This window comes from Acipenser ruthenus, chromosome 4, assembly GCF_902713425.1.
Source record: "Acipenser ruthenus chromosome 4, fAciRut3.2 maternal haplotype, whole genome shotgun sequence".
Classification (NCBI taxonomy): Eukaryota; Metazoa; Chordata; class Actinopteri; order Acipenseriformes; family Acipenseridae; genus Acipenser; species Acipenser ruthenus.
This window is the reverse complement of record NC_081192.1, coordinates 28,781,798-28,842,745: the sequence shown is the minus strand read 5'-3', so window position 1 is coordinate 28,842,745 and position 60,948 is coordinate 28,781,798. Positions and strand designations below refer to the sequence as shown.

At 36.6% G+C, this 60,948-nt stretch overlaps 1 protein-coding gene across 1 annotated transcript; it reads left to right on the top strand.

The window, feature by feature from the left end:
• Window positions 1-318: 318 nt before the first annotated feature.
• On the top strand, window positions 319-40,397 carry ghrhrl (growth hormone releasing hormone receptor, like). Its single transcript, XM_033999461.2, has 13 exons — window positions 319-383; window positions 14,785-14,890; window positions 16,580-16,687; window positions 17,694-17,791; window positions 19,961-20,058; window positions 26,028-26,160; window positions 27,250-27,403; window positions 28,035-28,095; window positions 28,980-29,049; window positions 31,136-31,227; window positions 32,035-32,164; window positions 35,334-35,375; window positions 38,954-40,397. The coding sequence occupies exons 1-13, from the start codon at window positions 330-332 to the stop codon at window positions 39,053-39,055; spliced, it is 1,248 nt and encodes a 415-aa protein (XP_033855352.1). The 5' UTR covers window positions 319-329; the 3' UTR covers window positions 39,056-40,397.
• The last annotated feature ends 20,551 nt before the right edge of the window (window positions 40,398-60,948 follow it).

Sequence of the window (60,948 nt, the reverse complement as noted above, 5' to 3'; positions counted from 1 at the left end):
CCCTAAATCTGCTCAACGCTCAATTTTCATGCAGACCCCAAACCACAAATCCAACACAACGCTAATAATAGTCACTTACCGTTACCTGTACTGTAGTAAAAGTTACACCTTCTTCACTCTCTCACAGTGCCAGGCTTGGTGATAAGCAACATAACCTTTTACGTTCATGTCAGCGGTTTTTTTAGAATTTGTGTCAAGTATTAAGGCTGGTGGTTTAAATTACAGCTGTTTTGTTTGATTACATTCTCTTTAGACGCGTCACTCGAAAAGGCGACTGCTTGGTGTTTCACTTGATGAGAAAGCAGCAGAAGTGTCTAACCCTATTGAACATGAATATGCTTTCTGCCTTCTGGAACTTTTACATTTTATCTCTGGTGTCAACTGTAAGTATTTTCGTTTTTCTGCATTATGTATTATTGTTTGTTTGTTTTTTTGTTTTGTGTATTTGTAACATACCTGGATTTAATTATTTTCTTCGCAACAGACACATGAATGAAATAGTTATACTAGTTCCTAATTTTAAATATGCAGCTCGTTTTTTTTTCTTTTTTTTCAACGACTGGCTGACTATGCAGTGTGTATTTATTTATTACACTGTGCATGCACACTAATGTTCAACACACAGTCTGCACTAATGTGAGACTGTTAATAGTTTTTGTTACTGATACTTTATTAGAACCACACAGATTTTAGTATCTTTCGGTTGCTACAACTTAGTACGCCTGTACAGTATATGCCCGCTAGTGAGTCAACTTCAAGAATAACCCGAACCGATCTGTTTAAATAGGCGCAAGTTGATCATTAGTGAATAATAATACTAATAATACTAATAATAGGCCCTCATTATTCAAGATACTTGATTCCACTCCTCGATTTTTCTTTTCTTTGTTTTGTTTTGTTTTGTTTACTGCATACAGTTACAATATCCAAAACAATAATTTATAGTACATTGCGGCATCCACTTGCTTTATGTAGGGCTATACAATATCGATCTATTATTAGGGTAGTGTATGGGTTTTTTTTTTTTTTTTTTTTTTTTTTAAATAAAAGAAACCGGTTACTACTTGATGAATCACACATTCTGCAAGAATGTAAACAGCCCCAACAACCTCCCCGTGTTATCTTGTCTGATAAACTGTAGAGATAAGTCGGTGGGGTCTATGCAATAGATCTAAACCATAGTCCATATGGATTTGCATTCTTACGTTTTTTTTTAATTATTTAAAATTGGGGCTTTTGGGGGTTTAACATGCTGTTGTAACAATCAATTAAAAGATCATGCTGTGTTTAAATAAAGGTTGTTGACATATAGGGCCCTATTTAGCTTAGGCAACTAAGGCAACTAAGGCAATCGCAAAACACTTTCAGAATCAGGCGCATGTGTGGGCAAACAGATTTGCCTACACGTGTTTCAGCAACGTGTTTAGTGCCCACTCGGCAAGTCAGCGTTAGCGCTGGACATGGGCAGAACTTTAGGGGAGTGTCCTTATTTACATACAAACGTAGAGAGGTTTAGCAAACCATCAACAGAGTTAGCGTTTGTGTTTCAGTTGACATGTGAAAACCAGGTCTGAACTGTGCGCAAATAAATACAGGTGAAACTACCAGGGAAACTACCATAACATTTTCAAATAATATGACAACGAACGTGCTGCATACATTGCCTTTATTAAAGTATGCCAGATGCCCTTGAGGGTAACCGAGTTTTGGGTCTATTTCTAATCGATTTCCACATCTGTATAACTTGGCAAAGCTTTGCCTTAACTTCCAACCAATTCAGTGGATGCAGACGTGCAGTCTCAATGTATGGGCAAGTCAACTGCAGGGGGATGCTGCATGCTTGCCTTTAACAAATGACAGCACTCTGTTTTAGTAAGGAAGCAAGTACCATTATTTTTAGGCTTTATAGTGTTCTGAATACTGTCTACTTAGGTTTATTTAATGTTTAAACAGGTCCGCGAAATGTCCTCGAAATCCTAATTTTATTCCGCAACATACTCGTGAAAAATACATAAATGTACCGTGATTTAAGTAGAACCCTAGTTATGTATACAATATTCAATATTAACTAAATCTAGTTATTAATCAACTGATTCAGATTTTGCTGCTGATGTATTTATTTTCAAAAGGTTTTCTTTAGGTTGTCCTAAAGGGGGGGTCTACTTCACAGTCTTGCACCAGGGCCCAGTAAATCGTACCACCGGCACTGGGTAGGGACAAGATTGCTAAACACTTTGGGCCCTATTCTGAAATGAGTGCAATCGCAAACGCAGTGTATAAAGTCAATTGCGTCTGTCCCGCAGGGAGTGGATTCTCCAAAAGTGTGATTCTGATGAAATAAAAAAAAAACAGCACAAGCGCGTTTAGTGGTGCAGTGACAGCGCCCAGTCAATCAATGCTGACTAGGCTGGGGAATCTGCTATCCAGTTAGGGCCAGGCAAAAATCCCTTTAGGATAGAAAGCACTTGCGTCACCGCAAAGCTCCGGTTTTGAATGTAGAAGTGGCGATCATGTCGAGCGGCGGTAGCTGAGAGCAAGAAAAAACAGCTCAAGTCAGAACAGCAAGTGGTAGGTCGCTTGCCGAGAGAATATGTAAACCACACTTCACAGGAGACTGCTATATTAATATATGTTAACATTCATTTGTCCAATACTTCTAGTCCTGGCTAATAGCTGAGCTCTGCATTCTTGCTTCATGTGTGTTTCTCACTTTTTTTTGGTTCTGTGTCATAATGTGTGGTTTATGTATTCTCTCTCAGTGGCCTGTCCTTGTATGTGCTGACTAGGCCGACTCCACACGCTGTACTAAAATTCATAAAATATTTTCTTTATGTACCATACTTTTTGTTTCAATAAACCAATTTAGCCTAACTGCGTTGTTTCTTTTGCAATGCATCAATGAAAATAATATTACATACCTGATATACCCTGCAGGGTTTTATACAGGTGACCATCTCCCGATTAGCAACAAATTAAACAATTAATGTGGATGGGGCTTCCCATCCACGCTGCTAAACAAAATAATAACAAAACACGGCTCCGTCGCTATATTTATAAACCATAAATACACAAAATAAATCATAATACACAAATACCAGACAATACATTGCACAGGGGTGGAGGGGAAGACCCAGTTCTAAAAATAAATAAACAAAATAAAATGTACAGGGCTCCTCGCCCTGTTACATACATCCAGTGCTGAAAACGAGATTTTTGCAACCTGTCAAAATAACAATGCAACACTGACTTTGTCCCACCTCCTACTGTACAGTAAGGCCACAGAAAAGCCAGTATAGGTGCACGGATAAGCTGATTAAAACATTGTTGTCATGTTAACAGTAAACAAGAAATATAACCGCTTTGGAGTATTTTTTTAAATAGTATTTGGCTAAGGACAAAGGCGAGTGGAATGTGCTGTGTGATGTCAGTTTGTGAATTTTTCAGTGTCATACTGGATGAGCAACAGAATACAGTTTAATGGGAGGGATGGCCTCACCATCACAGTTGGGCTGTATACGTTGTGCTGTAATACCAGTATGTTCTGTATTCTCCAGTGTTCTAGGACTATGTTGGCAGATAGCACACACATGAGTTCTGTAAATATCCATCCTTATGCAGTGTACAGATGGATGTCTCTTGTGTTATCTGCAGAGGGTTGTATGTTGTTTGTCTTAACTGATGATGGCTGTCTGTGGTTGCTTGTGTTGCTTGTCTCTTCCACTGCTTGTAAGGGGGTGGGAGGGAATGCAGAGTTAGGGTTAACCCTAACATCGCATTTCCCTACTTTTATCATTTTAATATCAACCCTAACTGATTAACTAAGTTTTGTGATAGTAAAGGGCATAGGCCCTTTAAGAAATGGCCTACTGGCCACAAAGACTACGTTCCCCGGAAGCCCTGGGTTAATGAATCAAAGAGGGCGGGGTTTGCTGACATATAAGGAAGTCGGCAGATCACTCGGGGGTGTAGCAGTGGGGAATACGCCACCAGAGAGATCTACAGACTTCTGGAATCTCAGCGTGAAAAGTTTCTGTTTGTTGAAGACAACTAGCTATTACACTCGTCATAAAAAGTAAGTTTCTTGTGTTAAGAACAAGTCTGATTATTTGGCATTTACTGTGCACAACAGAATAGTTGTACTATTACTTGTGAAGACAACACGGTTTATGTTTATTTAGTTGTAGCAGAGAGTGAACATAATCTCTGCAAATTAGAAGTTATCAGAGCCCGTCTCTAGTTCTGGCGAGGCCGTCGTTTGTGTTAAAGTTTTGAGACGGAAAACATTTGTTTTGTATCGTGTACTGTGTGGGGCTCTGCAAACAAAATACACAGACAACGGGACAGAGTTTATGGACATCTGTATGTTACAACAAGCTGAATACAGAGGCTGGACACCAGTTGTATTGCTTCAATGCACTTCAGTTTGCTTACCTTCCCTACTGTTTTACCATGATAGCAGGAGCTATCGTATTGTTTCAACGCTTCCAGTTTACTTACCCGTGATACAGCTTCACCACGATAGCAGGAGCTATTGTATTGTTTCAACGCTCCCCAGTATACTTGTCCTTGTTACTGATTGTTCCATGATAGCAGGAGCTATTGTACTGTTTCAACGCTCTCCAGTGTACTACCCTGTGTTCCTGTTGTACCCCGATAGCAGGAGCTAACGTACAGTTTCAGCATTCTTACCTGTATGCTCACCATGCTCCAGCAGAGGGAGCCAGTTCCAGCATACTTACCTGTGGGCTCATCGTGCTCCAGCAGAGGGAGCCATTGCCCTCGAACTCACTTTCCTGTACCAGGTACTCCAGTAGGAGGAGCCCCGCTTCACTAAGGGTCTGCAGTCAAGAGACCATACTAAGACTGTACCAGCACAATGAAGTGACTTCCTGGGGTAGGCCTAGACAGAGAATAAAAGTGAGACAGTTAGTGGCCCGTACAGGGCATGTTCTTTTGGTGGTGGGAAACAAAGCTTGTTTGGTGTATAAAATAAAGATACCAGTGTAAATCCACGAGTCCATCCAGTTTCTGCCAGAAAAACTACGCCCTCGGGAGGGCATCTTTCACTATATATATATATATATACTGTAGTGAATTAGGTAGACAATTTATTTAAATATAAATTGGTCTCAAGTCTCCCTCTCAGGGACATCAAAATGTAAGAAATGAGACATACGATATTTAAGTTCTGGACCATGTAGAACTCGGATTCCCTTGACAATAACCGACATTCACACAACGTGTCAGAAATATAAAACAATAGTTTATTTAAGAAAACGGGTGCACATCTAATCTAATATTACAGAAAGGAAAGGCTATTGGTTAGAGATATACATGAATAGTATACAGTTCATTGATTTCATAGTCAAACGATTACAACGACCATAACATTATTAGCATACATGGTTAATATATTAATATTTATTATGGTTGCTCACACAAAGTGTCTACTTTGCATTAGTATTTTCAATACTCGTTTCTCGTTGTTTCATATCAATATGCACAAGAATTAATTCAACGTCCCATTCAGAATGGAATCCAACATACCAGTACCTAATTTAGCAAATTATTTAGTTTAGACGTGATGTATCAAACTAATAATATGTTATCAACCTCAATTGATTATATATTCAAATTAACTCAGAAATGTGACAATGATCAAATTCTCTGCATTTATGCTGTAACTCATTTGAGTTGCACATTTCAATAAACAAAATTACATTTGTTACACACTTTAAAACAGGAAGTAATTCTATTCCTAGAACAGTTTATCCACTAACTTGATAGCATTTGCTAAAGTTAATTTCTCGAGTCATAAAGTATTTAATATGCTGAATACTTATTGATGTTCAACAAAGAAGTCAATCTGCTTTGTTGTTGATGAACACTGCAGCTCTCTGGATCTGAAGTTCCAATGATGGTACTTTGCTTGAAGTACGCATTGTATTTCGTCAGCTCACAATAAATAAATAATTATTTTCAAATGGAGATCAGCTTGTTGATTTCCAGTCTTGCAGCATTATATTTGTTGTACGCAGTTTTCCAACTGGAAATAGTTCGGTAATCAGACGTAACTCAGTTCAGATAATGCATTGTAATTGAAGAGTTATGTAGTTTGTAAAAGTGTTCTCATTGCAATTCTTCTGTATGGCTAGTAGATGACCTTAGGCCCAGCTGCTGGCTATGCTTCCGTTTGTTTCGTTGAGCAATGTGAAAACCAAGACCCTCTTTCAGATCAAGGCAGTGTCCCATTTACTGTTTCAGTCTCTTGTAGGGCAAAGAGCTAGGGCTCTCTTCAAAGCTGATTTCAGCCTTCTCTTAGAAGATGATTTTAGCCACTCTTCAGAACATTGGTTCTTCCTTGCCTTACGTGAATTCGAGCACTTATGCTCCCATGACTTAAGAAACTTTCTTCAGAGCAGTTCAGCTTTCATTTCATTTCAGACCTCACCACTTCCCCTCAGAAGCACTTCTCCTGATTGTCAAAGTTCTTGACTTGGTTCTCTGTGTGGAGCCTCAGGTCTCATGTTGGGAGCATTCTTTCTCTTGTGTGGACAGCGCGCTCCGTTTCCTGCCTGGAGCTTTCTTAGTGTGGGAAGCGCGTCCTTTGAGAGTCGCGTGCTAGTTTTTGTGATTCTTTCTTCAACCCTGTGATTGGTTAGTTGGTTTATTTTGGACTGTGCCCGAGTCCACGTGGGGTGTTTCTCATTGGTTGTTCTCATTCCGAGATGGACCCTTGTTCTCAATTGGTCCGCTGTTTCGCCCCGTCGGCTGGATTTATGAGATGGACTGTTTCTGTCCGAGATGTCAAAGCATCCAAAACTGTCTGGCTTGTACCCTCTGCAAGACACTGCCGGCGCCAAAGGATGCCAAAGGATTCATGGTGGAGATAAGCCACTTGTCCAGTATTTAGTTTACGACTTTTTTTTAAAAGTATTCCTTGTCAGTGGGGGAGTTTTGACCAGAAACCAAGCAGACAGAGAATAGCTTAGGACCCCCTCTAAACTTAGATCTAGAAGACTAAAATCAAAACTTTTCCCACCGCTAATCGCAAATTACAACACTCAGTAATTGTTTTCACTTTTATAGTAGAAGAAATAATCATCTGAAAAAAAAAGACAACAAAAAGTCATCATAGTTACGGATTGTAATTTGGTTCAACATACCTTCACTATTTAACAGAGTTTCACTTTCACTGACAGTTTCAGCAGCACTGCTGCTTGCCTGAGACACATTTACTACTGCAACACTGTCACTGACACTGATAGGCAGAGCCCCCCTCTGGCTCACACACACTCCGCTCTCCCGCCCACCGGCAATCCCCCAAAACATTGGAGACTCCTCCCCAAACATTTCAATAACAAATTCTGTGGTCTGTTTAAGTTTTGAGGGAAGTCCTCCTCCAGTACGCGGGTTAATATTTCTTTTTTAGCATCTTGTACTATATTCTTCCATCATTTCTGCAGGTCTTTTACAGACCGCACACACAGCGGGTTGATGCTGTTAACTTTTTTGTTATTTTATCCCACAACTTGTGTTTGAGTGCGTTAGTGCAAGTTTCAGAAAATTTCCCAAAAAGTATTGCTTTTTCTGCATTGTATTCCTCTAACAAGCACACATTTTCAGTTATTATAAACTGTGAACATCGCTGTTTGAGGGAAGCGGTGGCCATGTTTTTTTTTGGTTTTTTTTCAGGTGTCTTAAATTTCCGAGAATGCTTTGAGAAATTGACTAAGTAAGACCAGTCTAACGAAAGACTGTTCTATGCATCCGTTTTAACTGAGTGTCTATTGTTAGTCTGGCTTATAAATAGACTAAGACAAAGACTTTAGTCTATGTTTATGCAACTGGCCCCTGGTCTTTATTCCAACCAGGTCCTAAATTAGTTAATTTCCCAGAGGCTGATCAGACTATAAGGCTGGGGATTGCTGCCTAATAAAAACCTAACTTTCCTTGAGCTGCGTGCATTGGCTTTTCTTTATAGACCCGATAGGTATCATCTTTTTAAAGATTGCTACAATACCATTCTGAATTCAACACTGTAATGTATGCATACGAAAAGAGCCAGAAGCGAGAATGAACCTGGAAAAGTACATTCTATTCTGACAAGTATTGATAGATATCTTTAATAACATATTTAATCATATTTTTAAAAAATGCAAGTAATATAAATAACATATGGGCTGCAGTGCTTTGTTCTTGCTGTTTATATATATGTAGATAGATATTTTTACGTAGAAGTTTCAGGGTTCGTAAAAGATTTTATGAAATAGATGCATATATACTGTACAGTAGGCATTGGTATATTTAAAAAAAAAGGTTAAGAAAACAATCTAGTTTTAACTTCCATTTTCAGGTACATTATTGTGTGGTACTGTGCCATTTGATCAATCAGATGACACTTTGTCGTCCCAATGTCTGGTTTTCAAAGCTGTTAATCAAGTTGATAAAATCTCCATTAAAGCAAACAAAAACAAGAAAAACAAAAAAAGCAATTCCATTTTTGTACATTTAACTGACCAAAAGCAAACATTAATCTTACATTGAAATGCAAAAGCAAAATAGATCTCTGTTTTGGAAGCTGATAAAATTGAGTAGTTTTTTTTTAAAGAGATGTGAGTGTAGACAATATAGACATTGACCTATTGTTCTTTTGGTGAAATGATTTGTAAGTGTGTTTGAAAAAAATGATTGCCGCACTGTACAGGTCAGATACAGGCCAAACAGCAAATAACTTGAGCATATCTTGTAAAACCTGAGATGCCATATATCTAGCTTGCTATATATGTAATTAGGTGTTGCCTGTAAACAATCTTGCTACCTGATATATGGAACTGTGGGGGGAAAAAAAAAAAAACTGCAATTTATCCGGGATGGATGGAAAATGTGAGTGTGATATGTTTAATTTTTATTTAAGTATAACTTGCTTTCTTTTTGATGATATCTCTAATTCAGTATTTACAGGCATGTCACTAACATACTTTTTCTCATTTTCATAACACAATTTACTTCTTATTCATCCAAATGAATTATTCAGTCACAGAATCTTCCTTTTACATTCCCAGAGCCTTTCTGTAATCAAAAGAAATGTAAAAACAGTGAAACACATCGTTGATCATGTCCAGTTTTTATTGACTTAGCATTTCAAAATTTATAAGCTAACTGCATTGCAAGCATGCATATGGCATGACCAATACAGAAATAAATGATTACGTGCTTTCCTCCAGTTTCAAGGTGGAAAATAGGAGTAAGCAATTTGCCTAGATTTACCTTGAACTTGTAATGATTTGCCAGGTACCCTTCTGCTGAGAGAGGTTTTAGGAAAATAGTCCCAAACATGTTCATAAAGGATCACATACATAATTTGAGAAAAAAAAAAACGAACAACTTTATTAAACAAATAACTTTTGTATTTGTCAGAGCTGCTTATAGTTTATCTGGACAGTGCCAGATATCTGAATGGAGCAACATTACTGAACTTTCCATGTCTCGGATTGATTTTAAGTTTGATTGATAGTTGATTCTGTGACTTTCCAGCATCTACTGTCTATTGGAAGCCCGCCAGAGCTGGAAGCTGAGTGGCTGATGGTACTGAATCATTAAAACTATAACAACTGCAATGGATAGCAGTAAATTAACAGGGGCTGTATTTTGTGATCAGATAGAAGCCTTAAATGCTATAAATAACACCTTTCTTCCTTGGGCCTTTGCTCTTCATTTTCTTTATCAATGATATTCCCGTGGTAATGATGTCTGGCAAAGTGGTTGATAGTGTGCAGGTGCAGGTGATCAATGAACAGACAATTATAATCGCGGTGCAAAGTTTGTTTAATGATATTTTTGTGTCCAGTGCCTGAGGGCAAAACAAACAGTAAGCAATATAGTATACAGCGGCGTGTATTACTTAATTTGTAATCCCCGGGTTTGTCCCGAAATAAGTCCCGTTTTTATTATACACCCACACAAAACACAAAACACATACAGTCAGTTAGTGCGTGAATTAGTGCTAGTGGTGCAAATACAATTATTGGTGATACAAGTGCAGTGCTATTCCGGGTTTGTGCTGGCCTCTGGCGACAGCTCCAGAACGTGTTAGATGCCTGGTGATAGCAAACAACAAATAGACAAAACAAACACTCACGATACGGATACGCGGAACACAGGTCCTTCCAGGTCACTTTTCATAAACTAAAACAAAGGAACAGATAACACTGCTTCAACCCCTATTTATACCCCTTGGTAAACGATTGCAGCTGCTTTTTATGATCTGCAGCTGCCACATCATTTCCTCCGGGTCAATGAGTTAGTGTACCGAAGCTCCGTCTCTTTTCTACGTGACCGACTTCCTTTTAACCCTCGGAACGAAGTGTCAGGCCAAGTAGTCCAGGGTACTCTGTTCCCGTTACTTAGCACCCTCACAGGTCGAGAGGGTGATTTACCACCAAGAATCATTGTCTTTCTGTCACATGATGACATACAGTAATCTGTATGAAAAATGCACTTTTCTGAACGCAGTACCAGAGATGACGCATTCACAGAAGACAGAGATGAGCGTTTCACACAGTACTAGAGTAGACAGGTGCAATTATAAAACTTGGATTTATTGGTATTGGCTGTCAGTTTTTATATGTGTTTACTACAGTAAGTTATCTGTAAATATAAAAAAATACATTAATTAAACAAGCATGACGGAAGTAAAGACAAAGTTGAGAATCTTGGTAATAGAGGATATTACCAAGATTATCGTACCGATCCACCTTTCCACACTTCATCTGTTCCGAGTCATATCACAACTGTACCGCTATGAAACTTGCTTTTGTCTGGGTTTCGTATCGATACAGATATAAAAATGCAAGTGTGAACAGGGCTTAAATATGTTTATAGAATTATTTTTTTTTTAATATATATACATAAAGCCTACAAACTGTAACATATGTTACTGGAAGTTCCTCAGTGGTGAAACATACACTGTATAGTCAGCTCTGCCAGATTTGTTTTTTAACGCCTCACCAAATTCTGAAAGTAAACAGCTAAAAATTACATTTACAACTTATAAATATTACAAAAGAATAAATAAATGTTTATATTTATTTAAAATAAAATAACAGATAAGTAATGTTATAGACATTTTTTTATTTATCTGTTTTGCTTTGCTTTGTTTTGGTTTTTTTTTAAAACAGTTCTCACAATTTACAGTACCAGCACTGCTGTTTCTTATCTGATGAGATACAATGTGGTAGGGACCAGGGGAAAAACAATGTAGTGTAAGAATGTAGTATAAATGTAAATTGTCCACAACTGTTGTTGGATAAAGTCTTTTAAAAGTACATTAAAAAAATCAATTCTATTTTCAGTTCTTAAATTGGTGATGAATAAAAAATAAATTTGTATTTCTTCTTATTTCACAATTAAACAGGAATATCAGTGTCAATCATGTGTAAGAGTCCCCATATGAACCAGTCCTGAGGAAAGAAGTAGGCAGGTTTACCATTTCCTTGAGCTGGATTTGCTGAATACTCACAAAGTGTGAGCATTTGTGTGATTGTACTTTTAATTTGGATGCTGAGCTCCCCAGGGGAGGGCACAATAAAGTGCATTATAGTGATTGAAGTCCTGCACTGGTGATGACCTGATAATGGAAAGGAACAGAAAAAAAACATGCCAAAGACAATATTTACCTGTTAGGTGCTTTCAAAACAAGCCAAATTTGTCTGGGAAAACTGCCAATCTGGCAGCGCTGACAATAGTGTACACTGTATAGTAAAATCTGTCTTAACACATGGGACCAGAAAAAGTATGCTGGATATTTCCAAAATATACTTGATGATATACTTAGAAAAGAAAAATCATGTGATTTGATTCCAGACTATGCAGTCAGATTCACATTGGTTTTAGACAGACAAGATTTACAAATCATGATACATAATGCTGGTATGAAGAGGGCCAGGATTTGACCGGTTTTACTGTGTAATTGGTTACTGCCTCTCAAAGCTGCCTTTAAAGTAATTGTAGCTAACAAAATAATTCTACAAATATTCGACATTCTGCACTTCCATTAGTTACATAGATATCAAATGTGTAGTTTTGAAAGAAACATGTTACAGCACACATGTATTTTCATTTGATAACATATAGGGTGCTACTTTAGGTCAAAGGAAGCTCTCAGTTTGTATGCCTTATTCTCAGGTAATCTGTTTGCACTTGCACTTCCTGGGTCATTTCACCTCAATAGTGTCTTGTGGCTAAAAGCATGTCAGTTAATAAGGGAAGCAGCTCATTTTATAGAACTATTTTTAAGCTACAATTACTTTAAAAAACAGACCTACTTTATCTAATTTGGGCAGTACAACACTTGAGTGAATGTGTTTTGTACAACGTTAACATGATACAACCCCTAGAATTCACTGCAAAGTGGATTTATATGTTGTGTTATTTTCTTTTTTTTACTTGAATCTTCAAGCATGCTGTATAAGAGCAACTTATGTGGTATAAAAGCCCATTCATATGAGCATTGTAGAACCCATCGCAGGTCGTTTTTTAAAGACAGTTTCACAGTTGCTCTTATACAGCACACTTGAAGATTCATGTTTAAAAAAATAAATAACAGAATTTGGAAATTAAATATAATATGGGCATGTGGCAGGGCTAAGGCCTGCCCCTGTAAATAGTGTATTGGTGGTGGTTTATAAATTAAATATGTTTGTGTGATTAGATATGGCAGGGCTGAGAGGTTAGACTCCCCTTCCTGCCTAATTGAAATATCATGTGCAGCAGGTGGCCAGGTGTCAATTGAATAATTGGTAATCATTTAACCCTGGTCACCTGCCTTTGAAATGGGGCTGGAAAGCCCACCCTTTGTTTTTCTTTGTTTGTCTCTGTCTTCTGCAAGCCTGCAGGGAAAAGAGAATAATCCTCATGGCTGTGTGTCTAACCAGGGTGAGCTAAGGATTATCACCGCATGTGTAACCCAGGGGAGACAGACAGCTGCAGTTTTAAAGCGTTGTTGCTCACTTTATTAAACAAACAAACAGGAACACAAAATAAACATGGCACAAGGGCCAAAATAAAATGTTCAAACAAAATACAGGCTGGACATTTACCTTCACTATAAAGTTGCAAACTGGTACAAAATCAGAGCAGAAACATTCATCCCAAAACTCCTCCAACAAACAAAATATTTCTGGCTCTTTCTATACATGTGGCCACTCCCCAGTTAGCACTCAATTACCTAATTGGGGAATGGCCACACTTGTGATTGTTGGCAGAGACAGATTTGACTCAATCTCTGCCAACCTACATTCCCAAACACACACTATTTACATTTTAGGGCTTTCGCCCTGCCACACACCTCCCCTCATGTGCGCAGCACACAAGGCTGCCACCGGCCTCCTACTCCTTTAGAACACCAACCACCTCCCATCTTGTCTGTTTTTTGCCCTCCGGATTTTTGTGGGTGGGTTGGTCAGGGTTGTAATGGAGGTGGTGCCCTCACCTCCTCCTTCGGCCATGGTGCTCTTGTCAAAGGGGCGCCCGTTTAACCCCTCTTGTGATCGCTCGGCTTTTGTAAAGGGGAACCCGTTTAACCCCCTGCCTACCCCCTAAGCCAGAGTGACTTTTCCCCGCTCTGGGCTTTTCTATAGAGGGCTGTCCCAACGCTGGCAGCGGTGCAGGGAACTCCAGCAGAAGCAATACAGGCAGTGGTAACACAAGCAGCGGCGCAGGGCACTCTGGCAGTGGTGGCACTGGGCACTCCGGCCATATGAGCGCTGGACCCTGCGGACATGTGGACACTGGACCCTCCGGATGCAGATGTGTGGACACTGGACATGCAGCTGGTTTTCCCCATGCTCCCCTCAGCAGCAGGTGTAAAGGCTTCTGAGGTTGGCCCGGCGGTTGCCCTGCTGACTCTGGAGCAGATGCAAGCTCCTCCCCTTCCGGCTCTGGAGACGACAGTGGCTCCTCCCTCTTTTTGACTGCCGATAGCAATGGCTCCTCCCCTTCTGCCTCTGGAGACGGCAGCGTCTCCTCCCCCTTATGCACTGGAGACAGCAGGGGCTCTTCCCCTTCCGGCTCTGGAGACAACAGCGGCTCCTCCCCCTTTGACACTGGAGATGACAACGGCTCCTCCCTTTTTGACACTGGAGATGGCAACCGCTCCTCCCCCTTTGACACTAGAGATGGCAACGGCTCCTCCCCCTTTGGCACTGGAGATGGCAGTGGCTCTTTCCCCTTTTACACTGGAGACAGCAGAGGCTCCTTTCTCTTTGGCAGGCAGCACCTCCCTCTCTGGCACTAGGGCAGGCAGCACCTCCCTAGCTGGCACTCGGGCAGACAGCATCTCCCTCTCTGGCATTCGGGCAGACAGCACCTCCCTCTCTGGCACTTGGGCAGTCAACCCCTCCTTCTCTGGCACTGGAGATTGCACTGGCTCCGTTGCTCGCCTCTGGAACAGCCCTCCCCTTTTTCCGTTTCAGGGCAGGCAGTTCTGTCTTGTGCCACAAGCTCCGTACTGCCTTGTGAAAAGTAATAGTAGATTATCGTACAGTACAGTACCTTGAAACGCGACAGAATACAATTATAGAAAATGTAATGAACTAGGCGCAGCAGAGAAGCCTTTGGTATTTCATGACATATCTGTTTAAGAATTGTACTGAATATTACTGTGTGGAAAACAACATAACTAACAGTTAAAAAGTAGCAATACAAAATTGCTAATGAGCCAGTCAATGATCTGCAAACATAAATTGTAATTCTGTTTTTTGTATTCCTTTCAAATCTGGCTAGGTCTTGGGAAGACTACATCCTGAATGTGAATTTATTTTTCAACTGGAAAAAGATCAACAGAGATGTCTACAAGAAATTACAGAAAATGAAAATCACACAACTGGAGGTACCGAGCAAAAATGCAGTTTATTGCTATTACTGTTACATATTGGCTTTTTTTTTTTTTTTTAAACAAACTAGAAACTGGGAAGAAAAATACCTTGTGGTAATTTCCAAAAGTTAATAAATAATAACAAATGAGCATGACAAATAGTACAGGGAAAACTTATTTGCAAATTTGCCTTTATTTTTCATTTTAGGTTCACTAAAAGAAAAAAAAAAAAGATTAAAGAGGGAAATTACAAGATCAGGGGATAATGGAGGAAAATGTTGGGTGATAAGGTAATGTGTGCTGCATTAAAGTACATCACTACAACATTTATCTTGTACAACATCAAACAGTGTAATCAAACATACAGTACTTGATTGCCTTTTTCATTGTCAAGGTTTTTCAACATACAGTTTCAATATATGCATTTGCCTTTTTGACCCTGTGGCAGAGCAAGAGCCCTGTCTGTAAATAGTGTTGGTGTTTTATGTGTTTTGGTGGTGGTTATTATTACTTATTTCTTAGCAGACGCCCTTATCCAGGACGACTTACAATTGTTACAAGATATCACATTATACATTATTTCACATTATACAGATATCATATTATATTTTTTACATACAATTACCCATTTATACAATTGGGTTTTTACTGGAGCAATCTAGGTAAAGTACCTTGCTCAAAGGTACAATAGCAGTGTCCCTCACTGGGGATTGAACCCACACCCCTCCGGTCAAGAGTCCAGAGCCCTAACCACTACTCCACATTTCTTTGAACTATATATTTATAAATGTGTTTGTTTTCAATACACACGGTCTTGACCACAGCTGAGAATAAAAGGATAAATACAGGCAAAGAAATATATAAAAGATCATGTCTAGTCTAAGCATACACCATTAAAAGTGACAGTTATGTGTAATGTTGTTGCCCTAATAATAATAATAATAATAATAATAATAATAATAATAATAATAATAATAATAATACTGTTCTGTTTTATTTTATTTCTTGCTGCCATAACATGCAGAAAGATACTTTCAAGCACGTTCTTTAGAGTTGGTTGATATTTTAATAACTAAAATAACATTACCATAACAAAGAATGAATGAATAAATAATGATAAAAATGCCCATTCTCCCACATTTTCACTGAGTACAGTTTGGAATGACCAGACTTTTGGTTAGGCACAGGGCACGAGATGACAACTGAACACTATGGTTGGTACAAGTTTCATCCCATATGACACCTATTGCCAGCAAGAGTTTGTATTGCAATTTGTATCATCAGGAAATGCTGCATACACTGCTGCATGTGATGCCATGCAGACTAAAGCGAAGAAACCTGTGCAGCTACTGTCTGTAAAAGTTATCTGAAGTAATTCATAGTTCTGCAAAATTACTGAAAGTTATTTCAAGTGATCTGGGAAGATAGGAAACAGCACAGCAAGAGCCAAATACATCTTACAGATATTGTTCTAACTTATATGGATGTGATACAGGCTCTTTAAATGTAAAACAATTGTGACACCTATAATTATCTGTAAAGTGTGTCATGACTTATATACTGTACTACCTAGCTTTTATTGTTTGTCACCTGCTTTCTGCTGTGATTGATGTGAAAGACCTTCCAAGAGTGGGTGGTATGGAGGTTTAGCAATAGAAAAATGATTGATTCCAAACGTGTTTCATTTCTCTTTGTTTTCTGAAGGCTGCAAGCAAAATTGGGATGCAGTGGTGTGCTGGCCTCTTGCTGTTGTTGGTGAGACAGTCAATGTCTCCTGTCCCCCAGTTTTCTCCCACTTCATGAAAAATCCAGGTAATCTGATAACCTTTGCTGTTGATCGCATGCCCTCACTGGAACTGTAACTAGACCAATGGAGTGAGCTGAACTACTGTATATTCCAAATTTAAAGTACATCCGTCTTACCTAATATATATTACAATAATTTTTGTCTCAGATTTATGAAAAACGTACACTTTATGGTAAAAGTGAATTTGATGGTTTCTAGTGTTTTTTTTTTTATTTGGAGAACAATATGTATCGAACGGTCCTGTACATTCAGTCAATTTCTTAAAGTCGCATGAAGTTGGGAATGAGCCAGAGCTTCAAAGATTTTGGGAATGTATGCAACGTTCATGCAGCTCTGCTTGCATTGCAGATATCTTGCATATATTCGCAAGGTCTGAAATTCAAACGAGTTGCAAAGCAATGCTAATGTTGCAACGCTGCGGAAATGAATACATTAAAATGAATCTAAACAGGAATATATATAGTTCATCCGTTGTTTGCGGTTGATGAATGGGTAATGCAGTGTTTTCTCTGCTCTCTCTCTCTCTCTATCTCTCTCTCTCTCTCTCACTCTGTATATATATATATATATATATATATATATATATATATATATATATATATATATATATATATACAGTCATTGTTTTTGGTTGATGAATGGGAAAGTGCAGTGTTTTCTGTGCTATATAAGATGTTCATCTGTACTCCATAGTTCGATGTTCGAGTGATGACTGGTTGATGTGCACCTTACGGATCTTTGTGCTTTTTTCTTAAATTAAAATGGCAATGTTACAAATTCCTTTACTTCCACTGCCCAGAAAAATGGACTTTACACAAACTGGCAATCAAAGAGGTAGACGAAGAAAACGTGCATACTCAACGGCGGGAGCAGAATTCAATGTCAATCCAATATAAAACATGCACACATGAGATAAAAACAAGCAACTTATCATTTACAAAACTGTTTATGAAATGTGTGTCATCTGTAAATCAGTGTACGTATTATGATATCAGTTGACTCTTCTTGTAGGTACAGTAAGCAGAAATTGTACCATTAACGGCTGGTCCAACCCATTCCCTCCATATTATCTTGCCTGTACTGTTGAAGATGAGATACCTGTAGAGGAAGTGAGTACAATTTTACATATCTTTTATATATTAGGTATAAAGAAAACCTCTTTCAAATCTATTGAGTTCATATGTTTTCCCAGTTTTCCTTTGCATTTTTCATCAAGTTACATAAAAAGCATACTATTCTATTCTATTCAATCACATGTTGCTGCAGCTCCACTTGTGTTTCTGTCAGTTCTTATGTTTTAACCACACACAGGTCTTTATAAAAGGTCTTTGGAACTTGCCTGTTAATGTTTAGTATGCAGGAGTGTCCCATCACTGCTGCACAAGCATCATAAAAAAAAAAAAAACATACTATATAGGCTAATGAACATTTAAAAAATGTATATTATGCAAATTCAAATGGTATAAAGTACGCATTTATTATTTATAATTAGGAGACTACTGTAATTATTTCTATGTCAATTTTGAAGCCACAAATGATTCTGATTTAAATTGTTTTCAACAGCAATTTATTTATATTCCAAACCAAACACTGTGTTTGCCATTTTTTTATGCCTGAAAAGCAACTGTCTAAAAACTATGCTGTGACACTTTCAGTGACATTCATCTTTAATTTAAATCATCATTGTAAATTATTGGAATATGCTTGTATTACCAGCTTCCAATACATTTATAGGGAGCTGTATAATCAGTACAGGTGCCTGATAAATCTTGTAATGCAATAAAAAAAATAATAAAAGTACTAGGCTAGAAGGATATACATTCGCCCAAAATGTTGTTCGAGTAGTAGATAAATACAAACAAATTAAAAAATGTGCTATCATTGTGTCTATTCCCACAATAACATTTTAAAATTAAAATATATGGTACATTAAGGGCTTCTAAATGATAAATACAAAATGTCCCAGTGATACAACATCATTATTGGATGGGAAATGATTGTTCAATTACATGGGTGAAAGCTGGAACCTGGAGTAAAAGAAGGACACATGTATTGTAAGAACTCAGTGATTACTGACTTCATCAAATAGTAAAAGGCATAAGAGTAGGGACTGCTGCATTTGATGACATTAATTGGTGCACTTGATGAAGTTCATTTTGACCGACTAGAGGCCTGGATGGTGGAAACCTCTTTAGACCTTAGCCTGGCTCTAATCAATATATATACATATATATAACAATAATACACAGACAAACTCGGTTAACTCGACACCCCACGGGGATGCCATTTAATATTCACTTATCCAAGGTGTCGAGTTAACCACGGGTGCACATGAGCCATGGCATTAACATGCATATTAGAAACAGAACTCACATGTTTACAGTATTACAGTACTTACAAGTTTATTTTTAGTTAAATGTCCTTATGAAAATGGTTGAAAGAACTGAGAATTGAACCTCAAATCGTATCAGCAGAAGAAAATGTGTTGTGTGAGGAATTAAACAATAATGAAGGTCGTTCTACTTTAGTCAACCATCATTCATTAAAATTTAGGTGATTTTAAGTATAATCCAGCACCACATCATGTTTGACACATCCTTGACATCCTAGGATTTTAAAGGGTTTATAGCAAGTTTCATCACAACAGACAAAGTGACAGCCTGTATTTACGTCTATTTCAATACTATCAATAATTTGATATAAATACTTTCCTTAGCAAATTTCATCAAGATTAGACAAGTGGTTATCTAAAAATTTAAGTGTGGCATACAGACAATGGGATGGACAGACAGTATCTTCCATATACGTACCCCCAGATTATACAATACATACAATAACTTAGGAGGCTGTGTGGTCCAGTGGTTAAAGAAAAGGGCATGTAATCAGAAGGTCCCCGTTTCAAATCCCACCTCAGCCACTGACTCATTGTGTGACCGTGAGCAAGTCACTTAATCTCCTTGTGCTCCGTCTTTCGGGTGAGACGTAATTGTAAGTGACTCTGCAGCTGATGCATAGTTCACACACCCTAGTCTCTGTAAGTCGCCTTGGAAAAAGGCGTCTGCTAAATAAACAAATAATAATAATAATAATAATAACTTGTGCTTTTCTGCTTTAAAGGCAGTGTTTTTACAAACTTTATGCAGCCATAGATCAACAGCTAGAGTGCAACACAATCATTGCCTAAATGTCTGGTATCATCCTTGTTAATATAATTCTAATGCAAAAATTGATCTGAGAGATCCAAAATAACACTAACAGCTTTGCACTTTGTATTCCAGGAGTCCTACTTTGCGACCGTGAAAGTGATTTACACAGTTGGATATGGAGCATCTATCTTTTCTCTTACAATTGCCATGATTATTTTACTTATCTTTAGGTAAGTTTGGTAAAATATGGACATGGTTTTTCAGAAAACATTCTCCATATTGATTAAATATGTAAAAGTGGTGTTGCTGCTATTTGTATTCCCACCCTTGGTTTTAGTCAATCATCGGTATGATTTCTGATTATTACTATCAGTTGCAATTAGCAATGGTCTTTGACTTGCAATGTCAAATGTCTATCAGTTCATCTGCTGTAAATATATATCATCACCATATCATCTTTATGTTCCAAGCCTCATAAACACCTTTCAGTAAGTGGGCCAGTAATATCCTAATTTAATTAACATTGTTTCTGGACAATAAAGTATTGTATTTGTTTCATTTTAGTTTTTTATGAATTCCAGTGAAGACATTTTAATTGGTGCACTTCATGAAATTCATTTTCACCGATTAGAGGCCTGGATGGTGGAAACCTCTTTATATATATATATATATACCGTATTACTTCGAATTAATGCTGCCCTCGAATTAACACCTCACTCAGATATCAGCTTTTAAATAGACGTCGCCCTCGAATAAACGCCGCTCTCAATAAAGAAACGTAAAGGTATTTTTTTTCTACCCCTGCTCAAAAAATAAAGAAAGAAACGTGCAACTCTGCCTCTGTACATGACACCCCTGAAGAGACTGCAACCTCAATCCAGCATGTACACCCACCTTAGTAAGCAAATGTTATTTTATAGTACAGTCCAGACAAACAACCCAAGATTAACTACTTACAGCCCCAAAAACACACAAGAGTATAGTGCTGCAGATCGGAGCCTCTCATGGCGCCGTTTCTAAAATGCCTTAAATCATTTAATAAAATATTGCAGCGTTTGTAAAGCATAGTATTATTAATAAAGGCCGCCCTATATATATATATATATATATATATATATATATATATATATATATATATATATATATATATGGATATGTATTAGGGTTTTCCCGAATACAAATTCATATTAGGATATGCATGAATAATGGTCTTCTTCTTAATATTAGTAATGGCTGAATGGTCTTAACCGTTTTTTAAAGTCCAGCAATCAACCGCAAACTGAATTTGATAAGTGACCAAGTATTTAAAAATGCAGTGACAGACACCAATTATAATTCTAAATTGAACGAATTGCAAAAAAGACAATTAGAAGAATAAATACATGCAGATAGATTCTGAGAAGTGTTGTGCTAGTTAGGGACAATATGTTTTTATGTTCCATAAATAATCAAATACAATGTTTTTTTTTTATTTTTAACATAATCATGTGACAAGAAGTTCAGTGGCAAATAATTGCTGCTCCCACAAGCACCAAGTAACAGCATGCACGACCCTCTCATTCTCAAGCACTACATTCTAATTATCCACAAGAACCTCTGTGACAATATTGTTCTTCGCTTTAACACAATTTTATTTCTAAAAAGAATATAAACATATCAACATATAAAACAAACAAGAATCACCAGCTACTTTTGGCTAGTTGTAATCCCTCATGGTGTGACACATCTTGTTTAAACCAGACAGAGATCCTGTGTGCCTAATGTTATCCTAAAATTGTGTGCAAAGGTTGCTGACAAGAAAACCATGAAATTAAGTAAATATTTCATACCATGTAAACTAAATTTAAGGGGAAGAAAATTGAACATAGTATTGTATAGAACAAATAAGTAATTGTTCAGTATTTGAAAATCTATGTTTAGAAGCTACAGATAGAATGAGGGAAGGGCAAAACGAAAGAAAAAAAAGACTAGAACAAGGCTCGGCAAAGTTCTTCTAGTCCTGAAGCATTTAATTGTTTCTTTGTACCCATAAGACCTGGCAACCTTGCAGTAGGAGCACACAGAGCCTCACTCTGCAATGAAAGAGGCAGCAAGATTTTATTAACCATTTGAAATATGACTTATTTTTCCTATGGAACATATTTGAAATAGCATCTGTAATTGATTCATAAACTCTGAAAAACAGTTATAACAGATTTCTCTATGGTGATGGTGTCATGATCCTTGCTGTACGAGAAATAACTAAAATCCATTTAAACGAAATCTATCTTTTGTAAGCATGTGTATACATTCTAAGTGTCTCCAACACTATTGCATGTTCTGCAATTTCATTATTAGCCTGAGTAATAGAAGGTCATTTCAGAACATGTTTGAACAGGACAAAGTTTCTGTTGACTTTTATAGAATCCCAGATTATAGCCTAGACTACAAAGAATACTCAAATGAGATCCAGGGAATTGAGTAAACCTGGTGTGACATTTAACTATAACCAGAAGCCATATGTCAACGTAGTGAATTTAAGGTTATAAACAGGATTATGGAAAGAAAGAAAAAAAGGACAAGAATGTTGATTTTTGCCACCGTGTTGTGCAACAGCAGAACCTCCCAGTTGACCTTATCTTGATCAGCTTTTTCTATTGCATTGGAACCAGTTTTTGTGTCTTTCATTCAGCCCATTTCATTGCTTTTGTCATAATTTGGGTCTGTATTCTGATTCCTCCAATAACTTCCCTTTAAGTTAACATCAGTTCAAAGGAATGGATGGTTAAGGTAAGTAAACTGTGCTGGGTTGGATGAGGAATGAAGAAGAGTGGTACTGGGATGCAAGCATGACAAGCCTTCCTGAGGTGTTGTGGGCTAGTCAATGAAACACCGAAAACGTGAGGTGCCCACTTGATGACCACTACAAAGTGCCCCATCCAGTCCATTTCAAACAGTTGACCCTGGAGCCAGCATAACCGCCATTGCGTGTGCCGATGCGCCAGAGAGGTGGCAAAAAGACTGATCCCTGGAGCCAGCATTACACTTCAGCCATCAACACCGGGCCAATAGGAAATCCATGTTACCTGGCAGAGGAAAAGGACTGAAGTCTTATATATTACAGCAAAGACTGGTTGGTCCCCACCACTACATCTAATATTAGCATTAAGTAAATAACAGCTATTCTAATTTAATGAAAATAATGAAGACCTGGAATAGATCCAGTGACTGCTGTGTATAGTGAAGCTGGAGATGAGGGAAAGACCATGTGACAACTTGGAAAGACATCTGACAGGAAGAAATAGACCTTATTAAATTTTGTGATGGAGAAGATACCACATAATGAAACCAACTCCATCACGAGTACGCTGCCACTGATAATGACTTTATTGTTTCATTGCTTATAACATTGCAATTGTATCAATTTAAACATGAGCGGGTTAATATAATCAGAAAAAAATTACCTGAGAAAGGGGGGTTCCGAGAATAGGTGCACATATGCTTGGCAATAATATTTAGTTAAAGGAAAGGTTAAAATCGCTGGATTATATTTTTAAATACCGTTTTAGTTTTGAAGATGGTAGTGGTGATCTTTAGGTTTGTGTAGCCCTGTGCGCCGTCATCTTGGAGGGCTTGCGCGAGGACTAAGGATACGATTTTGTCACAGTTATTTTTAATACATTTCACGGGCGAATTGCGGAAAATAAACAAGAATTCACGGAAAGGTCGCCAAATAATGTTGGTTTAGCTACATCAAAATACACAAGAGCTTTTAAATAGTACAAAAAAAAAAAACAATACTATAAAGCTTTTGACTGCTGGCAAGTTTAAATGTTATTTTAGAGTACAAAACTTAGATAAAGGACCTTGCAAACCAATAACACGCACAATAACAAATACACACAGCAGTAAACAAGCACATATTGTACATTTTCCTCTTTGCAAGCTTTTCCCACATCTGTACTTTTGCTGTGTTCATTCACACAACTTTTTACTCATATTACAAAATTTACAATAAGTGTACAAAAAACTAGATGTTGTATTCAATGTTTTACAATGTAGCAATGTATATAACTAGTAAGTAGCAAAAATTACAAAATAAAAGAAAAATGTATTTATTATGTAAGGGGTGCACTTTCGCCCCGGTGTGGTGTGGCCATCGGGTTCGAATAAGAAAGTTACCCTCACCAGCTGACTGACGAGACTTAAGGAAAATAATTCTATCAGTATGTCATAACATTATAATATTTTTATCCATACATCTTTTTCAAAATTTCTAAAGTGCCAGTAGGTAACGGGGTACTGTATAGATACATTATAAAATGCTCTTACAATTTGAGTACAAAAGAATATACAGAAAACAAATATCAATACATGATAGATCTGCAAATATACAACTAAATTTAAAAACAGAATACATTTATTTATTTATTCATTTATTTATATACAATTACAGCTCTTGATAACAGAAGTTCAATCAAACGCTCTTTGAAAAACCAACTATGCATATGATGACATTATATATATATATATATATATATATATATATATATATATATATATATATATATATATACAAACAGTATTTGCTTTATTTATTTATTTACTATGGTTATTATTCTACAGTACATTTGTTTACTGTAGGCTCTGCTGACGATGTGCTCGGCTACACAGGGGCAACTCATCTTCAATCTGTCTCCTTGTTACATTAATAAAGACATAAGCGTGCATGTCTGCGTGAACACATTGCACTGTGTTCCACAAGCATCTACAGAATCGCAAAATATCAGATTCCATATCTGAAAAAACAAAAACAAATAACAGAAATGTGTGTCCACACCACCAGCTCTTTACAATAAACAACAAACTATTCTACTACAATCCGCACTCTTTCGGTTTGCACTGTGAAGCACGGTAAGCATGCGTTAATGGCATAAAAGGAATATTCTGTTCACCATGTAAACACAGAATATGAAAGGAATAAGAGAATTCCACCTGCATGTGCACAGAACATTCAGAATATTCTAATATTCCAAATACTCTGAATATTCTGAATACTTGTGCCATGTAAACGTACTGTATGTAAGGTTTTACAAAAATAAAAATCTTGCCTGCTAGCCAGTGCTATGTTACCGAGGTGTATGCTCTGTAAACTCTATGATAGTGATTGACAGTAGTTGGTTTACTACAGATTTAAAAAACTTGGATATTATTTGTTTACAATAGTTTTACAAAACACCTGTAATATCAGGATCCCCCAGTTTGCTCATTGCACTTAATGCATTGCTGGCTGTATGACAGATGAGGGGGGCAATGAATGTGCAACTTGACTGCATACATATTTAAAAATGTAGTTATTTGGTAATCCAATACATCATTCAAAAGTCTGGACTCTTCACAGTGTCATTAAAGTTTACATATCAGCTTTTAGGATTTCTCCAAAGTGACACTGTACAGGCAGAATTACCTGCACCGGCTTCATACATAAATGCTGCTTGAAATATTATGACAAACAAAAACTGTTTCCTTAAATACATACTTCATTCCTCTGTATTGTATTCCAGATCATGTATTCAAATGTAAAACACTTTGGAATAAATTACTTCCAGTAATTATCAAGTATAATAAAACGTTTTATGCATTTATTTTTTTCCATATAAATCTATATTTTTCAGAGCAGTCTTAAACTTAAGGCATGTTCACGTTTCACATCACAGTTCGCACAGCAATATTATGTTTTGCTTATTTTAAAATATAAGAAACATATATAATATAGAACATTGTTTGGAAAAAGTGTGTTAACTTCTTTCTCTCACTTGCTCTTTCTCCACTTAATGTTCCTTTTTCATAATGGGATTGGCTGTGCCTCTGTTTCAAATAAACCTCTCTTTACCTGGTTAGTTTGAGACACAGTTGTCCCTGTCTGAGCCGTCATTTATATCACTCAAAGCTAACATGCAAATAAGGCCACACTGCAAAAGTTATGTTGACCACTGGCACTAAAGAAGAGGGAAAAGGATGGGGCAAATCGTGCACCGAAATTAAATTTCAGGGCAAATGCAGTTTGCTCCTGTTTGTGCAGTTTTTTTATGTTTTAATCAAAATCAGAGGAAAATGCATTTTGCCCTAGTATTAGAGGTTTGCCCTGTCATCAAAATTGTGCCCTCTGTGTTTAATCTAGAACTCACCAGTTATTGGATTTTTTTGTTTTTTTTGACAGGAGCCTTCACTGTGCTAGAAACTATGTCCACATCCAGCTCTTCACATCATTCATCCTGAGAGCTGTGGCAGTTTTTATTAAGGATGCCACCCTGTTTGCAAATGATGAAACTGAGCATTGCACCTTTTCTACAGTAAGTTATTTGTCTGAAGTTATTTATGCAGGATACTCTATCTCCATGAAGAGTAAACATATCATGCATGTACAGGCTCCATTTACAAGGTTTCACTGGGAAGGGGATTTTAGCTAGGCCAGAGTTTAAGTTCCTTTCACTAGCACAACAGCATTCTCACAAGTCCCTTCTGGTTGGCCAAACGTTGATTTATGGTTGGCTTGATTGGCAAGTGGTTGCTGTTGGCAAGCTAACCAACATCCAACGTTGGCCAAACAATCTGCAAATGTAATCTACTCTCGAGCTCTGTACTGTTATAGACCCAGTAGGGGAGGGGGGGCAGGGCACCGAGTGGTAGCTATTGCTGAGTATGAGGGGTTATGAGGGGCTAAATAACAGTGTTAACTGCTCTTTTTTGCTGTTGTTGTTGTTATTTTGTTTTTGACAAATTAAAAAAAAAACATGTTGAAGGGGCTAACAGTATCATTAAGGAGTTAATGATAAATTAGAAATAATAAATGATAAAACTAAAGTAAGGTTCCACCTCAACCGCTGTGTCGTTTCCTTGTGTTAAGGGATGAAGGGGTAACACATTTCCGATAACTAAATAAATTAATGCATACAATAAATTAAGTTTTTTTTAATCCGGGGGTTGACTATAGGTTTTTTCAGGTCCAAACTCCATAATTATTCCACACAATAGAACTCTCACAAAACAGTTGCTTTTTCAAATCACTTGACTCAGACAGCACACAGGCAAAACCACAGCAGAGACAGACCAACAGCACAACGCCGACTGAACCGCCCACAAAATCATCTGCATTGCTCGTTATCCAATGGCGAAATGCACATACAAAACAAACAGCAGGCTCCTCCAATTAGCTTGCTGCAGCTCAACTTACTGTTCAGAATGACAATCTAGACAAAATGCCAAAACTGCACTTTCAATGGCAATGTTCAGTTCAACAGCTATAAATAACTCTTTTTGTTTTTAATCAATTCAAAGTCTGTAAAAATGTGTTTTGCTTTAAATGATCTTTTAATCACAATGGAATGTCAAACATTTGTTTAAATATTGCCAATTAATACATTGTATGTATCTATACTTAGGCTGGGTGCAAGGCAGCAGTTGTTTTCTGTCATTACTGTGTAATGACTAATTTCTTCTGGCTGTTGGTGGAAGCCCTGTACCTCAACTCACTTTTGTTTTCATTCATTCATCCCGGAAGAAATTACTTCTGGTGGTTTGTTATATTGGGCTGGGGTAAGTGATCCTGTTAGATCTTATTTTTCAAACAGTGTGGTATTTTGCTTTAGGAAGCTCTCTTTCACTACTTTATTATCTCTTTTTTGGATCAATTTGTGATACATACAATATTAAGAGTTCCTTCATTAAGCATTTGCAAGTTATTTCATAATTATTTTATATAGTATAGTACTGTTTTGTGTCATTATACAGTAGTTCACTAAATGCATGGTTTTAAAAACAAAAATAGTAACTGCAGTAGTGTAAATGTAGGAAGCTCATGGATGAAGCATATGCATGTGTATCCAGTATTGCTGATGACTCCGTCTCTAGGATGAGCAGACACAGTGTATTTCAAATGTGATTATACTGCTAAACAAACAAACAAACAAACAATACAATGGCATTAACACTGTCATCTATAATGTGTTATTTACATGAATCTTTGGATGAAGGGAGGAAGGCAAGTGAGGGGTTTAATGATAAAAGTAGAGGACCAGTATATTCAAATTGAGACCTAAAGAGTATTGGGTGTTGTTTTCAAAGCATTTTACTCCTACGTGTTCAAAAAGGAGAAACTAAAAAAGCTAGTTACAAACCTAGAAATGCTATTATTTTTAAGTTTTAAATACTCATACTTTTTTTCTAGGAGTTCCAACCATTTTTATCATTGTTTGGATTATGTCCAGGGTATATTTTGAAGACACAGAGTAAGTGCAATACCACCACTGTCTTCAATTGTTTGTCCATTTTCTTCACATTACTTTATTATTATTATTATTATTATTATTATTATTATTATTATTATTATTATTATTTATTTATTTATTTATTTATTTATTAGCAGACGACCTTATCCAGGACGACTTACAATTGTTACAAGATATCACATTATTTTTACATACAATTACCCATGTATACAGTTGGGTTTTTACTGGAGCAATCTAGGTAAAGTACCTTGCTCAAGGGTACAGCAGCAGTGTCCCCCACCTGGGATTGAACCCACAACCCTCCGGTCAAGAGTCCAGAGCCCTAACCACTACTCCAAACTGCACACTTTAATGGTGTATATTTTATAAAGCTACAAATCAACTCATAAACCATTATGAAAGGTACTTGAACATATTCTTAGGGTTTACAGTGATTTGGGAGGTTATTTTGCGTGTAATACTCACACATTGAACACTTGCCAAGTGTTCACGGTTTGATAAATAAAAGTAGTCTGGGTGAAATCTCGCTTGCTAATAATGCTTGTAGCATGATACAGACAGTCCTAACACTAACAACAAATTGGGTTTGAAAATGGACATACATCAAGTCACCTACAATTTAGAAAATGTAATTCAGACTCAGAGGACAAAGCAGTGAAAACCTACCCACTTTACAGAAAATTAAATTGTGTAAAAAAAACAAGGTTTTGTTAAACAGAAGTCAGTAATGTCTCTTCACAGGCAGGTGCAAACAAACCATTCTAATTTTCAATCTAATAGGAGGGGTTTGTCACGTAAGACAGTCATGATATATTATGATTGCAGTTCTAGTGAGCTTTAACATTAATCCTTCAGCCCTGAATATTGTTTCATATTGTTTACAGATGCTGGGATATAACTGAGAATTCTCCATTCTGGTGGATAATAAAGGGGCCTATTGTTGTATCTATTGGGGTAAGTGTGACACATACCATTTTCTTTTAATTGCTTAATCAGATATTTCAAACAATTATTCACAAACTGTAACCGATAAACAACTATTGCCTCTTGAAACCCATTTAAGTGGATTGAATAAAACCAAGAAGCTGTTGTCACTGGACTGATAAATGCTCTGTAACAACACAGAGTAATAGTCTACCCTAAAACTTGTACTTTTTAAACTTATTTAGGCTATGATTTGTGTTTATTTTGTTACATTTACGTTTTATGCCCATAACTTTTGAAGACAATGTCAAACAAAGATATTAATGAGCCAATAATGTGTTTTTTCCTTACCATTGCATGTTTATAGGAGGAGCTGTAGTCGCAAATATATGTGTAGTTTTGCATCATGTGGCCAGAATTTGAGAATTACAGTAGAACCTGTCATATCCAATCCTGTAAGATACAATACCCTCTATTAAGCGATTAACCTGTGGCAGGTGTCATTTGCACATGCTATTACTAACTGAATGGTACTTATGGAAACTGATCAATGCACATTTTATTATGGGTCTAAAATAGTGAATTCAGCTCTTAGCAGGACACAATGGATTCAGTTGCAGATAAAAAGAAAAAATGGTGCGTTTGGGAATTCATTTCATGTAACTGCCCAGTTTAACCATGTTAAATAAAAGAAAACAAGTGATTAATACAATTACTGTATCGTTAAAAAGCTGAAACTACATTTTTTTTTGCCAACCTCCAAAGCCAGTTTACGTTTGTGTGTTTTCTTGTTATTTCTGTCTTAGGTTAACACGCACAGTTAAAAAAAATAATAATAATAATTAATTAAAAAACGATCTGATTACTTTGGCAAAGACTGAGAATGCACGGTAAGAACTGGTTTTGGAATGCTGTCATGTAAATGGTCAACTACTTTATTAAAGTGATTTTTCTATGTAATAAGTTTCACTGATTTACTTTGTATAATAATATACATGCACTAATGCAGTTTTAGACGCACTGATGTACCTGTATATGTATAATGCCCAGACATTAAAGCAGCTACAATGTAATATAACGATTCTCTCCGAGATACGGTATTTTTACATTTACAGTGGACCCCCGGAACCAATTAAATTGGATATGGCAGATTCTTCTGTATAAAAGATCATTATTATTAAATCTATATTTAAACTATACATTTAAAAAATAGGGTTTTATAATCTTACACTAATGAGCCACAATAAGCTTTAAAAGCTTTAAAACGTAGCTTAAAATTACAAATAAATTACTAGACACTTTGTACTGTGCATATTTTTATTTGTATTATTATTTTTATTTGTTTAACCTTTATTTAACCAGGAAAGTCCTGTTGGGATTACAATCTGTTTTTTTTTAAGAGAGACCTGGTCAAGAAGGTGGCATATAATAATACAAAATATAAAAAAACACATAAATTCAAATGAGCACAACCAATACAAACAAGTTCATCAAGTTACAAGAAACAATTTAGCAGCACCGGCCAAAACAACAACATGTCTCGGCTACATAGATGGCATTTTTTTTTTTTTTGTGAATGAATATGAAACAACTTTAGACTACTTAAAAGCACATGCTATTCCACACTTCCTTTATCCAGCTGATGTAGAGTGCTGAACTTTGGTATAAGAACATAAGGACATAAGAAAGTTTACAAACGAGAGGAGGCCATTCAGCCCATCTTGCTCGTTTGGTTGTTAGTAGCTTATTGATCCCAGAATCTCATCAAGCAACTTCTTGAAGGATCCCAGGGTTTCAGCTTCAACATCATTACTGGGGAGTTGGTTCCAGACCCTCACAATTCTCTGTGTAAAAAAGTGCCTCCTATTTTCTGTTCTGAATGCCCCTTTATCTAATCTCCATTTGTGACCCCTGGTATAAAGTTGTATGTTTGAAGCCACAGCTCATTCATTCCACATTGTAGCCTGTACATGGAAGTTGTAACATCACTTTAGTCCACTTTACACCTCTACCATTCCTGTACATTTCACACTGCAGTACTCATTTTAAAACAATGATGTATTAGTTTTCAATAGTATCCACTGTAAATTCCTTAAACATATGACCTTTTTAACAGGTAAATTTTATACTTTTTATAAACATCATACGGATTTTAATTCAGAAGCTGGATCCCCGGTTAATTCAGTTCAACAACTCATCTCAGTACAGGTAAGGAAAGGTCATGTGTTCATTGTGTATTAAGCATACATGGTGTCAAATTCATTTAATTGCTTGGTTTAACCTTTTTGACATGCTTTTTACAATGTAGAAAAGTGGACTGGAAGCAGTAATGCTCTGGGATGGTTACCATGGGACTAACAAAGATTGTTTTTTCTCTCTGAACCAGGATTTATATTTGTCAGTAGATGGACTGCATCAAACCAGTGGCCATATTTGACCAATTGCAGCCACATTGCCCATATTTATAAGACTATAAAACCTTTGCACCTTCTAGTTTTGTGAAAGAGCCAATAGTTTCAAATGTATTTTATCTTGGTCAATTAATTTAAAGTCTTATGTTATCAAAGTGAATTGGCCAAGTTAGAGTAAAGGATGGAGGAAAACTAGCTTGACTACCTTTACAGGACCAAACTTTATGGGAAATCTAGGGTATTTCTACAGCTATCCCAGTTTTTTTCATCTCCAGTCAAATTGTTTTTGTGGAATTATTATTTTTATTATATATTTTTTTATTTGTTTGTTTGTTTCTAAGGAGTGATATCTCTCCAAAAACATTTTGGGTTTGCCTTGTAAAGATGTAATGTAAACAAGTTAAAGAAGACACAATTGGGGCAAACTGCCCCCCCCCCCCCCCCGCCCCACACACAATTTTAATGCAGTAGGAACTTCAAGTAACATGAATACAATGTTCCTCAAGTGCCAAACTTATTTTTATTAACAAAAAAGACTTTTGACATTTTTTTGTTTAAATAAATCCATTTAAAACATTTACCCCTTTTTTGTTTTGTCCAACAGGCGTTTAATGAAGTCAACTCTGCTTCTCATTCCATTGTTCGGCACCCACTACATAGTGTTTAACTTTCTCCCAGATTATATAAATATAGGGGTGAGGCTGTACATAGAACTCTGCCTGGGATCATTTCAGGTAATTATGCAAGTACACTCATTTTTTTTAGTTTATAAACCTGACAATGAAGCAGCTTTTTATTCATTTATATTCTAAAATTAATTTAGACTACACTGTACACCCGTATGTGTCATCTACTGTTTGTTTCCAATCAAAAAACAAAACAAAGAAATCACGCACTGCAGATTCAATTATATTTGTGCAGCAAGGCTGAACAGTACTATTTTATTGTTGCATTTTATATCGATGGAGATGTGTTAACATCACAGTTAGATTATTTGATACCAATTGTGAATGATAACACTGCCCAGTGATGGTGATAACTCCACTAAGTAATCAAAGGGTGGCTTTAACACCTTAACGTCTGCAGTGGCATTAAACCAAAACAATGGAGGAGACTAGAACATTTGACTAGGATATTAACTGCACTGAAGCATTAATGATGGTGTTAACATAATGCCGCTATTTAGATCAATCAAATAAGGGCCCCTGTGTCTCACTAGCAGTATGAGGATTGGCAATATCCTGTTGCTACTGGGTAACGTGATTATATAATGCCAGAAACAGCAGAACTCTGGGTAGAAGGGTGTCTGCAATGCATTACCTGTTAGGGATCCATGAATTTCAACGTTGGTAGATGGAGCCAAATACAGAGATGCTGGTCTGGAGTAATCACTCCTGAATGACCTGCTGTCACTGTTTCTTCACACATGTGGTCTGTGCTTCCTATTGTTGGCTGCTAACTGTGAAGTGATTGGAACCATTGGAGGATACCTTGATTATTTCCCTGTTTATCTCTGGCTACCTAGAGGAAAACTTGGCACAAGAAAGTTTGGTTAATTTTCCCAGAGTGAACATGGGAGAGCAGAGTTGCATATACTTTTCAAAAGAAGACTTCACAGTAGGGCTATACAATTCCTCAAAATTTGCAAATGCAACTGATTTGTTAACTGTACCGCTGTGCACACTGAGAGATATATTCCTTATGATCACAATAGGTTACATATTAATTCTCACTGTCAGATTGTCATTCATTGGTATTCAATAATTGCATAGACAAGCATCAATTAGGGAATGATTTTTTTTGTGTTGTGTAAATAACATGTTTTTATTCCAATTAACTAGTACCTAAAAACTAATGCTTATACAGTCAGGAGTGAGACTCTCAAGCTTATGTAAATTTACAGTAACAGGATCATTCATATTCATGCCATATCCCAACTTTCCAGTTTTTAGTTAGTATTTCCCTCTACCATCTGGTGCCTTTGTGTGAGTGTAATATACTATACATTGAAACAGACAGACTGTTTGGTAAACAATTTGTGAATTTCTGGGGCATTTTGTTTATGTATTCCAGGAAATCCAATTTTTGTAATAAAGATACTGCATGCAAAGCTTATATGCCAAAAAACTGTATATATGGTACATTTTTTTTGCTAGAAAATAAATTAGAATACAGATGATTAACAATCCAAAGCAGTGGCTTTTTTATATTTAGCTGTGCCAATAAAAACCATAAATCAGAGCAAACAATTATTGCATGTCCAGGGCTTCACCAACTAATACAGATACTGTGCCCTTCAGATTTGCAATATCTATACACAAGATACAGTGCCTTGCATAAGTATTCACCCCCCTTGGACTTTTCCACATTTTGTAGTGTTACAACCTGGAATTAAAATGGATTTAATTGGGATTTTTACCATTTGATTTACACAACATACTTAACACTTTGAAGGTGCAAAATATTTTTTATTGTGCCACAAAAGTTAATTAAACTGTCCTGCTGGAAGGTGAACCTCCGCCCCAGTCCCAGGTCTCTTGCAGACTGAAACAGGTTTTCCTCTAGAATCTCCCTGTATTTGGCTCCATCCATCTTGCCCTCAATCCTGACCAGTTTCCTAGTCACTGCCGATGAAAAGCATCCCCATAACATGATGCTGCCACCACCATGCTTCACCGTGGGGATGGTGTTCTCAGGTTGATGAGCAGTGTTGGCTTTGCGCCACACATAGCGTTTTGCGCTAAGGCCAAAAAGTTCAATTTTGGTCTCATCAGACCAGAGAAGCTTTTTCCACATGTTTGCTGTGTCTCCCACATGCCTTTTGGCAAAATCTAAACAGGATATGATATGGTTTTTTTTCAGCAATGGCTTTCTTCTCGCCACTCTTCCATAAAGCCCAGCTTTGTGGAGCGTCCGGGTTATAGTTGTCCCATGGACGGTTTCTCCCATCTCAGCTGTGGATCTCTCCAGCTCCTTCAGAGTTACCATTGGCCTCTTGGTTGCTTCTCTGACTAATGCCCTCCTTATCTGGTCACTGAGTTTTGGTGGACGGCCTTCTCTAGGCAGAGTCGTGGTTGTGCCATATTCTTTCCATTTTTTAATAATGGATTTAACGGTGCTCCGGGGAATGTTCAAAGTTTGGGATATTTTTTTATTACCCAACCCTGATTGGTGCTTCACCAGAACTTTATCCCGGACTTGTTTTGGTAGCTCCTTGGTCTTCTTGATGCTGTTTGTTTAGATATGCTCTCTAACAAACTCTGGGGCCTTCCAGAAACAGGTGTATTTAATCTAAGATCATGTGACACTTTAATTGCACACAGGTGGACTCCATTCAACTAATTATGTGACTTCTGAAGGCAATTGGTTGCACCAGAGCTTATTTAGGGGTGTCACAGCAAAGGAGGTGAATACTTATGCAATCAAGACTTTTCAGTTTTTTATTTGTAAATAATTTTGAAAAATATGTAGATTTTTTCCCCCACTTCAACATTATGGACTATTTTGTGTAGATCAGTGACAAAAAATCCTAATTAAATCCATTTTAATTCCAAGTTGTAACAATACAAAATGTAATGAAAAGTCCAAGGGGGGTGAATACTTATGCAAGGCACTGTATATAACAATATATATTAATTTTTCGAGTTCTCCTTACTATATGACATTATGAATGGTTATACCACTATTTATCACGCCCTTCCTAGAAAAAAAATAAGTATGTCATAGTGTATTATGGGAAGAGAACATATTGTTTTGGTTTGCTAAAAGTTGTGGAAATTGTGACAATATCGCCATCTAGTGTTGAGCAACAAATACAAGTCCAAAGTCTTTTTGTGAAATAATACAAAAAATTATTCAGCTTATCTATGTAAGTAAAGAGTTTTCATTGTTTCTGTTTTCTAGGGTCTCATAGTTGCTGTCCTCTACTGCTTTCTCAATCAAGAAGTAAGTGCTATTGAATATTTATAATTATTGTACAAATAATGGACCCTATTCACACAACACTTTAAGGACTGTTTGAAGGAATGTTTTTAAACACTCTCTTTGGTTAAACACTCCTTTGGAAAGTGAGAATTTACTTCTAACCCCCTCTCAATGCTTAATGAAAAAAGAGCTTTAAAAAATTAACATTTTGTGAATTTGGTCTTTCAGAGTATGTTTCAGACAAGTCAGAGAAATTGCAAATTGTTAACGAAATAGAAAATATTGACTATCTTCAAAAAAAAGAAGACATTTAGTAAGACTACTGTCATACTATCTACCCAGGTGTTTAATATGAAATGAACACTGCACATAGTGGGTCGTGTTAACAATTACAACTTTATATTGTGCCGCTATAGTTAAGGTTTCTTGATGTTAAAGTCCGATTTGTAATCATTATTATCTCTATCCCTTGGAACATCAACACTTTCTTTCAGTATTTCAGTAGGTTTAGCATTGTTAAAAGATAAAAGGGTGGTCAAAAAGTTAAATTTACCCTGTGTACAATGCAAATTATATGTAATTTTGAGGCAGATCTGGAGAAAAAGCTGTAATAGTATTTGGAGCCGAGGTAGCGGTCTCTGCTGACTTAATTTTCTATGGTGGCTAGAATTTGTTTGGATTTGCAGTTTTAAAGTTATTTTGATTTTAATATAGATTTTTGTGGTGTACATTTGAGTGTTTATGAGGTGGTGGTTTTACATCAGGTCTGCACAGGAAGACGTGATCATAACACAAAGCAGTGTATGTTAAAATATTGCCCTTAATCCACAAAACCAATGAAATACATCCTATGTAGCCTAAGAAATAAATAATAATAATAATAATAATAATAATAATAATAATAATAATAATAATAATAATAATAATAATTTTTGACATTTTATTTGTTGTGTTCTGTGGAACACGGGCACTCGTTTATCCTGGAAAAAATTAAATACAGTACCTGAAAGCAGATATAAGCGTTTATCACACAGCACTACTTCTGGCCTGCTCTATTTATATTGTGATTTAGACAGACACCGTCTGGTTTCAATAAGCGGTAAACTTAACACGCGCTGAGACACTTGGGAAAGTTAGCACCTTTAAGTAAATATGGTATTTATATCAAGTCCCTCCATCGCGGTATTAGGGGAGAGAATTTGAATACATTTCCATGAATTACCATTATTAATTGTTTGCAAGTGACTCGCACGTGGTATCTTTTTCCACGCGATTCATTTTGTGTGCAAAGTCATTTGCTGCTGGTTAGTGAATATAGCAGGTGCACAAAGCGAGCAGTAACGGGCTTACTGTGTGGTAAACTGGTTACCGCTGTTTAGTGCACGAGGCCCTAAATATCTTGGCATCCCTGAATAGATAAAAATCCTCTTTAAAAAAGCCAGTTAAAATATGATAATCAGCCCATAGATATGACTAGGCTTGCTACTATTCGATTTTTATTCTTTTGCCAAATCGACGATTAATATCAGAGTTTATTTTAGAAAGAATTTACCGTTTTTTTCAATCTTTATTTTTCAATTCAAGCAGAGAATGTGTGAAATCGACCTTTATGCTTAAAAAAAGACTTTTTATGCCATTGATAAACATCTATTGTAGCGAAACCAACATTGTAATTGAAATAACATTTGGTCACAGCAGAGCTATACCTTGTAAAGATAAAGATCCTAAACAAAAATCCTAAACGGAGACGGGACAGACAGCAAGTATAAAAATTACACAAACTAGAGATGATTTCTAAATTATTATTTTTGGTAAGAAAATAAAAAACAGCGAATGGTTTTACCGACATTTATCGTATATACATTTATTTCACTCAAACTATTTTTTGGGAATTCGTTTAATGAGCTTTACCAATTAATATCGAAAAGTAGCAAGCCTAGATATGACCCACTTACTAAAAATAAGGAATGACTGTGTATGACATGAGCAATAAAATTCCCACCTCCTAGTTGTTCTGTAAACTATTTGTTACTTACAAACTTTTTAGATGTAGTGTATATTGATTTTAACAAAATACCATAGCTTCAGGTTGATCATATATAAGCATAAAAATAAACTAGAACTGTTTTTATGTCTTTTTTATGGCTTCAAGCTCAGTACCAGTTGGAAATTTTGGCAAGCTGTAGCATTGCAGCACAAGTGTCAGCAACAGATCAGTTTTATGGAGCAGTTTCAATTCAAAATACTGCATTAGTTAATTATCTCTCGATGTTTTATAACTTTAAACAACATAGTAACCATGACCCTATCTACACACTGTAAGGAGTTATAAGCTAATTTACATTTAATCTTAAGGAGAGGTCAAAGATCACGATCAAAGTCATTTTTGAATAGAGCATATATATGGTTCCTAAACGTGTTGTATAGTAACCATAACCCTATGTGCACTGCAAAGAGTAATAAGCTTGTTTTACATTTGACCTTAGGGAGGTAAAAGGTCACAGGCAAGGTGATTTTTGGATAGAGCATATATGGGTTCCTATCTGTGTTCTATTGTAACCATTAACCTTTATGCACTCTGTTAGGAGTTATAAGCTAGTTTTACATTTGACCGAAGATTTTGAAAAGTTCTAAAAGAAATGTGTCAGGTGGCCATATTGGTTTACGCACAAACACCATTTTTGAAGAAGTCAATTGTATTGACACAGGGGTGATGCTTGTCAACTTTGGAGTTAAGTGAACTGTGTTCAACTGAAGCGGTTTTAAATTTAAGAACGAAACGTAGGTCTGGCCGCCATCTTGATTTATAAAAGAACACCATTTTGCCATATATGAATTTCATTGTCCCCAGGATGACGCCTACCAAGTTAAGAGTTAGCTGGTTAAACTGTTTGCAAACAGAAACAGTTTGGGCACATGTTTGGTGGCAGCCATTTTGATAGTAAAATTTATCACAGCAACTTTAAAGCAAAGTTGAAGCAGGTTTGGTTGCTGATGACATATGGGAAGTGTCAGGTCAATCGGTTCACCGGTTCCCAAGAAGATTTTGAAAGGTTTTTCCAAAAATTGCTTCAGGCTGCCATCTTGGTTGATGCAAACGACAATAAAAGAAAGAAAGAAAGAAAGAAAGAAAGAAAGAAAAAAACCTTTACAATAACAATAGGCTTACCAAGCCAGCTTGGAAGCCTAATAAATGAATATATCAGATTATGTATTATGTAATACAGTAATGCACTAATAATCATTTATTATTTAATACAGTAATGCACCATAATTTATGCTTCCAAAGTGGATGAAGTTCAACTGCTATTAATATCCAGCGGATCAAATTAATTGATCCATCATTAGAGACTTACAGTATTTTTACAGAATAAACACCCTAAAAAGATGCACTCTGGGATGGTACTTTATCGTAACCTTTGTACACAAATGGCGCTTAATTATCTGTACTGTATTTACAATATGTATGTACGCTACATTATGCCCACTATACTTGCTCTGTACTTTTCAAAATATAGCAAATGTAGTTAATGGCTGTGTCTACTGTAATGCTGGGTTAATGCCTAACCCAAAATCTGAACACCTCTTTATTTCTTCAGGTACAGACTGAGATCCAACGAAAGTGGATGCGATGGTATATAAACAGCTATGGGAAGGTACCAGTTGTGGTCAAAGAAAGTGAAATGGATACCCCTTTTTGAATGCAAGATAATACAAAAAAATTATATATATTTCTGTATATTCAAAAGACAGCTCTTTTTCTTTCTTGTAACACATTGTATGATGCCTATAATCACATGGTTGCTTGCTTAACTGACCGTGGAGATATGCACCATTGGATACAGACGAACATCAGCATCAGATGTGTTCTGCTCATTAGGTTATTATACAGACTGGTTTACTTGGGTGCAGTGTGAAGTAATAATACAGTTAGCTGATGGCAAAGCTATATTGAGCCTTCGAAGATGGAGTTCAAACTTCTTAAACCTTTTAAACGTATACAGATCCAAAGCAGTAGAATGTCTGCATTTCATATAACAAGTTAAATGGGTGGAAAACAAAGTTTGTTTGCACTAGATGGGTGCAAACAGATGCAATAAGACTTTGACCTATAAAAAGATTTTGGTACCATATTTTGCCCTGCTTCTTACATCACAGCTACAACCAAGTGTCACCTACAAATTGTTGTTTGTCAATATGATGAAAATAAAGTTATACTCTTTTATAAATAGTACATAACACACATGACCTTCACAGATGTATAGTACAGCATCCATTTTGTACCACTTTCTAAATCAGTATTTCCACTGTGAATGTTGTGTAAAAGAATACATGCAGCAACAATATTTAACACAGATAAATGTACATATAAATACATTATATATTTATGTTGTGAGGTTTTATGTACATGGCAATATTCAAAATAAATCAAACCATCAGGAAAGTGAGATATGAAAATGAATTAATCTTTTTACTGGTAGGATTAACATTATGATTCACATGCTCCCCCTAGTGGCTTTCTGGTAATGTTGCTGTTAGGTACAGATAAATATAGTACAAGGGCTTGCTTATAGGCTTGGGATTATAGCATTTATCATGATTTATGTGCTGTCACCCACTCCTGGATCCAGAATCTGTGGACGGTATTGTTTATGTTAGAATTTCTTCAAAAAACGAGTTGGCCTTGCTTTAAGAGAAAGGGACATTGGTAGATAAAGTATTTAAAAAATCAAATAAATAAATAGAAACCATTTTGAAGGGGCTCAGTGTTAGTAATTGAGAATTTGACCATGTTTCATACCTAACATGTATTGTTCAGTAGGCATGCTTATTATAGGCTGTTTATTAGAGATATGTTTTAATTCAATAAAATTATGAATATGCAGAATGAAACTGGCACCTATTGAAGTAAGCCAATGAAACTCTAGTTATCATTTCATGCCCTTAGTACTAAAAGCAAATTAAATTTTTTTTTTTTTTAATTATCATACATGTGTATTAATTAATTTCAAAATTATTAATTTTATTTATAATCAAATTGGTGTTGGCACAGACATTCCAAAATATCAGACATTTAAATACTGCATTAACAAAATTAAAACGCTTAACACTAACAATTCAGTATTTGTGAAGTATGAGGTGTACTTATTTATAAAAATAAAAATAAATGGTGTCATACAAATCTATATTTTTCAAAGCCATAATAAAGATTATGAAATCACATTATTATTAGTCACATTCTATACAAATGCCTTTTCTGCAATTTCTAATAAAAGTTCCCGTGGTGGGTTGTTTACTGGAATGAAAATCATGTTTTTTTGTATTATTATTATTATTATTATTAGTAGTCGTAGTATTATTATTATTGAATAATTATCACGTGGTAGGTCGTTTTCTCCTGACTTGCTAACCCTTTTTTATGGCTCCCACTTTCCACTGATTGGCCAACACTAACCAAATCAGGGCAGAGCCCAACGCTTGCTATGTTAAAATCATAAAATGGGAGATATTACATGACGCCACCCACGCGGTCTTGAGCATTTTTTTTTACTGTCTATCAGAATTGGCCCTCTGTATTGTCTTATTATAGCCTTGTTGTTTTTGTAATTTTAGGAGCAGATTTGTTGTATCCTGGCTGCACCTTCAGTTTCAAATACAACTTTTAATTATAAAACCACTGTGGACTAAAGACAGCACATAACTTAAGGCAGTCAAATGAGGACTGGATACTGGGTTTAATTAAAAAGTTTATACTTTTTAATTAAACCCATTAATTATACAAATGTATCTTTACTAAAACACTGATTGATATAGAATGTGATAAAGCTAAAAGCAACTTAAACTGAAGACACTGAGACAGAACATTGCTACATATCTTTATTGCCTGCATGTTGAGAGTAATGACTTGATATGTGATGGTGGACAGTCATGCTCAACCATGACTTACAAGGAGTTCAAGGCAAGGGTGAGAAGTCAAAACCAAACTACAAATAAAGAAATAAATAGGTTTAGTTTACTAAAACTAAATACCTGACTGAATAGAAGGAAAAACAAGAGTTAAGACTGCAAATAACACAGCTTCAGTGTGTTTGCATTTAACAAATTAATATATAATTTTGACTGCACTTGATTTCTGCCATAGACTATCCATTTCCCTTGTAGACTAGTTATGTTTTATCTGATTTCGTTATCAAATTTTAGAAAATATACAAGGTTGAGTAAAAATAAGAAACAGTTTTTATTTTTTACATTTTCTTTTTAGCCCAATAAATAAACAGAAAAGTACAAATAAAAAACAAGACAATCAGTTTGTATGCAACTTAAACATATTTAATACAGTTTGATATTCATGATACCCTAGACCCTCGTTAAAGTGACCAGCCTTGGACAGTTTCATTAATATAAAACTTAACAATCCATAAGAACAGTCTTTTATAAACCATTAGTTAAAGTTTTGTGGATAGGGACTAGTCTGTGCCAATTGTACAGTAATGTTTTCATGTGAAGATATTCGTGCACTTGTTGAGTGATGCTTCTGTGGCTCACGCATTAAACAGTGTAAATTAACCAAATGTGTTTTGTAATTCTATATGTTGCTAAATGTTTACTGAAAAAAACAAGAAAAAATGTGTTCAATCTGACATCAGCAGAATAGTCTGTGAACTGAACCTTACTGATTACATCGTGAAACACTCTAAGGGGTCTTTAATGATCTACCCTCATGCATGGACCTCTTTCCATAGTGTTTTTGTGTAACTGTTGTTTTGTTATTAAGGTGGTAAATAACAAAACAACTAGCACATTAAATACTCATAAACCAGTATTCCTCCATGGGAGACCCTGAATCTTTGACCATCCATCATGCCAACACTGGCACAGCCCAGCTAGCACAGTAAAATGCTCTTAAGGGTGTTTATACTCCAGGTTTTTCACTCCATCTTATTCGAATGCTTCTCTATGACACACGCATCCACAATGATTAGAATTCACATCCTAGCCTTGTATTTAATGTATTATGCCTGTATTTAATGTATTTGCATTGTTTTCTTCTGTTTGTATTTAATGTACTATTCCCTGTATTTCACTGTAATTAATGTATTATGCATTGTTTCTCACTATCTTGTAAAGCGGTTTGTGATGGTGGTCCACTATGAAAGACACTATATAAAATGAATATTGATTGATTGATTGATTGATTGATAGACCAGTACTACGAAAAGCATTAACAACAAGCACATATTTTATTCAATTTTGAATAAGTTATAAAGCAAAGCACAATCATTTCATGTTATCAGCTCCCAAGACTCCCAAACTGGCTAGCAAGTGTTATTCAATTTATATTATTATTATTATTATTATTTATTTCTTAGCAGACGCCCTTATCCAGGGCGACTTACAATACCACATTATTTTGACATACAATTACCCATTTATACAGTTGGGTTTTTACTGGAGCAATCTAGGTAAAGTACCTTGCTCAAGGGTACAGCAGCAATGTCCCCACCAGGGATTGAACCCACGACCCTCTGGTAAAGAGTCCAGAGCCCTAACCACTACTCCACACTGCTGCCCCACTAATTACCCCCCTAATTATGCCTGTTCTATAAAGATCTAACCTTTGGTGAAAAAAAAAACAAAAAACAAAAAACTATGCTTATTAGAAGTGGGATACACCTCTAGTGGAGGCTGCAATCTGAACATCCAGTAGCACCTTTAGACCACAAGGAAATCTGGATTTACAGAAATATGGACTTACTCTAAATTACAAATCTATTGACAAAAAAATAAAGCACTAACTTGGCTTGAGTTATTGTCTTGCCCCCTAGTGGCCAAAGAAACAAAACAAATAGAGTCAGCACTCACATATCCAACCCTATTTTCATTCTGGCCCATTCCAACCCTTGTCCGTTTTGCAGGGAACACAAAAAAGATACGGTATCAAAAATACATATCTGGAAAGACTGTGTTTTAAAATAAGTAGGCTTCCATTTACATGTACTGTATTGGTTTTGTTGGTACAGTACTATATTTTCAACAGAAGTATTTTAATTCAGAACGGTATGATAATGAAAATATCATTTGCCAAAAGAGACGACATGTGGATTGTAATACAGTAGATACTTTTAAATCTGATACGTATTGTAGCAGTATGTAAAATTCCCAGTTAACGACCCAACAGCAAAATGAAATCAAAATGTTACCCATGCACAGAACTGCATACAACATAATGTCATTTGCAACGCAGTTTCCAGAATTAAAATAACAGTATCCAAAGTCAGTGTTCAAAATTGCAGAATATAGTGCTTGATAAGGCCCTAATGTCACAGTTCACTTGCAAATGATAATGCACAAAAACAACTAAAGACCACAGATTTAAAAAAAAGACATCACAGTATCTAAAACTGTTTAATGATTAACTGTTACATTACCGTAGCTTGTCTCTTCGCTTTGTTTTGGCTGCATTTTCGTCGGGTGAAACTGGAAGAAGCGCTGTGTAACTGCACAGGGGTCTCACTATTTACCGCAAAAAAACGCAAGAAAACCACACAAAAAAACACAAACTGTAAAATATAAAGCAAAATACAGTAAAATACAACAAAGATATAATTAAAGATAAAGATAAAATGTAAAGAAATTGCCACTCATATTCATGAGCAGTCAAGACTGGGGTGTGGTTTGGTAGCGGGTAGATTTATTGTCTGTATCTGTTAATTAACTGCTACAGACTGATTTGGCATGCAGAGAGAGAAACACAGGCTGCAACGGATATAAATTGTAACAGTGAAGAGATGGGCTTTGTATCACAAAACTGGTGGTGACGGAGTCGGAAATCGCGTTCCCTGAAAGAGACAACGACCACCAACCTGCAATTTCGCATTGGTCACCTTCGTGAGTTTGATGCAAAAGAGGAAGTGAGCTCCGCATTTTATCTCAGTCCCCAGAGTTTCTGATTCTGGGGAAGTGGCAAGCCGACTTCCAGCAATAAATTACAGGGGATTTAGTAGAAAAACTCGAAGTGAGAGCTTTTTTACAACTGGAGAGGTTAGTTATACCTACCTTACCTACCTGATTGTGAGAAGCAAAAGAGAACATGATCTCTGTGGAGTGACTACTTATTCCCTTAGAAGGCGGGACAGAGGACATCACTCCCTGGAGGGGCCTATCGGCAGCTCTGATATAAAATGCTCAGTGAATACCTGACCTGTGGCAGGCATATCCCAAAGGTATTGTTGGTGGTCTTCTTCTCTTTCAGGGAACCAGGGTTACATCCATAACCTAATGTTTTCCTCTGTTCAAAAAAAGTGTGCTAGACTAGCAGCAATCTTAGACAATCTCCTTGTACTGGTCTGAAGCAAGCAATGTTAATGATTGCCCTGAAGCCTCTGGCTTACTGGCTTCAGTTAACTTGAACATTTTTGTTGGCTCTTCAAATTATGAGCTTGGTTCTAGGTCCCATTGACTTTACTTCAAAGCAACTTCAGTCAAAGTCCTTAATCTACTCTATTACTCTCAATTTGCTGAAGGCCCTGGATGACAAGATAAATTCCTTGCATTGCGATGAGAAATGGGATGGGATGTCCTTGAATGTTAAGAAAACGTGTGACGACAAAGGCATCAAAACTGAGAAACTGAAACGGCCTGTGTCTGTAAGCAAACAGCTGTTAGCATTTTATATACAAACTGGAGCCTGGTCTGATTGTGATGGCCGGGAACTGTTAGAAGTTTACAAGACGGAAATGTTCCATTTAATTATGGACAGATTCTGTGCAGAAATGCAAGGCAGGTTTAAAGACAAAGACAGCCTAATTAGTGCCTTAGAAACCTTTGATCTGAAATCGGACAAGTTCCTGGATTCTGCATGTTTTCGCAGACTTGCTCACAGATACCCAACTCTTCACTTTGATGATCTTACTTTAGACTCTCAACTAGATTTTGCACTTTCTAGAGAGGCTGAATCCACAAACAGCACTTGAAGCCCTCCAATTCCTAAACATCAGCCTTGCCGCTTTCCGTGAAATAGCAAACGCTTTCGATTCAGTGCTAACCCTACCCATAACGACAGCTTCAAATGAAAGGTTAAAACATACCTGTGTACCGCTACTGGGGATGAGAGATTGAATGATCTTTTGGTTATTGAGAGACAACCCGACAAAGCAAAAACATTAGACTTACAGGCTGGTGTGTTTATAATGTACATGTGTTTATAATTTACAGTCACCATCAGCTTGTATTGGCAAACTTGGATAAGAGTAGTCATTTTTACAAGAACAGACACTCCATAATTACGTACGGTTTGGCTCGTTATTTCCCCTAATCTAGCCACTTGTATGCAACCAGCCCCAGCACTGACACTGAATGAAAGTTTCCTGTTATGAACAGCAATTTCATTCATTGGATGTGGCGTAATACACAATTAGTACAATCAGTTGAAATATGTACATCTGGGAATCCAGCCAGCTGAGAAATGGATGGTAATACACTACCTAACGAAAGTCATCATTTATTTTATTAGTAGCAAAGTCTATTTAGAGAAAACCTTTTTAAGGTTAAGTTCTTGCAACAATTTTTTTTTTTAACCTGTATAAATGTATATAATAAGTTGGTATTGGTAAAGATATTATCAACAAAGGACAAGTATTCAACAAAGTTTATAAGAATTAATGTATAAAAATAATAAATGCATTTAAATGGTTTGCCTCTAGATGTCAGTGTAAGTAAAATAATGGTTTTGAAAGTCTTAGCAAAGCACTTAGATTTTTATGATAGCTCACTTTGAACAGTATATATTGTTTATCTTGTTTCAAGCTTTATTATCTCTATAGGCACCTGGCATTGTAATCGGATATATGTTAAATGTTACCAAGCCAAAATGTCACTGCTCAAATTTACTTTTCAAAACAAAGGAATATGCAGCTTTGCTAACTGAACAAACAGAAAAATAAACATTTTCAACACAATACACAGGAACAGAATACCCTTTCTTTTCCAGTGATTTTTCCTTCCGAGTCTAAAGCCCCTTTCACACAGGCACTCCTACCCGGGTCCCAACCTGGGTTCTGGCTACCCAGGTCACAATCCCGCGTAGTGTGAAACCATGTACCTGGGTCATGCCCGGGTTGAGCCGGGTCTCAGAAGCCCACCTCAGGATGTGGGTCAACATGCTTTGACCAGGGTCAAGCAAAACAAAATGTATGATGGCCGTTCGTGAGCCAACTAAATAACAAACAGCCACACCTCTGTGAAAGTTTAATTTCTGCAAGGATCATTTGTGTTTAGCAATATTTTTGTTGATTGAAACACAACATGAGCCAGACTGCAGCAGGGATGAAGAAACATTTGCTCTAATCAACATTTGGGCTGATGGTTCAATCCAAAGAAGCTTGGACGGAAGCGTCCATAACAAGCTGCTTCCAGGGCATTGATATGCGAGTTGTATATTTACTTCTGTCACCCAGGTCGACCCTGCTTTATCAAAAGCAGTGTGAAATTGCGTAGTTGACCGACATGACACCAGGTCCTGACCCAAAACTAGATTTGAGTTTTCCCTTTAACAGTTTGCTGCATATTCTGTTCTCTCCAACTATCTCCACGTCATGCCGTTTGTGAGGACTCACGTAATTTCCCACGTGTTAGTTACTTTGGATTTTAACCTGTAATTCCCACTCAGAAAAAAATAATAATAATTCTGCACGATGGGCTTCCGAGTGGCACATCCAGTGAAAGGCGCTCCGTGTGGAGTGTGCCCTATAGTCTGGATGTCACGAGTTCTAGTCCAGGCTATTCCTTTGCCAACCGAGGACGGGAGCTTCCAGGGGGCGGTGCTCAATTGGCCGCGCCGCCCGGGGGGGGGAGGGTAGGGGGGAGGAGGGTTAGGTCAGCCAGGGTGTCCTCGGCTCACCGCGCACCAGCGACCCCTGTAGTCTGGCCGGGCGCCTGCGTTGTCCTCCACTCCACCCCACCCTTCTGCGAGTGAAGTCGTGTTGTAATTTATCACATCAATCTGACAGCAGACCTTTAGAGTTGATATACTGTTATTCAGATTAACAGTAGGGTATATCGGTACTACTTTAGTTTAGAGATCCGTTAGAAGTGGTTATAAACAATAACAAAAACAAAACAATGGCAAAAGTGTATAATAACTGTATTACAAAAACAAACAACCCCATATAAAGACAGACAGAGAGACAGACAGACACACAGGCATAGAAAGACAAACAGACCTGAAAAGGCAGACAGACTATATCCGTTATAAGCGATTATAAACAACAGTGCAAAAAACAAAAGTGTATAATAATACTATTATTATTTCTATAATTGTTACTAGCATAATTAATAATAATAACATGCTTATAGATTGTTTATAATCACTTATATTGGATCCCTAAACTAAAGTGTTACCAGTGTATCTAGGGTATTGTGGTATTAATTATAATTATGTTTTCCATTACATGAGAGTAGATTGTTAAAACTTCATGCTGATATTGGACTCAACTCTCACCAAGTTAAGCACCAACTAATGTCATCCATCTGTGTTTCCTTCCATCTGATGATGTAGATATCCTTCAGCCTGGCATTGATGGCTGAAGTGTAATGCTGGCTCCAGGGATCAGACTATTTTGCCTCCCTGGCGCATCGGCACACACAACGGCTGCAATGCTGGCTCCGGGGATCAACCAAAGTGCAGCCTCCCTAGAGCATTAGCATGACAACTGTCTGGACTGAGCTGAGTAGGGTACTTCTCTGGTCTTCAAGTGGGCACCTTTCATCCTTGGTGTTTCGTCGACTAACCCACAACACCTTAAGAGGGCTCGACATTGATTCTGGCATCCCAGCATCACCCCCCTCTGTCCCCCACTCTGCTAAGCCCAGCTTACTTACCTTCCTTTACATTGACGTTTTTTTTTAATTTCTACTGTGCTTGAGGTTCCCAACTAGAATATTTTCATCTCAACCAGAGCCAGTTGCTGCTCCTCTCTGCTGCTTCAGATAAGTTCTTCACTATGCGTCGCAACTCTTGACCACTGAATCCGATGTCTCTGAGAAACCGGGTTGCGGAGTGTGCCACAAATCCTCGACAACCCACCTCCACTGGGTAAACCTGAACTCTCCATCCTTGCTGTTCCGCTTCGATTATAGTCAAATAACCTAAGCCTTGTATTAATTATAATTATTTAATATGAATCATTAAATATCAATGACAAGTCTTGAACAATGGTAAAAGTTAATAATCAAATTACATTTTTTTTTTTTTTGGCAGAGGATAGGATTCGCACCTGTTGTGTGTGAAAGACATGCTTTAATTTTGTGTACGTTCTTGTGATTTTTAGTGTCCCCCGATACAAGACAAAGTAACACATTTTAAACAGTCACCCTTTCTGGTTGGGAGGGAGATTTGCAACATTGATCCTTTCTCTCTTTATCACAGTACTGTACAGCTTGGTGCATGGATAGCAATGTCATGAGGTCATGACATCCATCCAGTACAGTCGTGGTAGAGTTTTTACATGTCTTCGACAATCAGATGGCTCACTTTTCCCCAGCCATTTTACAAGCCAGAATTAAAGTCTTCTAGTATAAGAGTTGAAAATTTCAGGTGCCTGAAGCATCAAAAGGTAAATAAAGAATCTCTTTGTGAGTGGCAGCAGTGGAACATCAAGGATCTTGATTCAAAAAAGATATTCCCAGCAGCAGTTTTCTCAGTGCTGAGGCGTCTGAATCATACAGTCAATCATATGAGCTTGTTCTGTTCACTGGTACACTTACAATAACTCAAGGTGTCACAGTTTTCCCTGAGCAACCATTTTCCCGGTATTGAATAAGTACAGTACCTAAAAACCCCAGAGTACAAACAAATGTTTGCTTCCTCAGACAAGTACATTTAAGACGAAGCCTATTTAAAATGTGGATGAGAACCAATAAAGAAGAAATAATAGTTCTCTGCTATAAAAAAAATAGCATGCTGACCACAGAGCACAGTAAAACTGGGTCATTTCAGTTTGGTTTATTTACCTTTTTAAGGTGTCATAATATTTAGGGTGTCATAGTGGGGCTTATTTTAACAGATATCCACAAACATTACAAGAAAATTGATTTTTATTAGTCTTTTTATCTCTGTTTTGTTAAACACAAGCACAGAAAAAGGGACAGTTTTTTTGTGAAAAGGGCAGGCAATTTACAAAGGTTAATGGTCTCATTGTACAACACATAACATTTCAGTCTGCATTTGAGACTTTGACAGATCTGTAAATTACACAGGTCTCATTTTAGGATACTGGCTGTGAATATCAACATGTAGGCGAATTAACAGACAATAAGGAAAACTTTCTTGCTGAAAGCTGGACTTCTTTTGTTAAAAGTAACCTTTTTGGTTAGCAACACATCACTGTAATATTTAAAACAAAAAAGTACATCATTAAAATAAAGTGCATGTTCTTCATGTTTGCTAAAGAAATATGTTTTACTACACAGACAGAGACACATCATTGAACTCAATCAATGGATGGGTGACCAGGAAATATTATTTTGTTACATTTGTAATACAAAGTACATGTATTTTTTTCCTGTGTCTAAGGCGGTTAGCTGGCTAACAATTATATACCATTGCAATAATATACCATTGCCATTTTACAGATGACTTTCTTGTTTTACCATACTGTATACAGTATCTACTGTTTTGCTGATTTGGGGTGCAAACTGAACTAAATGACATTACTGGCCAGTAAAAGGTGGTATAAATGGGAGGAATCTGAATGAAAGCCCTGGTGGCCAAAATTCAGATATGCACTAGACTCTACAGGGCCATGCGAGAACATTTCACCTTTAAAAACATGAAATTTCGCCTTTAAAAATACGAAATTCCGACATTCTACATACTAGCTGGGTCATGGGAAAAGCCAGAGAAGGAACTCGGAACTCTTCCTGACAGCACTGCTGCCTGAAACCTCAAATTCATTTCCGCCGAGTTTTAATAAAGTCTAAAAAAAAATATTTTCTAGTATAAATTCATTTTCCCACATACAGTATAATATTGAATTGTATCTGTTTGAAAAAGCAGCTGAAGTTTGGAGTAATCATGTTTAACACATGATTGATCAATAATGATTCTCTTTAGGCAATATACAGTTTTTAATTAAGGCTGTTTCACAAAAGCAAAGCAAAACGTCTGCACAATTATTATTATTATGAGTTTTCATACTTTAATTGTGTGATATAGTCTGTAAGACGTTTCTCATTGATTTAGTGCCAAGCTGGGGAAGGTTTGTCTTTGTCTGTGGGCATTTTTATTGATTAAAAAATACGAAAACATAGGGGGCTGCACACAATTGGGAGAGCATCACCCGGGGGGGTGAGGGTTTAGGTCGGCCAGGGTGTCCTCGGCTCACTGGGCACTAGCGACCCCTGTAGCCTGGCCGGGCGCCTGCGGGCTTGCCTGTAAACTGCCCGAGAGCTGCGTTGTCCTCCGACGCTGTAGCTCTTGGGTGGCTGCATGGTGAATCCGCAGTGTGAAAAAAAGCGGTCGGCTGATGGCACACGCTTTGGAGGACAGCGTGCTCATCTTCGCCCTCCCGAGTCAGTGCAGGGGTGGTAGCGGTGAGCTGGGCCTAAAAATAATTCCAAATTGGGGAGAAAATAATAAAAATAATTGGCAACGACTAAAATAAAAAAAAATTAAAAAAATACGAAAACATGCAATTTTCAGTTAGAATGTGTCATTATTTACCTGGGTTATGGATTGCACTAATAGTTTGACAATATGCTGTTTACGCACATGCACTAATGATCCATCTTTTTTTGTAGTTTGCAAATCTCAACTATTTTTCCTAAGAGATATAATATGGTACACTTGGCATTATCCTGGTGGAAAGCGTTTTTTATATAGAAAAGCCAGCATTAATGGAGTACTATATAGGGCTGCATCTGGCTTGTTTTTTTTTTTATTATTGGATACTGGATAATGGATACCTTGGAGCAGTACGTTCTTCATATAGGAATTACACCTTTATTGACACACTATAGACATTGGTGATGTCATTATAACACTTAATAGAAATGCGTAATTTGCATTACTCCAAACTTATGTATTTTGCAAAGAGACATTTGTCTATGCAGTATAAAAATTATCAATGGGGCAAGATGCTCTTTATTGCTAAAAAAAGAGCCTTAGTTAAAAACAACGTCATTTCCACGTTTTGTTTTATTTGAAGTATTTAAAGTTAAATTTCAGTTTTCGGTTCAGTTACAAAAAGGCGCAAGTAAACCTCATGTTATTACTTTATGAAAACGTGTCGATGGTCACTGTTTACTGTGAACAAACGGCAATGGCAAGGAACTGCTATTTGGCATCCTTTGTTTTGTAGTAGTTAATTCACTGGGTTAAAGTAAGTCCTACACAACTTATTCTTTACTCCTGGGATATTTTTCTATTTTAACGTGTTACATATTGTAAGGGCTTGCTGTAGAATAAAGGCACACACGCAGGGGCCACAGCCACGCCCCCTGCAACTACCTGTATTCGAGAAATATAATAGCTTTTATTACTTTTTTGAAAAACAAACGAATATTAAAATGACTATTTAAATTATGAGCGAATACCCAAACATGAAAATCCCATGTTCGTCCCAGCACTCATTTTAATATACAGTAAATCATAAAATTGCAATGGCTGCATCGTAACAAAAGATAATACAGCTAACACTGAAAGAAAAACGGACAATTCTTGAACAAATTGATCATGGTGACAGTCAACGCAAGATCGCAAACTTTTTTAGGAAATGGTAAAAGCACAATTTATGTTTGAAAAAAAAGTTGTGAAAAGCTTCAAGCATTTATGCAAAATGTAGATTTGGTGAATGCAATGAAACAAAAATCACTGTGAACGGCAGATGACAAACCTTTGGATAATGCAATGTGGTATTGGTTTGTGGAAGAACGACCTCGTGCCACTCCACTGTCTGGTGTAATTCTTTGTGAACAAACAAGGTGTTTTTATGAAAAGCTATACGGAAACTAACCCAATTTTGATGCTGATTTTACTGAAAGCACAGGCTGGCTAAAGCGTTTTAAAGAACGTCACGGTATGGGAGCTAGACATTGAAGATGAGTACTAGATTCAGGAATTGATTCTTTCTGTGAAGAACTTAAAGTTATGAAGGTATGTGCTGTAGTGTTTTTCTAGCGTACTGTACTGGTATATTAGGCCTTTTTTGCAGTCCTTTTTGTTTTGAGAGTGATGCAGCCTGCTGTAGTGTAAGAGTGGGTCATAGTATCATTCTGTTTATGAAATTAACAGAATTGTAATATACAGAGGGGGGTCCTAAACTTACCCACTGACAAAGAATGCTTTTAAAAAGAGTCATAAACAAAATACTGGACAAGTGGTTTATCTTCACCAGCGCTGAATAAATCCTGTGGCGCCAGTGGTGTCTTTCAAAAGGTAAAACCAGACTGTTTTGAATGCCTTGACACTACTGAGAGAGGACAGGACACCTCATAAATCTAGCCAACAGGGGGCGAAACAGTGGACCAATTGAGAACACTGGGACGTTTCGGAACAGGAACAACCAATGGGAAACACCCCACATGGACTATCAATCACAGGGGTAAGAGAGAATTTCAAAAACACAGGCGCAACTTTCAAACAGGACTCCCAACACGAAACCTAAGGCTCCTGACACACAAACAAGTCTCTGAACTTTTGACAATCTGAAGACCCAGCCTGCAACTGGCTTGAACAGAGATACCATTTTTGGAAAATCTGATAACTACTCTAGTGTTTGCCTTGGTGTGGGTGTCCGCAGCGTAAGACGTCTAAAATCCTAAAAGTACTTGTAATCAAATCTCTAATTTAGCCCTGATTGATCACCGGAGAAAGAGATGGAGGAACATTTGAAGTCGACAGAGATTTAAATATATTCAGTCTTGTATTACCTAGCAGTGCGGCGGTATATCCCAGACATAACTGGAGGAAGAGTGCACATATTGGTGGAGGAATTTCTGTTTCAGTGGAATACCTAAATAGTTAATGACTCTTGTTTTTGCAAATACATTTCTTTCATACCCTGAAGTGGAGACGAAAAGCGAGGAAACAGAAACCGGAATCTCAACTTTCCCTTCGCAACAGGAAAGCCTTCGAGCACCTGTTTTGTTGAAGATACGGATCAGCTGAAGAAGGAACGAATATCCATTAAGTATTCAACATGTAGTGTTATCCTCTTATGAACTCGAGAATAAGCAGACCTTAAAGTAAAATTAACGTTTTGTTTTAGGTAGAAAAGTATTATTGCTTTCAATTCATGCTTTGAGTTAATGAACACTATTGTTACTGTTTTTACGTGATTTATACAAATTAATTTGGGTTTTACAAGGCAATTATCATTCTGCGTTTAATATAGAATCCAAATTTAGCTATCTTGATAATAAATAATTCTAGATAGGTTGTCTGGACGCACAGAGCATCTTTATCTCGCAAGAGTGAGAATTGCGATTTTTGGCATGGCCCGGAAGCCCAGCGAACAGAGCATTGCAGTAGTCAAGCTGGGAAGACATAAACACATTCATTAGTTTATCGGCACTGGGCAATGATCTAATTTTTCGCAAATGGTAAAAGGAGACGTTGGTGACATTGCGAATATGTGACTCAAAAGATAAATCAGAGTCAAATAATACCCCTAGATTTTTCACTTCCGTTGTTATGTTTGTGGTCAAATTGCCCAGATCTATTTTTAGAGATTTTGTGGCTTCTAGTTGCTGCTAAGAACCTAATAATAGAACCTCTATCTTATCAGAGTTTAACTGTAAAAAAAGTTGGAACATCCACTTCTTCACATAAGTAAAGCATTCACCTAAGGCTGATACATACAGTGTCTCACTAGGTTTTACAGAGATGTAGAGCTTTGTGTCATCGCCATAGCAGTGAAAGTTAACACCATGCTTTATGGATTATCTCACCCAGCGGTAATATGTACAAAGAGAAAAGAATAGGTCTCAGTATAGAGCCTTGGGGAAAGCCTTGGATCAAAATCCAGACTGATTGCTATCCGTTAGTGAGATATGTTATATTTTTAGATGGAACATGTGCGCCCAGTGTACTAATTATATATTGCCAAGATGTTTCACATTTTATTTGCAGGAGTTTGCTTTTGTCTTCAGGTCAGTAACAAATTGATCAATGGTTTCTCACACGTTTATTAAAAACATACATTAAACACATGTCATTTGAATGTTATTTTTTTTCATATTTTGTCTTACCTTTTTATAATTTATTGCATTAAAACTCTTCCATTCTTTATGCTACTACTCACTCCTCACAACCTAGTCTCCACGACTAATCCAACTTTATAATCCAGATAATTAAAATGGAGAGAATGCTTTCCCTTCTTGAATTCTTTTCTTAGTAATTGTAACCTCAGTGTGACCTAAACTACCTCTCGGTCTAAAGCAACTCCACTGGGAAATGTTATTAATATGCCACCATGTGCTGTTGTCAGCTTGACTGTGGCTGACAAAGCTTTATAGGAGAAAGAAGGTAAACTGGATAACAGCATTTCAAGATTTAGACATGCAGAGGTGATTGAACCGGCTAGTAGTCAGCACAACATTTTGTTGTGCAGTGCCATTTTCTGTAAAAAAAAATAAGACAAGCAATATTTTCTGTGCAGCTTTTTTTTAAATTAAAATACATTTGTTGTATACATTATTTGTATTTTTGTTTGTATGGCGATACAATGTTTTGTTGTTTTATTATTCAGCCATGTGTACCACAGGCCATTTTAATATTTCACAAAGCACCAAAGAATCTTTCCAAAGAAATGTCTTGGAAATATTTCAAAAGCTAACTCTGGGTTACAATGGATACAGTCCACGAGGTACTGAGGAAGTTAAGTTTCCTTTTTAGTGTTTAATTGGCAAAGGAGGTAGAAATGGAGACACCTCTTTAAGAGAAATGAAGAAACCTTCTTCAATTATTTATGTGGGGTTTTTTTTCCACACAGGTATGTAAAGTACATTAAAGTCAGGAAACAATATGGACCTTTCCTTTCTGAAAAACTAAAGATACTTTGGTGAAATTAGAAATAGGAACCTGATGAAATTCTTAAATTCATGTGTGGCAATTTGTGCCGTGCAAAAGAAGGTTTCATTTAACTATTCATTTTGTGCAGCCAGCATGTATATGGTATAATTGGGCGGTGATTAGAGACAGCTACACAGCAGGGGGTTTAGCAATTTCCTCACAAACATAGAGAATTGAAGTTTAAAAATAACTGTAATCTGTGTTATGCAGCTGCATCATGAAAAGATCAGTCTGTATTCTCTTTATTATTTGTACATTTAAAAGCAAGCAGTTTTTAAAACAAGTGCCTTGAAGAAATGATGCAGCTCAAATCAGTTTCTTTAAAGCTTTTTAGCAAATTGTGTGACATCAGGAACTAGCTGAAACATGTCCTTTAATATCAATGTCTTATAAAATATCTGCATTCCAAATTGAAGAATACAATATAAGCAAATAAAACAACAAATGCTGTCTTATAAAGGGTTACGGTTAGTTCTGGGTGCAGCAGCCTTTTTATCTGGGTAGTCCTTTAATATTGCCTAGCTTGTATTTGTATATCCCTGTGATAGAGAGAAATGATCGATGCTGTAAATCTCCCTCCCGATTAGAAAGGGCGCTGTGTAAGGGGGAAGGTAAGCTGCCTCCCAGATCTGCCACCTCAGTGGTAGGTGGAAATCGGAAGGTGATCATATTAGGAGGGGCGCGTAGCTGCAAGCACTCAGGACGATTCCATTGCAGTCTGCTGCGGGGCAGCCCTCTAGTGGAGAAACCATGGCGACGTGCTGACTGCAGGGAGGAGTTTGCTGGGTACAAAGGGGAAGCAGTTACGTCAAAACCTCCTCTTGCGCTGAGAAACTAGAGCGACCGGCCGGAGCTGGTGTTTGTGTGTTCTATTTTGTATTACGTGTTTGTTTGTGTTTGTCGTTAGAGGAGCAGGAGGACGGGAGGCTGTAGCCGCGGAGCCAGCACTTACCCCAGAGCACGCCCTCACCACAGAGCACAACACAGCACAGCGCACGCACCACGATCCACCGAGGAGAAGAGCACAGTTTCGTGCACGGAGGATTGTGGTTTAAGGAGTGTCTTTTGTTTACTTTTTGAGTCAGGACTTGTTGTTGTTTTACCCCAATATCATCGCTTATAGCGGGGTATATTATTATTTTTCATTTGGATTATGTTATGATATTTTTGTTAATTATTAAAAAGGATTATTCTTTGGGAGACACCAGTCTGGACATTCCATATCTTTTGCACTGCACCATTCATCCTGTCACAATCCCACTTTATTTTACTATCTGAATTGCACACCTGAATTATTAAATATATTTAAAAAAAAATAATTTGTAAAGGGCCCTTATACAATTAAAGTATAGTACATGTACAATTTAATGTCCAAAAATGTAACGCAAATCGAGAACAGGCTACCAGATTGTCCGTTTATCTTATATTTGTTTAGATTCTTATATGCAAAAGCTGAAAGCTGCAGTTCCCAGGCCCCCTTCACTGGACCCCTGGTCCTTGTTTCTTTTTTCAGGTCGAAAAAGTTCCCTGGGTCGACATTGTCAATACCGTTTAGAATTTTAGACTGTTAAAACTTTACAATGCATTAGTAAGACCTCATCTAGAATATTGTGTTCAGTTCTGGTCACCTCGTTACAAAAAAAGATATTGCTGCTCTAGAAAGAGTGCAAAGAAGAGCGACCAGAATTATCCCGGGTTTAAAAGGTATGTCGTATGCAGACAGGCTTAAACAATTGAATCTGTTCAGTCTTGAACAAAGAAGACTACGCGGTGATCTGAATCAAGCAATCAAGCAGAAACCCAATCAATGTATCTGGGAATGAGCATTAATGTTTATTGTATATGTTTTTTTTTCCTTGCCCTAATTTAACAATGAAAATTGATGAAGGGAGGACCTGCAAATATTTCAGATTTGATTTGAAAATGATTACTTGTATGCTTGTAACAATTGTAAGTCGCCCTGGATAAGGGCATCTGCTAAGAAATAAATAAATAAATAATGCTTTGCTGAAGGGCATATTAGATTTGGAGAAGGATAATGTTAAGGCAACGCAATGGAAATGAGAAAATATCTATATGTATATTGAGGAGCTTATTTCTGAGGCATAGTTGGTGTCCATCCTCCAGTTATGAGTACTGGAATGAGTACAGAAAATGGTTTAGAACAGATGGAATGTATTTTTTGTCAGTATTATTTTGTTCTTGTTTTCCCTCAAATGCTATTTTGTAATGTGATATGGTTATTTTATGTAAACCCTATAAATACTATTCTTTACCGCTGTGTTTATGAAGCTATAAGTGGTCTGTTCACCTACACCAAGCAGAGTGATCTATTTGAATTGCTGTGGCTACGGTGGTTCAGAGATAAAATGTTGTTAATCCAGCTGCCTATGATTTTTTAATGAAGCTTTCAAACTGGTCATTAACTGCAGTAACAATCCATTGTAAAGCTATGTTACATGTCCAAGACTGTGTTTAATCACCTGTGAAGGCGAAGAAAAAATCATACCCATTTGACAATAAAAAAAAATGGAAAAGAACAAACCCATTTTGCTGTCAGTTGTTTCTGAATTTCAGTTCTGGGGACTTTTGTTTTTTTATTTTTTTATTTTACACCATTGATAATATAGATGTTGTTTCTAATCTATTTTGCGGAATACAGAATTGCATTTTAGATCACATTTCATCTGTTCTCAATAATTAGGACTGGAGAACAGAGAATTTCAGTTAATTTAATTGTGGATTATATTTAGGGCTTCTGATTTTTTGTTTTAACCAATAAAAAAACAGATAAAACATCTGATTTACATAAAACTAAAAAAAAAGCTAAAAATAAGCACTGAAAAATAAAATTAATAAAAACCGAAAAACATAAGCCCTAATTATATTCATTGCACTGATCATTGGTCCAGGTCCCTAGAGCCATAAAATAGAGGTATGTTAGGTAATTTACTGTCTCATGCCTTATGACTTTGGACCAAATATTAATTAAATATCTAAGTAACAAAACAAACAATTGATGGGTATTTGTGTTTGCCTGCATCATTATGTTCTTCAGGAGTATCAGTCCAAAGCCTCGAAGCATCTCTGTCATCAGCTTGAATTTAAACCAAGAAAGACTGTTCTTTTAATGTATATGGCAGTTTTTATTCAATTTAGACATTGATTTAGCTTTGTTGTTAGAGACAGTACCAGCTTTTCAGATGTATGTGTTCTTACATTACGACAGAAAGACATCTGCTTTTTAATGTTAGCTGTGACATTTTCAAGTGTGTGGCGGATGGCGAAGCAGAGAATGTATAATGGAGAATGATATAGCTGTAATTACATATGATGTGTTTTTTATATATTTTATTTTCTCCGGGTGAACAGGCAAAGGGGATTTTAAGAAAACATGTTTCCTTATAGCCTTTTTTTAAACTTCATTAAAGTGAAAGTCCCTACAAAGCATTCCTCATATGCATCTGACATTGTTTCCCGTTTTCAAGCAGCTATTTTTCTCTGTTATCTACATCTGCATTTATTGCTGAATGTTTTTGGTCATGGTTGAGAAACTATATCTGTTTTATTCCGTTTTTAGTTTGTACCGATTAAGCTATTTGAAATTACATGTATCTTTCTGTCAAAGGCTTACCATCACTGATTGGTTTTGTGGCACACACGGGCAAGAGGGCAGGCTTTTCGTTTGGATCTTTGAGGAATGTCAAGAGCCTTCCAACAGACCTATAATTGTCTTTTTCTGACTTTATGAGCAGTGAAAAAGGTGAAAACCCTTAAGCCCGATTTGACCACAATTCAGTTTATGGACCCAAGAATGGTGACACAAATGAATCTGGTCATAATCAATAATTTAAAGTAAGCTAGCTGTAGCATACGTTCTTATAAAACATGCAAACTAGCATTATTTAAACAAAACAGACTATAACATAAAGCTTTCTACTGGTGTCATTACATTTATTATGTATTTGGTTGTTATTTATTAATACCTATTTAGAGATAATTAAAGTTAAACGAAAACCCAGAGTAAATGTTAATATTTGTTTGGTGAATGAAATACAAATACAACATCAGCAATGTGGCTCCTCTTCCTTTTGAAAATCAGCATTCTGTTCTTGTTATAGCGTTCTGTGCCATTCAAAGAATAGTATTAAAGACTTAATATAAAATGAAAAAATAACTGCTTATAATTAATTTTATATCCGTCTAGGGCTGCATGTGAATAAAACCTGTTACATAAGCCTAGTAAGTCAAAATTTCAACAACATGGACACAGATTATTTTAGTTATCTTTTGGGGTTTTCTTCAACATTAAATTAAAAAGACCCCATCTCTTTAATGCTATACAAACTGTAAAAAAGTCTCTAGGGGTCCAGATAGAGATAGACAGCTAGATAATGAATTTATTGATTTTTTGTAATGTCCTTGTCCACACATCTTTCTTTACCATAATAAATATCTAACTGTATCCTCTACTAATTGTTTCATTAACAATATCAAACATCTTTTTTTATTATTATTCCTAAAGTGTTTATAGAAAAAAAATAACATTGGTCTTGTGGGACTCTTAAGACAGTGAATTATGGAGAAGATGTGCTAGGAAGATACAAGAGTCAGGGTGAAATGAAAATGTCAAGATTGTACCTTAAATTAATTCAGTTCCACATGCGGGTCAATCAATACATCCCAGGCACTGAGCCTGGGGCTTTCAACCTCCAACTTCTGCAATAGAAGAGATAATCTGAAATGAATGTTATAAAAAAAAATGCCTGCACAGCTTGCTTCAGAAACAATAAAGTGCCAGGACTGTTTTTGCCAAGAGTATCAAGCAAAGGAGGTTTAACGTAGGCGGCTTGTGTTATCTGGAATAACACCGATGGCAAGTATTTTGTAATTTGCATTGCACCTCTTTGGCATTGATAAATAGATAGAATATTTTACTACCAATAACAAGACAGTTTTATTGAAGTGTAGGAGGAAAAGTCGGACACTTTGATGCTATTGAAGGTGTAACTCAAGACATAATAATTTCATCAGAATTACTGTGGGGTCAATTCTAGTTCCTGTTTTGGTTCAGTAATTTAAGGAATTGTATTCATGGGGTCGCTAATAATGCCTGTAGTGAAAGCTGAATATGAAACAGAATCCGACAACAGCACCTTGCACTTATTTAAAAGAATATATATATATATATATATATATATATATATATATATATATATATATATATATAGTTACATTAGCTATCTTACTTCCCACTATATAATATAATCCAGTTGATACAAACTGTAAGATGCAAATGTTCAGATCAGGGTCTACTGTGCTGTACAAGTTATTTTTTACCAACTCAAAGTTAGAGCAGCCTGTAAGCCCTCAAGCTGCTTTAACCTCCTGTGGCGTGGGTATCAATTTGTATTACTACACAGCACTGTATACTATGTTACTATTTTGTGAATAAGAAAAATTAAACGGCTCGTGTGACATCATTTCCATCTGAAAGTTTAAAACGTTTTTTTTATTTTTATT

Coding starts and splice junctions, on each gene's coding strand:
- ghrhrl (XM_033999461.2), top strand. CDS start 330: ATGAATATGCTTTCTGCCTTCTGGAACTTTTACATTTTATCTCTGGTG. Junction 29,050..31,135: donor CTATTGTTGTATCTATTGGG/GTAAGTGTGACA, acceptor CCTTTTTAACAG/GTAAATTTTATACTTTTTAT. Junction 32,165..35,333: donor TCTGCCTGGGATCATTTCAG/GTAATTATGCAA, acceptor TCTGTTTTCTAG/GGTCTCATAGTTGCTGTCCT.